This window comes from Catharus ustulatus, chromosome 8, assembly GCF_009819885.2.
Source record: "Catharus ustulatus isolate bCatUst1 chromosome 8, bCatUst1.pri.v2, whole genome shotgun sequence".
In the NCBI taxonomy this organism is placed as follows: domain Eukaryota; kingdom Metazoa; phylum Chordata; class Aves; order Passeriformes; family Turdidae; genus Catharus; species Catharus ustulatus.
The window spans coordinates 17,201,056-17,263,137 of NC_046228.1; the positions used below are offsets into that span (position 1 = coordinate 17,201,056).

A 62,082-nucleotide genomic window follows, 5' to 3' on the forward strand; every position below is an offset into this window, starting at 1 on the left:
AGTGAGAAAGTGTTCAAACCTTTTCCCTTCAGGTATTGCCTGGACAGAGCACTGCTGATTTAATTTGAGAGTTTCTTGCACTTGTGAGATAAATCCAAGGCTGAATCCTTGTGCTAAGCATGAAAGAGGAAAAACCTACAGAGAAATGTCTGGAGTTAAAAGGTAAATGTGAATAAAAGGAGATCTTTAGCTCTGCTTTAGACCTTTAATCTGAAGATGGCTTTAACAGGTGCACCAGCTGGCTTCATTTCCCATGTTGAGTATGTGATGCTCAAAGAACCACCCTTCAAGGAAGTTTTCATTATAATTTTAAAGAAAAAAAATTTTATTGAATATGGCAGTGAGGAGGAGAAGCTAAAGGAAACATTTTAAAGGGTCTTAGCATGCCACAGTTTCTGATACTGTAAGAAATGTTACATCTTTGGAATTCAGTTCCTCTGTTTTGCTTTGCTCTGTCATGCTTCTCTTTCTGGAGTATCATCTGACAAGTGAGACTAGCAGGCTTAGATAAAAGCAGTGCCGTGTGGCTGAGACTCCAAACGCTCTTGTTTTGGTTTCTTTTGATATCACTTAACCTTTGAAATTCTTTGGGGGTGGGGAAGACATAACAGTGATGTGAAAAGTCTTATCCCTCCCACTAACATCTCAGATGCAGTTTGGCATCTGCCATGACATCAAACGTTCTTCAGAGCCAGAACAGGGTGCAGTGACCTTACTCTGAATGTTTGTCTCCTGGACTGTGTGCTTGTAAGCAGGATTTGTGCTTCAGGTAAAACCTGGTAGAGAGCGGCTTTGTGGTAGGAACAAAGTTTGAAGATCAGGGAGTTATCACTGTTCCCTACCTTCATCTACTCCCCCACTTCTACCACACATTTGCAGACAGGAGAGAGGCCTGGGTAGCTGCTGAAGCTACGGGAGTGAGTCATACCTTCTCTATTCAGCTGCACAGCCCACTGCTTAGTAAGGTTTTATGAGCTGTAGCAAATGAATTAAGTACGTAGTACACACTGATTTATATTCCTGGCAAAATGCAGTGGATTGTTTTCTATTGATGGTTCTCATCAGCAATTAAAGGATGTGCTTAGATAGCTGTACATCTCTAAGGGTGGTCAGAACAAGAAGGAATGCAGTGATGTTAGCTATCTGAAGCAGTCTGTTAAATTCCCAGATAAGACATTGGTGTTATTTTTCAGCTGAATAATTTCTCAAATACTTGTTGGAAGCTGGTATTTTGAAAGAGGCATCCTTTCCACACTGCACAGCTGCCTCTCCTGCTGGCAGCCAGCTCAGATGCAGGAATGGGAGACTGGATGAGGGACTGCAGAGGGATGGACAGCAGAACATGCATTTCTGGTTCTCTGGAAGGGCAGCAGACTCCAGTGGTAGTGCAAGCCCTGGCTCTTAAAGCCACAGGTTTCCCATACATTCCCCCCAGTCTGGGGATGCTCAGAAACCTCCCTGCCTGGAGGTAGCCAGCTGAGAGGAGAGCAGTTCCTCAGTTCCATATGAAAGGAAGGGGAACTCACATGCCTTTGCTGCCAGTGTAGGGAAATGAAACCTTCTGGAAGTAGAGGTTTTGGACTGAATTCTCATCTTTCCTTTATTCATGCCAAAGAGACAAGGTGTTTTTGTTTTTGTTTTTGTTTTTTTTTTTTTGAGATCAATGGTAATTTTGATATTGCCTTGATTGAAGCTGAGATTTCACCAGCTATACATAAAGCATATGTAAAGATATGTCAATGTCTGGGGATTTCCCTCTCTCTGGGAGGCAGGGCTGGCCACCAACCCCTTCTCCATCATCTCCCTGAAGGGGCAGTGTGGTCTGCCTGCACTGGGCATGTGGCAGAGCCTGCAGTGTCACAGCTGGGGGCAGTGAAAGGCTCTTGGTACATGGAGCTTATTCCTTGCCCTCACAGCTACTGCCCCACTATTCCTGAGGGACCTGCTACAAACCCCACATTTTCTTTTTAGGAGGCTCACCTGAAAAACAGGATCTGACAAAAAACAAGTTACAAAAGGATAACTGTAAGTTATTAAAAGCAGGGTGACAGGGAAGGTTTAGCCTCATGAAAACAGTAGCTTGTATTGTATGCAGAGTAAAAGAACACAGATGTTAGCCCTTTTTGCCAAGTGTGGTTGTCCCCTGTTCCTTCCAGCCCCTTTTCCTGAGAAGACCTGGCCGTTCGCAGTGTGAATGGTGTTTGGTTTCTAATTCAATAAAATGCTATAGCAACGCTGTTTTATTTAAATGCAGTTCAGAAAGGGGATGTGTTCATACTGAAGATCTGCTAATTGCATCATTTTCTCCTTGTATTAAACAATGTGTTCATGCTGTGTAGTGCAGAGTAATCAGCGTGCAGGGAAATGATTTATATTGTATTGAAGTGGCCTGAACATTTGACCTCGTAAATGAATTCCCAGAGACTGCTAAGTACACTGCAGTAAGTAACAGGCTCTAATTAGGAAACTGGAAGAGTTGTACATAGTTCTGGTATCCTGATGTGGAAACTATCCAGGCATTTTCAGGATCCTTGTACAGCAGTGTTTTACAGCAGTGTTTTGCAGCAGTGAAAGGAGTTACTATGCCTTCAACAAGTTGCTAGCAAGGAGCTGATAGAAAGGGAAAGTGGAGAAGTACTTTCAGGACTGACAACATGGTAGAAACTATAACTCTGAGAACTTGTCTTTTTGTTTTGGTGATGTTACTGGCTTGCAAGAAGAACAGAAATGGATTAAAAAAAGTTGAGTTTGAAGAAATCTCCCACTTGCAGGTTTGAGCTGAGTCCAGACAGTTTTCGTCTCCCTTGAGACTAGTGGTACAATAATTGGGCTGGAATGAGGAAAAGCTTCAGAGAATTCTGAGTTTTTCCATGTTTCAGGAGGATGGTTATGTTTGTTTCAGAATTATGTATCTAAGTCTTCCTTACAGTCATAAAAGAAAAGGAACAAAAGTTTTTTCTTCAGCCTGAAAGGGACTTTGAGTAAGCAGTTAAAGCTGGGTATGTAAAACACATTTAGTGGAAGAGTTAAATGAAGGCCCTAAGTTTGATTGGAAAATTCTTTTGCACTTTCAGAAAACCAACCAAATTATTGAACAAAAATAGCACATTATCTGTACTTTTCCATAGTTCTTATGGCTGCCTGTAAGAAAGAGGAAGAAAAAACAACCTTATGTAACTGAGATGCATCTGCAAAGCAAGGACCAAGGGCCTGCCTGCTTCAGTTTTCTTGAGAGGCTTTAGCATCGTTTGGGGAGCAATTTATAACTGAACATGCATGAGGCACAGCTGTGTCTGAATGACCAGCCATCAACCACTGTCTGTCTCCTGGGGCACCACGCTTTGTAACAGGAGCCACTTCCAGGGCCAAGCAGGAGCCAGCATGAGTGCAGGGAGGTGTGACAGAGCACATGGGGCACAGGAGAGCACCAGGCAGTCCTGTCCTGTCCTTTCTGCAAGCTGCAGTGAGTTAGGCACCATGTTCCTGGGTGTGTTTTCATCAGCCACAATGGCATTCAGCAAAAGTGCCATGGGGGCATGGGGAAGGAATCCTTCTGCACAGGTCACACATGTAAAAAGCCTTCTCAAGGCTTCATATTATAAACAGGATTCTGTTGGGGAGGACTCTGTTTTATCTTAGATCTGCAATGTAGGTTGTAGCAAGTTATAAAAATACATACACACTCACACACGTTTTATCTGTGAACTTTATCTGTAACTTCTGTTGTTGTTCAGATCACTGATAAAGGCATTAAGGTGGATAGCCAGTGGTGAGTCCCACAGAATTCCACCCCCTCAGCGGTAATTTCCCTGCACTGTTGTGCTGTAAGGCTTCAGCGGCAGTTCTCATTCTACTCTGCATATGCTGGATCTGCAGGGTTTATTTTTAATGTTTTAGAATGTAAAAGAGTTTAGAGGGCTTTTACAACTCTGTTTATAATATTCCTAAAAAAAATTTACAAGAAGTAATTTTTATACTGCGTTATTCTCAATGCTTATTACCTCCTTTTATTTTTTATTATTTGAATTCTGTATTGGCAGCTGTGATAGGTTGACTTAGAATGGTGTGTTCATCTGGCATGTTTGTAATTAGTTACTTCTTGTCATTACATGCTTGCAATTTTTGTTAAACTTCCTTTCTTCCTGGGGAAAACCCCTCAAGCATTTTTAAGGGCTAATGAAAATAAGCATTGATTTTTCTGGAGGCAGTTTGGACTATTTGTAACACCTGTGTGGATGCAGGCTATTCCTGCCTGCTGCAATGTCCATGCCCGACTTTACTGATGGCTCTTTTAGCATCCTCTTGCAATGGAGTTGAAATCAAAAAAGCCCCAAAGAGTTTTTGCAAACTTTCGAATTGACTTCTGACTTCTTTTTTTCTGATACAGAAAATGCACATGTATAAAATTTGTTTGCATTTGCCACACTATTTTTTACCTTTGCATGTAACAGCATACACTTTCATATAATGCCAAGTCCAAAAGCAGATCTCCTTTTTGTCAAAGGTGTTTTTTGAAGTGTGTGTTCACTTTAGTCACAAAGGTGGTAGATTTCCCCTTGTATATTTTGTACATTCTCTGGTTTCTTGCCAAGTAACGCTCATTCCTTCACTGTTATTTAGTGGTTCTTGTGTAGGTTTGAAAAAACAGAAGATTCAGCTGTGCCCTCAGCTGTTTGTAGGTTGTGCTGAGTGACTCATACGGAAGATAAGGAAGTTGCAGTGTGGCCACAACTCCTTGTCCTGCCCAGCAGTGACACTTAACCTCTGAGTGCTCTGAGCCAGTGCCAGGAGGAAGGGATGGAGACCAGGGCTGGGCTTTGGCAGAGGCAGGTACCGGCCTGGTGACATTTGTGCTGAGAGTGGCTCCACAGTTTGCCATCATCTAGAGCCAAAAAGTGAAACTCTGGCACTACAGTAAATTGTTAAATTTGCTAGTGAAAGAAATTACCTTGTAGAGGTTGTTTTCCTCATGGTTTGATATTGGCTCATCCAGGAGCTGGGCTGGGATATAACCAAGCATTCTGAGCCCACAGGTTTGATCTGCAATAGCTCCATGGAACTCGCTTCCGGCAAGTTTCTCTCATGGGAACCATCTGATTTCTTACAAAGTGCAAGCTCCCCTTGGAATCTTGCTCTTGGAGAGATAATAACTGGACAACTACCGCAAAAATGGGGGGAGAACTTGTCTCCTTGTTGCTGTCGGTCTGGGAATGTGCTGGTTGTGGAGCTGGGAAGTTCTGGAGGAAGGACCCCTGTGCTCTGCCTGTCCCACACACAGGCTGTGTCAGTCTGACTTCCCCAGACGTACAGGACTTGTTTTTCACAGTGAAGCGGTGTAAGATGCCATTTACATGTTGACAAGTTTGGGTAGCTTGTTGCTGCAGAGGTTCTAATCCTGTGGGGAATGTGGCTCTTGAGAGAGGTTCCACGGTGACATTGTTGTGAGTCCCTGTGTAGTGTCATTTTGGGCAGACATGTCCCTGTGAACTGTGACCAAGCTGCTGAGGGGCTGCTGATAGTTTGCACCCAGTGGGTCAGAGCTCTGCCCTGGCCCATGGCCTGAGAGCTTATTCAGCATCTCTGCGGGATTTGCAGCTCTTGGTATAGACAGTGTTCCTTTGACTACCTTTTTGATACATTTGTTATTTTCCTTCTAACATTAGGCATGTCTACTCCAGTTGGAGTGTGAGCTATGGGAGATGCCTTGCAGACAAAACGTGTTTATTTCTACCAAAAAAAAAACCAAAGACGGGGGGTTGTGAAGGGCATTCAAAACTATGTACTTAAACTAGGCAAATTTATAGAGGAAAAATAGAAATATATCTGCATCTATTATGCATGAGGACATGGGTACATACTCCTGTCTCAAGAAATCTTTCTGCTGTACATAAGGAAGGAGAAAGGATATAGGAAGAAAATTACCACTGTAGGTATCCTATTTCTTTCCAAGCATCTGCTGTCAGGAAATCTCAGACACAGGATACTGAGCTGTATGGGTATCAGCCTGACCCAGCAGGACTTGTCCTTATGTGCTGTTTATTTATCTGAGAAGGATGATGAGGGAGACATTATCTCATTTTTACTTTGAACATGTTCCTTTGATTTCGAATGAGGAATAATTTTACCACATCACCATAGAGGAAGATACCTTGTTATGAAGATGAAGGAAAGTTGTGAATTAATTTTCTTCATCACCCTGCTTAAGAGGACCAAGATGGCAAACACTGTCTCCCCTTGGTCTTGAAGAGCATGGGCAAAACTAGTTTTCCAAACTTTGTAGTTTGGAAACTACTGTATTTGAAAATGATTAGAGCAAATTTGTCTTAGTTGTTAGAGAGAGACCAGTGCAGGAGCCTGACAATCACAGGGAAAGCTAATCTATGGGTCTGACAGCTTATGGTTAATCTGACACTTTACAGATGCTTACTGTGTGACAGCTGCAATGAATCAGGTTATTAGAGTGACTTTCTGCTCCCTAAAGCTTATTTATTCCTGTCTTTCTCAAAATAGGGGGTGGGGATGTGTAAAGCCTATCAATGAGATAGAGGAGAGGGCCTGAAGCCAGACTAACCAAAACATTTAGAGATTCTGCTAATGTTACGAAGATGAAAGGAATCCCCAAATAAAAAGGAGCAGGGACATATTTAGCAGAGCCTCATTCCTAAACAGCCAATTGGATGGAGGCAGAAAGGTCTCCACGCACATCTCAGAAGCTGTTTTCCCTTATAAAGTAAAGCAAAGGGATTACTTTATTCACAGTCTTCTATAGACTGGGATAAGCTTGCAGCTTCTGTCCTTCTTTACCAAAAAAGTATGGCATCTACCCGCTGGTGCTGGGCCTCTGAGCTGGCATCCTTGGGGCCAGCTGGAGCCTGTTTCCTGGGCATGGGTGGCTCTACAGCCCCTGCTGCTGTGAGTCCATGTGGTAATCCACACAAGTTATTGAAAAGAAAGAACTTAAGGAAGGTGTAGCTAAATTTCCACTGATATGCTGAGAGGTGCTTGAAGTCAATAGGAGAGTTCCCAATGTGCTCTGGAGTATCTGGTTGCTAGTATCTCTATTTAGAGATCAGGATAAAAGATGCTGAAGAGAGGCAGAATTAGTTTTTCCTCATCTTTTACTTTCTGTGATTGTACTCCAGATGTACTCCTGTGATGCAAATTGCAAAAGAGTTTAGCAAGGAAAACCAAACAAATTCTCAGAGGTAGTTAAATAAAAACCATAGATTTTGGCTATGGATACAAAGAAAGAACAAGAATCTTGGGATGCAGACACACCAGGCAAATTGTGTGGTGTAGTTTCTACACAAGTGAGTGGGATAAGAACTGGAAGACAGGCACTAGGAGCTGGCATTGGAAGAGGCCTCCAGAGGGAAAGCTAAACTACTTTCAGGAATGGTGTTTTGTTCTTTTCCTTGAAAAACAAACAAACAAACAAACAAAACCCTCAAAGACCCCCACCAGACATATATATACACACATATTTTCAGAATGAGCTCTTATTTGTCCATAGCTGCAGAGGAGGGTTCAGAGGTTTGATACCCAGCATCTAGGCTTGATTCTCAGACTCCTTCTATGCAGTTCTCTTTAGGTACTCATTCATGTCTCACACTGAGTTTATTCTCTCCTCTCCCCCTGCCCCTCTGGCAATGACCTAAGTTACTGAGAAGAAAGGTGTAAGCTACCAATGTCATTTTTTTCACATGAGCTTTTATGTATAGAAATATTCGTATGATCATAACTTCAGCATGGAGTCACTAAAAAGAAAAGAAATTCTTTTATTCTATAATGTCCCTGGAGTGGACTGACCTCATTTCCTAGTATAGTTCACCTGTTTGCCTTCTTTCCTTCCTGCCCTGGCATTTTCCATAATGTCCCACTGCAGGGACGAGCTGCCTGCTGAGCACTGCTCTTCATTGTGCTCTGGAGCTGTGGCTGGGCAGCACCTCTGCATTTTCCCTGTGCTGTTGCTGTGTATCCATTCCCTATTGCTCCATCGGCCTCTGGACTTACTTCTTCCTTCTACTCTGCCAGTGCCTGTCTGTAACAAATATCCTTCACATGGCAGCTCCTTCCAAATACTGGTGTTTACTCTGTATGACCACATCAACAACTGCCTGCTCTGAGTGAGACTCTGTGTCAACTGTATTTTTCCATGAGCACCCTGAAATCTTTGGTGCCCTGACAGGGAAGGTGATGTGTGACCCCCACCCAAATTACCATTCCTCAGAGCAGGGGGCTGCTGCCACCATTGCCACCAGCAGCAATTGTGGTACACACCAGGGTAAGGTTACAGGAATCATGAGGAAGCTCAAGAGGTCCAGTCTCTGGTATCTGCACGGCCACTGTCTCCTTGATGTTCACAAAGGCCTCTTGTAGAAAACTGTTGCCTCTATTTCTAGCTATGCCAAGGAGCAGTGTGGATGATGCATCAGCTCTGCTGAAGGGTTTTTTACGTGGCTCTGCAAGCTCACACGTGCTGTGTTCACCATACTGCAATGACCTCTGTTTTTTTGGGAGTGTGAACTTCTGCTCAGTAAGGCAGAAAGTTTGGATTCTTTTGAATCTTTGTCCCAGTCTAGGTATTTTCAAGATATTTCAAGGATGAGCTTTCTGAGCACCTCGGAGTGTGTTTCTTGTGATCTAGAAGGTAGTTGATGTTTGTATTGAAATCAGACATGATACTGCATTGGAGGGTTCTGCTCTGGGAAATTCCCCTTCCCCTTGACCCAGGTTCCCTGATCTAATACCATATGTTCTGTATGAGGTATGAAAGTTTTCTCAGCTATGTTGTTGAGTGTTGTTTGAAAACAAAGAATTTGCTTTTGGCTGTCCTTTGCATGTCAGTTGGAGATATGCAAAAAGGCCTGTTTAGATCCTCAGTTTTGGCTTGCTTACTTTGGTGGGTATTTTCTTTTTCTTTTTTTCCCTTTTTCTTCTTTTGCCCCATGCCTTAAATATCTCTGTCTTTTGCCCTGATGATGGAAGTGAAATAATAAATAGCTTTTGCATGGCTCACGTTCCAACACTTGTTAGCTTCTGTTTCTGACTCTCCAAGACAGTTACATTCCTTAAAAGTTCCTTTCCTTAAAAGTTAAATTCCTTTTGGTTCATTCCATAATTCAGCCTATTTGCTATCTCTGCTAGTAGTTTGTTCCTTAAATTTTCACATCAGAAAAACTTTCACTGTGGTTTTCTGGGAGCTTTTCTTGCATGAAAGCTACTCAGGCAGCAAGCACTCCATAAAAAATGCATGGTGCCTCTCCTTGTAACAAGACTTGCGAAGGAAGGATCCCACTTGGATTATCACATCTCTCTTGGCTTGTGTGCTTGGAGAACTTTTGAATTGGTGAGGTTTAACATTGGAGTTAAGAGATGCTGTTTCTCATCTGTACAAACTTAATGGCAAAACATTGTTGGCTGTGAAAGGGCTGCTTCACTATTATTAATCTGTCCAGAGAACAGTTGGCTACAGCTGTAGAAATCCAGGCCTGGGCTGAAAATAACTTGTACAGTGAGAACTGTTCCTTTATTTGCTAAAAACCTGTTCAGTGAAAAAGATTGCTGGGGTTATAAAATACAATTTAATTATGAACAATTTGGGATGTGAGTTTATGACAGTCCAGACTTGCGGCCATCAGTGGAGCAGCTCTAGGGCAAATTTGGCCTAAAGGTCCTGGAGTTGGAAAACAAGATTTCAAAGAAACAGAATGGATTCTAATCCATCACAGACCAGAGGAGATCATAACAAGCTTTAAACTGAACATTTTCACAACCTTCAAAGGCTTCTCTGTGAGTTTTGTACAACAGATGGTGCTTTTTTTACTACCCTTAAGCCTGTAGGCAACAGTTATTGTACAAGCAAAATGCTAAGTTTTTAAAGAGACTTTGTGGAAAAATTGAGCAGCTGTTTAGCTGGCCAAAAATGTTTATTAATTGTTTTTATGAAAATCTTTAATGACAGCAAGGTGTTTGTTTAAAAAGACCTTCCCTGTTATAAATGACTGCTCTTCCAATTTCTGATTCTGCTTCTTGGATGTTACTGTGAATTCCTGGACTTCTCTTGTTAGAACACATGATCCTCCTGCCAGAGCATGTCTATTGTGGGCACACTCTCTCTGTATTTTAGCAACTCTCCTGAAGTTTTAAAGTGTTTATCTTACACAGCTGAAAGTCTCCTCCTGTTTCATGAGCTCTACACTGGAATGCAGGGGAAGAGACCCAGGGCCTGTGGCCACCCAGATTAGAGTTTTTTGTATTAAGGTCCCTATATGGTTTTGTTAGAGACTTCAGCTCTGTCTCTGTCTGTCTCTGCTCCTTGTTTGGGAGGCTAGTGGGAGGAGAAGAGCTGAAGGGGCTATATAACCTCTGAGATTTCAGATACAGAGTGTACCACCCTAGAGCAGCCATCACCAGCCAAGCGCTGTCAGGGTAAGTGGCACGGAACCAATGGCATGATTTACAGGTTGCTGGAGGATTTCAATTAAATAATGTCAAGTGGAAGCTGTTCAGGAGGATGTACTGCTGTGCTGTAATTTGCTTAGGAAACTTATTAGAATTGAGTTGATAAAATACTTGTAGTATTTATACTGAGTTGTCTTTATTTTATATTCTGAAAGGGAAAGAAAAGTTCTACTGTAATAATTTTGCTGATTCTACCAGGACTTCAGCAAGTGTATAAAGACATGATTTGTATAATGCCACTGCTGGAATTGCAGATATAATCTGGTTTAAATGAACCTGTGTGACATTGGGGTGCTAGTTTGGGACAGAGTTCCTGATAGGGTATGTAGTAGTGTTTCTTAGCAGATTTGCTTCAGTGCTTTCAAATGAGTAAGAAGTGAGTGTTTTGTGGAATGTGACTGCAAGAGGAGCTGGAAGTATGCAAATCAGCAGTGTCTGATAGGATAAAATGAGGATGCATGTGTATTTGTCCTTGTCTCTATGTATATGGAACTACTGCTCTGTAAAATGCCAAACATTTATTAACAAACAGGCTACATGCAGCACTTTTTGTGGAGTTGAAGTTCTCATTATAATTTATTGTGAAGATTGGTGAAGTGATTGATTATATTTACATGTAAAACAGGGAGAAGAAAGAGGCTAAGGACTGTACTGTTTACTTGGGAGAAAGATTTCCTTTCTTCCACCCTGCTCAGTGACATTTGCTGCTCTGAGATCTTGCTGCTGCCTGCCATGGCAGTGCTGAGCTGTAACTCATTGGTTGGTAGCAGAGCCCTCTGTCTGATTTTTCAACTTTTTGTGCTTTATTACTAAATATGGTTTTCATTTAGAGTCCACTAAGCTCAGAAATGTAGCCTTTCCTGCCCCCTTCTTCCCCTCCCCCAAGTGATTTTTGGCATTGCATTAGCAGCACTGGTTTGAGCAACCCCCCTGACCTCAAAGGCTGTTCCAAAAACAGACGGCTGAAACGCATATTTCCTAATTAGGAAATGGTTTGTCCAAACCAGTCTGTTCATTCATGTTAGATAACAGTTGTACTCCATTCAGTAAATATTTTAATATTTTTAATATTTTAATATAAAGAGCCTGTTTCCCCAGGAGTTTAATAAGCGAAGAAATTGCAACTTATTTTCCTTCCACAGTTATAATGATAAAATATCTGGAATGCAAAGTTAGGATTTCCCTATCCTTGTTTTCTGCTGGGAGCTCTGCCCACACAGCCTGCAGGAGCAGGGCTGCAGCAGTGTCTCGTGGCTGTCTGGCTGGGGAGAGACAGAGGATCTCAAATGAAGCATTTGAGAGAAATGTCTGTGCTTGTTCCATCCATTGAAGAGGCTGAACAGATTGTGGCCTTCCTTGCTCACTGGCCACGGCTCTTGCTGACCCCATTCTCATTGCTGCCTGCAATTCCAGTATTCCTGCAGCAGAAGGTTTTGGAGACTGTGTGTGGAGCCAGCTGGTCCATGGATGACAGCTGTCTCCCTTAGCTGTTAACACATTGCAATTTGTTGAACTCTGCATGGAAGCCCGGGCTTGGAATGGGCCAAGTGATTCCCTACCACGCTATAAATTGTGAGCAAATAGTTCTTCTTGAGTCTTGGTATTCAGTGCTTGTTTCTGTAATTGACTTTAATACAAAGTCTTCAAAGCATTTTTATTACCCATATTATCTTCCTGTTGCCAGAGGAAGAAAACAGTTTCTTTTTACTGAGCTGAGGAGCCAACATAAATTGTTCTGTCGCTCTACAAATGTAGTTTATTAGCTGCTTTGAAATGATGACAGAGCAGTTGTTATGGCCAGATTTTAAAATACATACTGTCTCTGGCTTAATTTTAAAGGTGGGTTTATTTTTCTGAATTATTAGAAGAGAACTGGAGAAGACTTGTTTCTCTTTTTTTTTTCCCTTTTCTTTTTGGAAAATTTCTACCTTTTTAAAAGGTTAAATGTAAACTTAATTGGCAATCTTCACCAGTGGATTAATATCTGCATCAGGAAAACACCCTTGGTACATGCACAGCATTTAATGTAGTTAGTTTTTGGGAAGCCCATGTCTAGAAGGGGAAGTTGAAGTGCTCTTACCTTTAACAGCTATCCACGTGTCAGGATTTTGTCAAGGTGATGGAATAGCAGAAGTTGTGCTGAATTCAACGCAAATGAATCTTTTCTTTCACAGCTGCCAGTTCATTGTTCTCTTTTATCTCCCTCCCCCAGCCGTGGATTTCTGAGACCAAATTTAGATAAACATTTGCTGCTCCCTGCTCTCTCTGCCCGTGCCGCAGGGCTGGAAGTCTCCTCTGGAATTCCCTGGATAATCTCTAGTGCACACAGCCTTTGGCAGACATGGTTGAAACCTCCCATGCTTTCAGAGGGAAGCCTGTTCCCTCCTGTAGCCCCCCAGCCCGGTGGTTCCCATACACCCCTTACAGTTCTCATTGCTTTCCTAGAGCCAGGCTGGCTCTGCTACCTGAGTGTGATTTTTGGTTTTGATGTAATTCTTCCCTGCTATTTTCCTAGGGCTGTTTTCTGTCTGGAAGGCCAGCAGACACTGCAGTAGAAGATGTGTGAGGAGGAGGACAGCACTGCCCTTGTTTGTGACAATGGGTCAGGGCTCTGCAAAGCCGGCTTCGCTGGAGACGATGCTCCAAGAGCAGTTTTCCCGTCCATTGTGGGTCGTCCCAGGCACCAGGTGATGAACTACTTTGGTTGTTTGAAGGCTTTGCTGCCCTGTCCCCAGCTCTTCAGCCAGGGCCATCTGTGTCTACAGGGTCTAGTCCAGCCTAGGGTGATCTGTGTAGAAGTATTTCTAGGTAAAATGAGTCCAGCAGTGCACTCACCTGAATCAAAGGAATTCTCTTGCCTTGTGAAAAGAATCCTTTTAAAATTTTTCAATCCCTTCTGTATCATCTTTTCCCTGTCCTTTAATTTTGAATCACCCAGAGATTCAAATCACCAGACAGGTGAGTAAAACTAGTTTAAAGAAACTCAACCCAAAATCCAAATAAGCCCAACACAAGAACATCTGGAAATTCTGACTGCCTTTTAAGCTGATAATAGGTAGTGTGTGTAAGACTAAAGGAGGAAGCAGAAGTTTTCTGTTAGCTTCCTCCTAACCTTTCTGACTTAATTAATTTAGCTCTGTCAAAATGAGCACCTGTCTATGGTTGAGTTTCTTTAGCTTCAAGGTTTACATTTGTATATGATGCATTCCACTGTATTTTAATAGTTTGTAAAATACATTTATTATCCGAGCCGTTAATTATAGAGAGTTTATGAGATAGATCACCATTAGCATGTATTAGAGCAGCTTGTCTAGATCCCAACAAACTAATCCAAGTAATTAACAGATCTACCTAATTGCTTTTATGTCACCCAAGGTTCTGGTGGAAAGAGGCAAGCCCTTTGTAAGAAAAACCACTTTATATACCCAAAAAGTTGTATTTTAAGTTCTCCAGAATTGGAGAAATACCTGCCTTTCAGTACAGAAACCAGGACTGGAGGGTTAATTGAGGCCTCTGGGAATTACCATAATTTAAAAAGTGTACTCAAATGCCATTGTCTGTAGCTAGTGTACATGATATTAATTGTTCAAAACCAAGCCATATAGTTACAGTGGAAACAAATACAGTTTCTAGAACCTTTATTTCCTGATCATTAGGATGGATCATCCCATTAAAAACTGCAAATCTAGGATGCCTGTTTTTAATACATAGATTTAGAGATGCCAAGGGTTGGAATCTGTAATGACTAAGTTCTCATAGGAGTATTATGCACTTAAAGGATCCTACTAAATTATTTTTTTTTTTTCATTATTTCTGACCTTAATATAGAGACCAGTGTATGTCCAGAGTAGTTTCCAGCTTCTGGTCCTTTAATAATTTCTACAGGATCCATGAAAATATCTGTAAAGAAGTCCACACAGTAGATTGAAATTGTCCACCCCTAATTACAGTATTTTGGCATTCAAATAGAGGATTAAAAAATGTTGAAACTTAAGCTTTGGGAAATGTACAGTGTACCACTCCATCTTGACCCTTAGATGGCACAATACTACTTTTTGCTTTTACTCCACTTTATTACCATTTCGCATACTCTTCATCCCTAAATAATAACAAACATTAAAGCAACTCAATTTTTCCACTTTATCTTGATGCATTTAATATTGTACTTGTTCTGTTTACTTAACTGTTGTGCAAATATGAACTCCAGAGATTTAATAACTGAACTTTAAATATTGGCAATTTAGGAGCAATATATAATTCTCCATTTGTTAGTATTAATAAACTGTTTTGTAACTAGTATAACTGGCAACTGGATCTATTTCTCAGCTAATGTTCTACTTTATGACGTTCCCTGAGAGACTAACACAATTTGTGTTATTTTATAGGGTGTGATGGTTGGTATGGGTCAAAAAGACAGCTATGTGGGTGATGAGGCTCAAAGCAAGAGAGGAATCCTGACCCTGAAATACCCCATAGAGCATGGCATCATTACAAACTGGGACGACATGGAGAAGGTACTGCAGCTTTGAAAAGTTGATGTGTACTACACAACAGAACTACTTACACCAAATACTTACAGAATATCCACTACCTTTTAGATGAAAGTGTCATGCTATGCAATATGGTTCACGGAGAAGCTTGTTGACAGCCAAGGTTAACATGCATCTAAAGCCTGAGTATCAGTAGGAGTACATCAAAATTGTAATTAGGATTTCTTTTACTCCAGCCTGATCTTTGCTAGTTACTGAGAAGGGGGCAGGGGGAGAGAGATGAGAAGGAAGAAAAAAAAGGAATAGATCAATTCGCTAATAGAAAATGGAATTTAAGAAGGTATCGGTTTCTGGAGAATTGCAATGTATGTGATTTTGATGTGAAGGGCAGTATTTATACACATACTTTTTAATGCTTGCGATATTGCAATGCAATGCATCCATTTCAGAGCCAGTACTTGACTGAAAGGCTTCCAGAACCATGTTTATAGTGATAGCCTGTACAGATAATATAATTGCTAAGATTCTAAAATGGTATCTCCATTGAATGTTTTTCTGTGAAAATAGGGCTATTTGGATCAGTCTGGACAGCCCAACACACTGTGTGTGGAGTCACCCAGAACTTAATGAGTCTGGATTGTAGGATTTGCTTGAAAGCAAAATCTTTTAGATGCCAAACATATCAACCAGTCCCTAACCACCACCAGCTTCAAAACAAGCTTAGCAAATACTACTTGGCCTTCAGACTAAAACCTCGTTGTTTTACTTCTTATCAGTGTATTAATCTCCTCACTCCTCCTCCGCTTGGCCTAAAATTTTTGCAGCTTGTAAGAACAAGTTGTGTGGAGGTGATAAACACAAGTTGTCTTTCAACCTCACAAACCATTTATCTTCATTTCTTTTCATGAATTCTTGGGCTGGCCTTTACAAACCAAAAGATGAAACTGTCAAGAGACCCATTACCTATTGAACTCCGTATATGTTCTCTGAATTCCAGAACTGTTTCCTTTTCAGTCATTATTGAAATAGCATTGCTGGAACCAACAGTCCAGTTCTGTTTTTTCTACTGTAAGAGTACCATATTCATTTTCCTTAGCTTATGTGTCCTTAAAGTAAGTCATATATTACTGGTAGTAGAGCCTGAGGGTAGTGCTTTTCTTTCTACAGTTATTCTGGTAGTCTTTATGGAGGCAGTAAGAACAACTGCATGAGAAACATCACCACCCTATATCTAGAGCTGTAAGCAGAGTGCTGGAGCTCAGTACCTCTCTGGAAGTGATGTTGAGCTGCTGACTGATGGTGTTTCTTCCCCTTGGCTTCTCTCATTATCCTCAGATCTGGCATCATTCTTTCTATAACGAGCTCCGGGTTGCACCTGAAGAGCACCCGACTCTGCTGACGGAAGCACCGCTGAATCCCAAAGCCAACCGAGAGAAAATGACCCAGGTGAGCTCCCACTAAAGCTCTGGAATAATCCAACCTTTTCATTCAACAGGATGTGAATGACATCATTCCAGTTAGTCATGCTGTCCAGCACTCTGTCCTCTCAGTTATGGAAGATGGAAAGTACACAGTGACCACCTGTCTTATTTATATGTTATTATATATAGTTTAGAAAATTGTACCACTTTGAATGTAAGAACTCCAGTCTGTCCAAACTTTATGTCATCTTAATCTATTTTTATGCCCAGGCCTATTACAGAATTATCTTTAATATGTGCCTATGGCTGTATTAATATGTTAAGGATACAGGCCAAATACAGGGAGATATCTTACAGAACATATATTTTTGGATTTAGATTTTGTATTTTCCTTTCTTGTTTTTACCAACCATAGAGAAATATGAAAATCTTGTGTTCTACCTCTTTTCCATTAAATTGCTTCAACTAAGCTAAGCCCTCTAGTGTTAAGACAATTATTTAATTGCATTTCAGATTATGTTCGAGACATTCAATGTGCCAGCCATGTATGTAGCTATTCAAGCCGTTCTGTCCCTCTATGCCTCTGGGCGTACCACAGGTAAGCCTCAGGGGAACATGGCATGGATGTCTGAAATGTCTGTGGGTAGGATGGGAATGAGCTGTGTGTTACCTTCCCGCAGGGATCGTGCTTGACTCTGGGGATGGTGTCACCCACAACGTGCCGATCTACGAAGGCTACGCCCTGCCACACGCCATCATGCGTCTGGACCTGGCTGGCCGGGACCTGACAGACTACCTCATGAAAATCCTGACGGAGCGTGGATACTCCTTCGTCACCACTGGTAAGGACGCCAAGGCTGGAAAGGAGCGTTGTTCATGTGCAGTGTTTCTATTGGCCTCAGAAGGACTATCAGTGGTTCTGAAGTTGAATAGGCATGAGAAGGTCTCCAACGTGAAAGTCCCCTGAAAGACTAGCAGGGGATTTATCTAAAATATGGGGAGGATGTTGGAGGATAAAAGGGAACAACCAGTCAACCATTCAGGTCCTTTCTAAGTACCATTTTAAAGACTGAATTCTCTTTACAGCGGAGCGTGAAATTGTCCGTGACATCAAGGAAAAGCTCTGTTATGTGGCCCTGGACTTTGAAAATGAGATGGCCACTGCTGCATCTTCCTCCTCTCTGGAAAAAAGCTATGAGCTTCCTGATGGTCAGGTGATCACCATCGGAAATGAACGTTTCCGGTGCCCAGAGACCCTCTTCCAGCCATCTTTCATTGGTAGGTTCACTGACTGCTCTGTCTTGGTAAACTGCACAGAAATCCAAGTCCCTGTCTCCTTTTGCTTGTGCTCCATTACTAACTCGCCTAGACCTGTACACGAGTGTGTCCTAGCACCCATTATAAAACAATCTTTTAGAACAGGGCTATTAATGTAGTAGGAAGAACTTCATGTTAAACAATTAGTCAGAATGCTTTCCCAAAATAAACCCACAATGTTTATTCCTGCCTTCTGGCATCGGGCCTGTGTAATTTTGTATGTTTGAATGTGCTTGCCAGGAGTGGCAAGAGGTGGGAGGGGCAGGCAGGCAGCAAGACCTACTTTTATTTTTCCAGAAGACTGCTCCAAATCCTGAATCCATGGTTCATTGCCTTTTCAGAGCAAAGCCAAGACGATGCCATGCTAATCAACATCCATGAAGGCAGACTTGCAACTAGGTCACATAGAAATCCAGTGTCAGTTCTGCCAATAGGCAGAATTTCAACTCAGAGATATAGTTGCATACCTAGAGGTATTAGGACATATTCTGACTTTTCTGAGTTGACTTATTTTTAAAAAGAAAAAAAAAAAAAAAGAAAACAAATTATTCCAAGACCATATAAGGAATTCTTAGGACAATTGAGATTGCCTGCAAAAACTTAGTGGAAACTTTACTATTCCACACCCCCAACTTTCTTTTTAAGGAGGAGTTGCTGTGTGTTAGGGGGAGCGAGGGTTGTACACCAAGGAACCCTTAAACAAATAATTCAGGCAACTGCAGAATGACTTTCCAGATTTCCAAAACTCTCATTTCCAAAAATGTCATCCAAAGAGTCCCTGAACAGCATGTCAGTTCTGCCTTAACAATTTTAAGTCCGTACAGAGAGTTGCTTCCTCACTGTTCTTCTGTATCTTCCCCAGGCATGGAGTCTGCTGGCATTCATGAAACCACTTACAACAGCATCATGAAATGTGACATAGACATCAGAAAGGATCTTTATGCCAACAATGTGCTGTCTGGAGGCACCACAATGTACCCGGGTATTGCAGACAGGATGCAGAAGGAAATAACTGCTCTGGCTCCTAGCACCATGAAGATCAAGGTATGTATGGTGCAATCATTTGTAGACTACATGAGCTGGCATTTACAAAGTCCTCAAAGATCTAGTGAAACATGCAACACCTTACAAAGTAAGTGGTTTTTAACATATTTTGAGTCACATCTGAATTATCTAGTAAATAATCATCAACTGGTAGCTTTGGTGCTAGGAGAGCCTTCTCTCATGTCCTCGTTCAGGTTGATTTCTGTCAAATTTCCTAATGTGGCCAAAGAACAGCATGAACCCAGAAGCATAAATTTTCCTCTGTGTGTGAGCTTCTTCAGCCCTTCTAGTCTGATGGACATGGGAGAGAGGAAATGCTGGTTTTGTCTTTGGCTTACAAGTTTGAAGGAGACCTAGACAAGCTAATTTTTGTTCTGCTGCTTCAAATCTTGTGTTCTTTGCTTTACAAACGTCTTATCAGCTATACCAAAAGGAGTACTCCATAGGCCATTGATTTTTCCAAGCACATCTGGACTACCATTATGTGTTTCCAGAGCAATTATCTCCCCTTTTCTCATATATGCCCAGGAGTACCTGATAGGGATAGGGGTCACTGAGAAGGTTGAGTCAGGCAGAGAATTTAAGGTATAGATTTATACAATAAATTTTAAACTTTCCTGCTTGCAGCAATGGATAGCACTAGCACATAGATGTAGGGGTTTTTTTTGTTAATATCACATATCACTGCTTTAGTATTTTTCTATAAAAATGTGTTTTATTCACCTCAGTTGTACTTAATGCTTTTATTTCTTAAACAGATCATTGCTCCTCCTGAACGCAAGTACTCGGTCTGGATTGGAGGTTCTATTCTTGCTTCCCTCTCTACTTTCCAGCAGATGTGGATCAGCAAACAGGAATATGATGAAGCTGGCCCATCCATTGTTCACCGCAAATGCTTTTAAATTGCTTTTTCTTTATATGTCTCCTTAGTGTGAATGTATTCAGGGAAATACATTCTTATAATTTCATTCCATAAATCCTTCATCATAGTTAATCTAATTGATTGGATACTGTGTATTTCTTAAAATAAATTTTAAATATGCTATGAAATTGCTGCTCCTATTTAAAACAGAAACAAAAGCCAAGCCGTGCCTGTGTGGAGATGCCATTACAGCTGGCTTGAAGCTCCATCTTGTGACATGAATTTATTACTGCACTGTACTGGGATTAACAGAAATGGTGGTACCTTTAACTCGATGATACCAGTGCCAGAAGATGCTCACCTGTCAGGCCGCATGTTCTCTCAGTTTAGCCTCAGAAAACATTTTAATCTGCACACAGAACCAGTCGTGGTTTTTACAAAGTTCTAGGCAGTACCAAAGGAGCACAGCATCTGTTCAATATCAGGATGAGCATGGGCACGCTGCTTTGCATCTGCTCTACCCAGAAATATTATCTGTCCACATCACTTCTTACTTCACAGCTATCATGCTGGAAAAGCTAATTTCTTAGTGCATGGCCCAGGGGTGTATGATGTGTACCACAACAATTCTGTTTTCTTTAAAGAAATAAAACCTGTTCCTTTGGGAGCATATCTAAACACTAATAGTAGGTCAAACATATGATTTGCCTATTGTATTCCCTCAGGATGAGTGCAGCCTATTATTTTTATTTTGTGATTTATAGCAAGATCTAAAGGGTAATTAAGCTGGCTTAATATACTTTCTCTTCAGAACTTTTTTTTTTTAAGGGGGGGAGTAATGTGTTTAAAGTAGCTAAAATAATTTAGACAATTTTCTTTTTCTGTGATTTTTCTGATTCCATTTATGACCTTAAACATATGAGCTAGAAGTGTATGCATAGAAGCTGAAGCCAGTAATACTGTCTTAGAAGTATATATATATGAATAAAGAATTCACTGAGACGGACCTGGAAAAGGTCACTTCTAAGGAACTTGCTGCGATCTGTATTCATTAGAGTTCAGGCTAAAGGATGCTATTTATTTTTGTTAACCTATTTTCCTCTCTCAACTCAATAGTTTACCTCACTTGCTTGTTACTTGTTATCTTTCAAACCGTAAGCTCTTTGCAACAGCACCTGTTATTTACCATGTCTTCATAACCCCGGGGTTCCAGATCTTGTCCGGCTTCTGACTGTTAGCACATGTTGCAACCCTCTTTGTACTAACCTTATTATTTAAAGTATAGGTCATCTAGGTTCTTGGAACAGTTACTAAATAAACTCTTGTAAAAGCAAATAACTTTGTATGGCTCTTCCTTCTAACTCTGTCTAGATCTTCTTATCTAACTCTAGATAGATCCAGGGGATCCTTTTCAGGATAAGAAGTGTCTTTCAATTTAGTATCTACTGGCAGGTTGCCAGAGAAGACACATTTTGCCAAGGGACTCTGATGCATCCCTGCTATCCCAAAATGGTGAGGACCAGCTCTCAGGTAAAGGATTTGAGTATTTCTAAGTATTTTCTGCTTAACAGCTGAAACTTGAGCTATAGAAGTTGGATTGGAGAAAAGGATGGAAAAAAAAATCACATAAACTGATGGATTTGCCTGTACTACATATAACTTAAATTTACTGAAGCTGTAAGAGATGTACATAGCTGAAAGTCACAAAAAAGCCAACCACTGTTAAAAATATCTAATTCTCAGAAGGCAATTAATGCGAACAAGTGACAAAACAAACACTACCTATTTCAACACAGTTACTGCAGTTTGAAGTTCATTTTATTGTGTTTTATGGGTGAGATTGTTTACAGATTCAGGGTTAATGCCACTGAACTCCATCTTGACAGAGCAACAAAATAACTCCAAAACAGGCTAGAGCAATAAATATCAAACCATTCAATCTAAAATGTATAAATATAAAAGTAATTTCTGAAAATGTAGGAAAAGACAGGAATCCATTTTTCTGTTTTGGCCTTTTGTAGAGTAACATTGATGTGGTTCATCCGTATCACCTCAGATCCAGCACAATTATCTTTATGTCTTTCCCGACCACATGGGTACATGGCTGCAGAAGAAGTCAACCCGTTACTCTCAGAAATCTCAGTAAAATGCTCAGTTCATCCATGAACTACTTCTGTAAAAGACCACTGAAAAGAGCCTACCTGGAACAAAAAGTCTCAACTTTTTTCAGAGCTGGACTACCTTCTCATTATTGCTACACTCAATGATGAAAGAACAGAACAAAACAAAGAACTCTGACCTCTCCTTTTGAGGACTAATGCTGACATTCAGAGAGCTTGACAACACAGTTATTTCCAATATCTCTCAGCATGACTTCTCTGTATTGGATCATTTTATTTTAAGCTACAGGAGATGCTTCTGCAATTGAAGTTAACCTCATTGAAAAACCCAACCCTTAATTATTCAAAGTAAAGACTCATCAGAAATGTCAGTGTGAGCAGGAAGACAGTTCTGACTGACTGTACTGCTCAGTCATACACACACCATTTTGCCATTAAAACATCAAAAGATACAGCAGTTACAGAGAAATGCTTAGAGAAGCCAGGGCAAACTTTTGGCAATGAAGGAAATAAGACTTAACCTGCTTATAGCTGCATTTTTAAGTAGCTGGGATGTTTTGTTGGGACACTAAAATTGGAGAGATGAACAGATTCATCGCTTAAAAACGGAAGCACTCAAGAGTAACTCCCATTTGAAAATGTGGGTTTTGCTCCTTCTGAAAGCAGGTAAAAGTGGTGATGGTGACTGATAGTAACTACCTCTGGTTAACCACCATTTGAATGGCAGTTTGTAACACTCACCTCATGGCTTAAGTAATGGCTGCTTATTATCAGTCTCCTGATGTCTGCCTTAGTGAATTAAGGGTAATGAATTCGTAAAACAGGGGGAAAATTATTAAGGAATCTAATCTTAAGTTTCTGTTTGAAACATGGTCAGGAGGTTGAATAGTAAAACTGTGTAAAAGCTGCGTTGAATTATATACTTACATTAAATAACCTAGGGTCCTTTGTATGTGGATGGAATCCCTTCTTTTTACAAGCAGAAACTTCTAGCATGCCAGCATTAGTAAGTCTGAAGATGCCGGTGCTGAAAAGCAGAACATGAAACTCCTGTTACACACTGTTCCCACAGTACACGTCCAAGGTTTCACATACAACTTAGCTTTAAAGAAGGACAACAGAAGGGTGCTTGGTGACCTTCAACACGCAGGAGCCCCGGCTCAGTTGGATTTTTAAAGGTATTTTAAATCAAGGGGAGTTGTATTCCTGTAAAGGAAGAGATGATGAGGGGAAGGGGAGAAAAAAGATCATGGTACTGGTGCTGTTCCTGTTAGGCAGGTTAGGCCACTGAGGGATAAGGCTGGTTGAAACAAGAACAGATGTAAACCAGAAACTTGTGTTCTGGATTGCATTTCACCTAGGACAGCTGAAAAGAGAACGGCCTTTAAACCAGTTGTGTAAATGACTACTGGAAGTACATCCTCCCCACTCTTGTAGGTGATCATGTAACACAAAACATTAGAAAATGCACTGCTGCAATGCTTTAGGTATTGAATAAAATGTAACAAAGCCATCCATCTGTAAAGAAGATTCATACCTATTAACTACAGGGCAACACTCGACAAAGAGAAATGTTACAGGTTAGAGTTAGTTACAGGGTATCAGCATTCAACTGCGGGAGAGCTTTGTAAGAGCAGAAATTCGCCAAGGTATGAGGCATGCTCAGGGTTGGAAAGCCTAGTGCTTGTGCCCTTGCCTCTCAGTCTGTGTTCACAGCTCTGCCACCTGAAGGGCCCATTTAGGAAGGCAGGCAACCAGGGCAGGATTCACATCTGCTGAGGCAGAAGGCCAGACGGAAAGGCTGAAGAAACGCACACTCTAAACAACGGAGCTAGCCCTGGCACCCTGAAATGCCAAGCACACTGAAGGACAATCACAAATTCCCTGAGGTTGGAAGGAACTTCTGAAGACTGCCTGGTCCAAGCCCCCTGCTCTGGCAGAACCACCAGGTTACCAGGACCATGTCCAGTCAGGTTTTGCATATCTCCAAGGAAGCAGACTTCATGACATTTCTGGGGAACCAGTTCCATTACAAACCTTCACATTAATATTTGCACTATTCTATTTTTTCCAGATACATCGTTTGTAATTTATCAAATACAAAAATAGATCCTCATCATCAAAAAAGTGATGTTTACCCTTCTGCTTTGAAAATTGTAATTTTCATATCATTCTAGAGAAATAAGCCTAACCTCCCTCCACATGCTTAAGCAGACAGATTGAAGACAGATCTGTGGTAGGGCATTGGTAATGAGTACTCCAGAAGAATAAGCTGCTGTAATTATTACTTTGTTGATATAATTTATAAAAAAAAAAAAAATTAAAACCTGGGTCTGTGAAGTGAGGAGAGAGAAGCCAGAAACAGTACTGTACATAGAGGCTGACTGAAATGCAGGTCTAGGCAACTTACAGAAAACAAAGTCACAACACAATGTTCATGCTCTTCATGTGAGTTGACATGTACCCTTTGCATTTGATCAAATTTTATGACAAGAAGCAAAATTACCAAAATATTACTTAAAAAAATCAGAACTTACTCATTATGCTTTGGTGAACAAACAATTGCAATGGCCTCAGGCAACATTAGCTGATAAGAACAATGAGTATGAAGATCAACACTGGATAAAAATGCAGTTTGTGTTGGATGTGTCTACAAAAAGAAAGGGAAAACTCAACGTAATGAAATATTTCTTACAGATCAAGGTCAACACACATTCAAGAAGGAAAAATAATTTGTTACAAGTGAAAGCATCAGTACTTCCCCATGCTGGTTTCTAAAATTCACCTTAGCCCCGATTCTATATTGTTCTATATTGTTCAGCCTGGAGAAAACAAGGCTTTTCAGGATGAGATTAATGAAGGCAAGTTCACAATCAGATATACAAGCAATTTTCTGATCATGGGGGAAAAAGGTGAAGAAGCACAAGACAAATGAAAATTACTTAACTGCCCAAAATCCCTAAGAGAAAAATTAATATAATGTTTAAACAACACAGGGCTCCCCTCCCTGACTGTTGTGTGTGGCATTAGAAATTAATACAATACCCCTAAACCAACATAAAAAAAGTTGCAAAAGCAGTCCCACTGCGTCAACAGGATGCCTCAACTGTTCTCTGTGGAGGACGTGAGTGTTAATTTACATCACTATAATTTGAATTAAGTAAGCAAGTTTGTATTACTCCAGTTGTTTCTTTCATTTCTTTCTTTTTTTTTTCCCATGTAGTATGTAGAGCCAATATAGGAAAACCAGGATCTATGAGTTATACATACATGGATCCAACCCAAAGTGAGGAGATCATACTGATCCTGAATACCAAATAATTCTTCCACATTCTCCATGTCACAGTAGTCTGGTCCCGCCGTTTGCTTTGGCACTATTACATGTGTAATAGTAAATTCATTATGAGTCTGCAAAACAAGCATTGACTTAGGGTGGAACAGATTAACTAAGGAATAAATACCAAATGAAAACCTGAAAGATGTCAACAAAACAGTACAGCTCCACTGACTCCAGCTCCACTGACTCCAGCTCCACTGACTCCAGTGCAGCCCTACCAACATACTGCACCTAAAAATATTTCTTAGCATTTAATCATGAAAACATACAGGGTAGTATTAGTCACAACACAAGATTGCTGCATTGAAATGTTCTCAGAGACCAGTGTGAAAAGATTGTCCTTTAAAGTAATTAAAAGGACATAAAAGAGCTTTGAGAAAACTATCATGATTTTCTCTGAAACTTGGAACAAGACTAATACTGCTATTCTTTTTCTTCATGCAATTCAAATACACTTGGGATCATCTTTAAAATTCTTTCTGTCAACATCAGCCATGACATCTTTCCCTGCTCTCAAAGGACATTAAGTGTTATCTAGGTCAAAGGAAAAAAAAACAGAACAGCCTGAAAATCAGATGTTCTACAGCTTGATGGGGGGATTTCTGGTTTGTTGTGCCATTGTTAATTTGATGACTCCAGTGGATTCTGGCAGTCTTTATATTTCATTGTCCTGTAACTAAACCTCACTTACCTTAGATGAATGCCAGAGAAAGCACTCGAAAAAGCCTGTATTGTGCAGCATGCTGAAAAACTTGCTAGGCTCTCTAACAATAGCAGTATGCTTTGAGCAGATGTTTCCCCAATAAAGCAAGCCCACAGTGCTGAAGTGCCCACTCAGGTTATAATACGAAGTTGATTACATGGAAGGCTGACCATTTATATCTGCTTTTGCTCTGAAATCAATACATCACAGGATAATACAGCACTATCAAGTATGTCTTCCCCATACAAATGTGAGGGTTAAACTGTACCAGTTTTCCACAGAGAATTCCACATGTCTCTATTCCTCTTACTGTATTTGCCTCTGCCAGCAGCAGAAATTTGTGACAAAGATCCCTGGGCAAAATGACACCTCTGAGTGCTTCTGCCAATTGAGCTAAACAAGAATACAAAAAAAAATTAAAAAAGAAAGAAAAAAGAGAAAGAGAGATAAAAAGGCATTTACAGCTAACACAGCTAACAATGAAGATTCCTAAAAAAAGGAAACACACACAGTACCTTATACTATATTAATACAAGTGGAATAACTATATGTACTACATCATAGACTTCTAATGAGAATAAATCAACAGCACAGGCATTTCATCTAAATTGAAGTCAGCAACCCACAAGATATGCTCACTAGCCTGTCCCTGAGGTGACAGTGACCTGGGACCACCTCCCAGGCCAGGGCTTTCCAGGGGGAACCACTCCAGGTTCTCTTTCTGTTTCTTTAAGTCCATTGCAAAATTCAGTCTTCATTTCCAACAACACTAAATCTCAAGCTCTATATCCATCCTTTGGTACTCAAGCAGAAAATGTGAAACTGTGCGACTCTCCCTTGTAAAATGAAGAAACTATGAGGAACTGCTGTGTTTGCACAAACCTTTTCATGGTTATTTCAGTATGGACATCCTCACAGCAAATAAAGACATATGCAGGCAGATAAAAGAGGGGGAAAAATAAATGTCTGCACTTACTCTGAACAGCACTTAGAGTAGCTGCCGGCTTTAAGACCCGTTCTACTGGTGGTGAATGTCCAGCACAGCCAGAGGTGCCACTCCTCTCTTTTTTCTCCAGCAGCGCCGCAGATAAGGAGCTGTTCTCTGGTACAGAAATACAAGACAGCATACTTCCATCTATCTGTTCAGACATAACCACACTCTCTTTGAGTCTCTGATCTCGAGCTAGTTCTTGCTTCTTAAGCTGATCCTCAAAGAATTGAAACTGTTCCGACTCAAGCTGCTGCTGCCGCATATGTGCGATTCGTTTCTTCTCTGCCTCTATTAGCTTTTGGTGCTCTAATTTCTTCAGAAATTCAGTTTTACATTTGTTCTGAAACATACACAACATAGTGACATTCTCAGAACACCAAAAATGCTACAGAAAATGGAAGAAAAGGAGCAATCTAACAGTTCAATAAAACCATAAAATCCTGTCATTAAAAATGAACTCTTTTGGAACCTGGTTACTGAACTGGAAAATACAACTATATCCCCAAAGGTAGGATGGAAAACATAGCATTGATGGAGGGAACAAAAAAGATGTTTCTCAGATGATTTTCCCAAGACAAGCTTTTAAGCTATAGATCCTGTTTCCAGTGACTTCAATCTCAATTCAAATTGGAGCACATTTGGAGCCAAGGAATCTTTTCCACTTTTTGACATAAATATCAATTTAATTTTCTTTATAAGGGAGAATCATAGCACACCAAAAACCTATTTGGATGTTTGTAGACAGTTATTAAGTAAATATGGCAGCACATGTATTTCTTAGCACACATTTGCATTATTTATGTTTAAATGGGCAGCTGATTCTAAAGAAGAAATGAAAGTCATTCTTAAGCAGCCCAGGAAATTGTTAGGTTCCTGTAAAACTGGCATTTTACTGCTTAATTTTTAAGTTCTATCTGACAGAAAAATATTCACGTCAAGATTTAATAATCATATAAAACTTACTTTGTGTTGCATGTATTCTTGATATTCTAAGTTATATTTTTTTAAAAGATCTCTTTTGAGTTCGTCTGTCCGTGGAAATGCAACCTCCTTCAATTTCTTTGAGGTGGCATGGGGGAAAAAGATAGGTAAGTTTACTTTTCACTTTTTAAAAGAACCACCTGGAAAACAAACTCAGCTGTAACACAGATTTTTAAAAAATACAAAACAGAAAAACAACCTGCTCTTTTCACAGGAAAAAAAAATCAAAAGAGGAAATACACACTAAATCACCAGTTTATGAAACTTCCATAGTATATTGGTTCTAATAAAGATATATTGATTTAAATTAGTGAAAGGTGTGACATGGCTACTTCTTATCTCAAGGAAAGATTAGTTCTTTTACTAGGAGTCTGTTATCTCTGTCTTGTTTAATAGGTGTGTGGTGACTAATGCTTTTGTTGTAGGTGTAATTCATAAAAAAAAAGCTACGGCCAACTTAGAATTTCAGGTAGGATCATTGCATTTTTCTCTGAAACTTCCCAGTTAGAAATATGTCTGAATATGCTCATTTCCAAGTGGAGGGAAAAAAAAAAGTTTTTTTAAGAGATAGTTATGCCTGTAACTTTCTGTCACAGACCTGGCAAAACAACATTTCTTATAAAACAAAACCAATACCCAATGCTTTCTACTCATGTGAAGGCTACTACAAAATAATTCAGAGGCTGTAGGTGAGGGAAAAAGACTATGTGCTTAAACCTACTGAGTGCCATAGAAGAAAGCAATGCTAGATGCCCTTTTTCAGTAGGAATGTGGACCTACTATTGTGGTCCACAGTCAGAACTTTGGCATGAAGTGTTTTGGTTTTGAGCAAAACATTCAGTTTAACAGTAGAGAAAGCAAGTAAATATGCGGGCATGCAGCAAGAGACACTCATGGTCCTACTAGCAATTCTCACTGGGCAATCCAGCTGTTTCAAGTTCAGTATAAGGCTATACTTAAAATTTATTTAGGATTCATTTTCTAGAGAGAAAAAAAAAAGTAAAAATATATTGTATAGAAGAGGAGGGGAAAAATCTGGTAAAAACTAAGTAAATACATAATTGGTAATAAAGAAAGAAAAAAATATACTTCACTTATTTAGCAGAGTAAGCAAATACTGCACAGGCATCAGGAATGCCACACACTTCTCCTTCTGTTTGCAATAGTTGGTTTGGACCATTGTCCATTCACATAATTGGGAACAGAATCAAACTAAATACTGTTAACATGAGCATTTTTAATATGTAAACTTTCAGAAATAGATGTACACCTGAGCTCCCAACAACCTACCAACACACTCAGAGACCATTCTCATTCACATCTTAGATTAATAATTTAATTTCCAAAATAAAACATGTATGAGTAGTGGAGAAAAGTATCAGAAGATGAAGTTGTGATGGCTGCTATGGGCTGTGGGTGCTCTGGGAAAAAAGAAGCTATGGCCTATACGTGCTGGGAAAACAAAGAGATTGTGAGAAAAATATTTCATAAGACCAGGAAATCATAACCCCACCTTAATAATATCTTGTTTTTCTGGTACTGCACATTGGTGATAGTCTCGGTGACTGGGCAGCTTTTCCACAAACAACCTAGAAAATTGAACGTGCATGTATTTGCCTTAGTAGTCAGAGGAATATACATAATAGATTTCATGTTGGCAGAAAAATCAGTTTCATATAACTGTTAAACACTGAATTCCAGATGACTTGGACCAGGGTTCCACACACATGTTTAAACTAATACATTATAATATGGATCTGTATGGGACACACAGGATAAGGACAGGAGATTATTTTCCACATCTGATATATTTTGGTTTCCATTAGTACTGAGTTAGGTTCAAGAAGGGGCTAACTAGCAGCCAGCACCTAAAAATATCCCTCAAAAACACCCTCCACCCTAGTCAGTGTAAATAATTCTATTTCTACTCTCTTTATCTGTTCTTAGCCAAAATGCTGACTCTTCAATGGAAGACAAGAATCTAGCGCTGACTATCATTAAAGCAGGTATTTTTACCAGACCATGCTGCACAGCTACCAGCAGATAAATTATGGCAGCACTCAGCTGCAAAGAGATTGCAATGCACAGCTGCTTTCATTCTTTCAGCAATTTGCACAATATTCACCTCCAGACCCTTGTTTTATAGAGATAGATACTTTTAAAAAACAGGTGGGCTAAGAAAGGTTTGGTCTAGTTTTCAGAGTATGAAGAAAATAAGGAGAGAGAAAGGATGTCTCCTTTTTAAAAATTTTAAAATGTGCACATTAAAAAAAAAACAAACAACAAAACCTTTCAGAAGTAATAAAACAAACCAATCAATCCTACAGCAAAACTAGCTAGGTTAAAAGTTTAAATCTGCCAGCTGTCTATTTTGAGGGTTGTAATGAAAGCTGGACAATTTTGTTCTTTTGTGGTGAGGAGAATAATCATACAATGAACATACACAGTAGATTTTGCATTTATTCCTGTAAGAAACAATAAATTATACTTAATTCTTTCGGGGGAAAATAAAAGAAAAAAGGAAGAAAGAAAACATTTTTCTCAGGCTTTTTAAGTGTTGTGCAATACTACCATACTTAACATCAGCAGATGCTCATAGGACATGACTACTAAAGGCTCAGAATTCTTATTTAAACATTGCTTTTAAAGCAAAAAATTATATTTAAGCAACATGTTGACATATAAAGAATAATCTAGGGGAAACAGTGTTCATGGTATGGCCTGGCAGAGTAAACTCAGATCTCTGTAGGTTAGGTTAATTCATGCCTGGCAGTTCACATGTGTATAGGGCAACCATATGAAAAGGTGAGAGGAAGTTTTAGCAAAGTCCATGCTCAGCATAGAAGATCTCCAGAGAACAAAGCTGCTCTGCAAGAACACATTAAACGAGTTTCTCCTTATCTAAATGGGTTCTCAGTGCAGCTCTCCATTTCAGCTTACTCAGAATTATAAGCTGTAATGGCTACAAGTGTTTTCTTACGTTATGAACTTATTATAAAACACAAAGGCGTTCTCCAGGTTTCCCTCCTCCATGTACACCGACGCCATTCGCTCCATCTCTACTCCAGATCTGAAGTAGCGCCGTGGAGTGATGTCCTCATTGATTGTGATGTTGCTGCCAAGCTTGCTTAAGGCACGTACTCTCTCCTCTGGGCTCACAGAGATGTCTGTGTGGTCAGGAATAGCTACGAGCTTTCTCTGAAAAAGAGCAGTCTGATTAGCAAAGAGAATATTCCGTTTCACTTTCAGTAAGTGGTTGCAGTCAAGATGCTCACGGGAAATCTTCAGGTAGTTTTTTTTCTGAAAATAGGCATTGGTTTCCCCACCTCTAGACACAGTTGAAACATTCCAACATATTTCTCAATTGCAAGTAAATTGTGATCAAAAAGAAAAGTATTCTTATTCCCTCTGAAAACAACAACAAAAAAAGAGATAAAATTAGGAAAATACCTGTAAGAAAAAAAATTAAGTAAATTGCTGTAGAAATTACCAAAGGCAATACAAAGTGTGTCCTCTTTTAAAGCCCCCACACATGAATTCTACAAGGTTCTTTTTTAAGTTACTGAAATAATTTGATGGATGTCCTGAATACTCAGACTCCGATTACATGATGTATAGAGTTTGACTGCTAGAAACAGTTCAGCAAACAAAGAGCAATAAGCTCCTCTGGTCAGTCAACAGTTCATTTTAATCTACATTTCCAGTTTTAAATGAGGCAATTAAAGACTAAGAAGTTAGAACTAATTACTGAAGAAGAACCGATCGTTACCTTCCTGTTAAATAATAAATAAATAAATGGCTTCTGCAAGTTATTTCCTCTTTGATGAAATTTTTTACTCTTCCTATTCAAAATGCTCATTCCAGCTTCTTAAAAACCTAGTTGCTGAGACTCCATAAATGACACATACAGAAATATAATAAATTCCAACGAAACCATCAGGCAGAACACGGGAGGAATGTGGCAGCATACAGGAAGAGACCATGGAGCTGAGAGCCACCACAGCTAAACAGCTCTCTTGAAATCTTCCCTGCTTGAAAGAGAAACTGCTCAGCCACTGAAGCATTTCTTTGTAATACATACCAATGAGCTGACAGTGAATGGTTGCTCCATGCTGTTGTCAGCCTGCAAACCAAGGAGATTGCTCTTTTCCTCCAAAGTCTCCATCTGGCTGAAAAGGGCAGTATCAATCCTGAGCTCAAGATTTGCAACCAGATGTCTCAGCGTTTAATAGCCCAAGGGAAACTGGAATATAGATATGTTGATTGTGGTCATGTGCTGGAAAAAATAAGTCATTCAGATTAGAAATATATTCAAATGTCACATAAGTTTGCATGCCAGAACTCACTCATTACTTAGGTGGTACAATACTTCCACATTTAATAATAATTTAAAACTTAGCAGGTGTCTAGAATTTAAATTGGGAATCCATAAGGGCTTATAGTACAGTTGTGGACTAGTTGACCTGTACTAAGGTTATTTCAGCAGATTTGAACACAATACATTATTTTCACAATTTTTATAACAACTTGACCCCACCCCCAACTTTCAAGAATTAGGTGAAAAACACAGAAGTTTGAGGAGCAATCACAGAACCTGTGCTTTCTTGAGCATATGTTTTGACAAATACATTTATAAAAAGTATGAATCTGGTGTCTTTATTTCCTGCTAAGCCTATAATGAAAAATAAAACTTTACACACAAGTTTGTATCAGCAACATAAAGCAGAAAAAGTACTTCAAAGACCATGTGTTACACCTGCACAGCTTGCTGATTTCAACACTCTAAATGCAATGAACTCTGATGAGTCAACGGATAAAAATTCCTCCTTGCACGGCTTTGAACAAGTAAAGAGGAAAATGTAGATATTGTGGTCATCAAAACAAAAAACCAAAACCAAAACCAGGAAACCCAGCTCTGAGAGAGGAATGAAATATTTAAACTACACAGGAAATGTGAAAATTAAGTTTCTAATGTGTTTTTTCACTTTGCTCTGCTCAATCAAAACAGATTAGATCCTGCATGTTGAAGGCTCTTTACATGTTGTAATATAAATATGCTTATGGTTTTGTAAAAGTATAGAGTGGGTTCAGCAAAGATATTTTATCAGCATACCTTTCTCTAGAGGCCAGAGGACTCTGGGTTAAAGAAAATAACTCTATGTGTGTATTGATTTTTGTGCCTGTGTCTTCCTCATTTTTCTTTCAAAAAGCAATATTATCTACTAGATCAGTCCTTAATTTTAAATATTAGTGCAATTCAATTTCAAGAATTTTTGCTAATTAAGGTATCCAAACTGCTTGCACAATTTGTAACCAAAAAAATGAGCAAAGCTTATACATCTGAGAAAATAACCTTAGTTGTGGTTGCAGTGCTAATAAAAACAGTTCTCTAAACAATTTATTTTATGTACATGGAGCTCTGGTGTAAATGATCAGCTTGGCAGGAGAGCCTATTCATTGCCTATTCACAAACTGTAGAAAGCCCCCATGGGACAAGGATAATGAAATATTTTTGCTTTAGCCTGCTCCAAGAAACATTCAGCTTTAGGGCTTGTTCCACCTGAAACCCTTTTTCATTGAAGCCCTGTAGATGTGGAAAGCTGTGAAAGGAGAGAGCTAAAAGCTTGGCCAGTGCAGTCTGCCAGACTTCTGGCCCTGCAGCCCAGATTCTAAGCAGGAATAAAATCTTCAATGAGAGACTCTGCATTCATATGCTTTGTAAAACTCGGGAACAGAAATCAAACCCAAACCAACCAACCAACCAACCAACCAACCAACCAACCAACCAACCAACCAACCAAGGACCTAAAAAGCATATATTTTACAAATATTTATGCATTCACTCATCCATCACTTATGAATTTTTTATTTTATTTCCCCTAGAAGCGTCTGAGACAGCTAAAATACTTGAATGGAAGAATGGATGCATTCAAGTATGCATCCAAGTATAACAAACTGCAAAATGTTCTAGTCACTCATGTATATAAAAAATTATTCAAAAGTAAAGGTGCAGAAATGTATTGCTCTCCAATTTCTTATTTAATTTAGTAGCTTCTGGCAAGAAAGCTTTTCTGTAGCAGTTTTTCATGCTGCTTTTCAAGGCTTTCTCCCTTAACAATCCTTCCACAAAGCCTAGAGAGGAAATGGACATTTAGGACAAAGCTCGTGAGATGCTTCCCACTGAAGACATGGAATATGGATCAATGCTTCTTTCAGTTGCCACTCCTTGGAGATCTTTCGATCTAGCTGGTAGGCAGGTGCAAAAAAGTTAGTGCAGCAAGTGGCAAACACAAGACACACTAATTATGGGTTTGGTTTGGGTTTCTTTGGGCCAGTACTCCCAGAGAGATCTTTATTAAAGAAGCTTGTGGTATTCCCCAGTCAAAATCTCTTTGGAAATGCCACGGAAGACATCATGGAACCCTTTACATTCAAATATTTCTCGACTTTGACTGGCTCTAAGAATATTAAAGTTATAAACATAATTCAGTGAACTTTTAACCTAAAGAAGCATTAGTTATAACAATTTTTTAACGTGTAATACCAAGTGTTTTAAAGAGGAGACATCTGGTGACAGCAGAAACTCACACTTCCCCAAAATTGTGTCAGAGCTTGGAAAGGATGAAGAAGGTCTGCAAAAAACATAAGACATGCCGCAGTGAAAGAGCTTAGCAGAAGAATGCCTGCAAATAAAAGAAGAAACTAGCTTTTTAAATTTAGTTTCAGGAACACACTAAAAACAAGACACTGCTAATAAAGAAGAAATACTAAGATGAATTTGTATCCCTTGTACAAAGATGTCATGTAAGACTCAAATATATTCATTATTACAGGTGGCAGTGTAACTTGAGAAAAAAGAAAACCTATAAAGAATGTGGGCTGACTTATGACTGCACTCCCATATATTATCCTTAACACGTGGACACGCTAGCAGAACTATGAATAATTAAAATGAGAGTTAAGCTTTACTAAAAACACCACCAGAGGCAGGTCTGCCAGCTGCCTGGAATGCCTCTGTGCATAATGTTCCTCGTGGCACAGCTTCACAGTCACCTTCAGCTGGTTGAAGGGCACGACACTGCCAAGGGGCTCCCCTCACCCTCACCATCCTTCCTTGTACTCTCACTTTGTTTCCTCCACTGACTTCAAGGCAAGTTGAAGCTGATCCAAATTAAAATTAAATGAGGTTTTACTTCCTTCTCAAAATCAAAATGCAAAGGAGCAGGCAGAACCATGAAGCCAGCAAAGCAGACAGATTTATCACTTTCTGAGGCAGTGCTGTCCTAGATTGATAGGAGCTGGCTTTGAAAGGGCACCCTAAGTGCTTGTATAATGCCTACAAAAATTGCCCAGTTCTGGCAAGTGAGTCTTGCCAAGTTACTTGTTTTCTGGAAAAAAACTTATATTTCACTTCACAAGAGTAAAGATAAATTCAAATATCAAATCTCCCTGTATAGTTGAAATTATTTATACTCAAATATACAAAATACTTATGCTAATACAGTGAACTATACTCAAACCTCACCCACAGAGGATAAATATCAATGCTAGCTTGAAGCTGTCTTAGTCTATTAGATTCCAAAGTGCTCAAAATTCTAAGAGTAAATATGCATTTTTTTACTTTACTATTTCAAGCATTCCAGTGAACTTAGATGGACTTAGGTAATGTTTGTTTGAGGAGAAATGCTAGGACATTTAGCATTCAAATTAAGATTTTTTCTAATTATGAGTGTTCTGATAGTCATTACTAGAACATAATAATCTAACATCTATTCAACAGTTAAGAAACTTTTCTTGATTTAATTGGGAATAGTACTTCTCACCAAATCCCATTTACTCCTCAACAAGCATTTGTTTTCCTATGTGTCCCATCTCATTATCATATGTATTAACCCTTGAAAAAACCAGATTTATTAAATCAAAGCCCTTCAGTAACAGGAAATAGAGCAAACTGAGAAAATCAGCATTTTAAATGGCATTGAAAGTTATTCTTTCTGTTCAGGCTAATAAGCATGGTACCAGGAAAATGAAAAGCAGAGAGAGCAATTCTAAGTGAAAGTACATGCCAAGAGTAGTACATGAAGATAGAGTAATCATATCAAATACCTCAGGAGTAGGCTCATGAGACAGAGGTGGTGTGAGAAGATCTGGGGAGCACATGCACAAACAAACCCTTCTGAGAGTTGCAATATCACAATTCACCACAAATTCTCCAAGGCCCTCACAGTTTGCTGCATGCTGGCATTTCAGAGTTGCCAGGGACAAACAAGGCACTCTGGTTGTGCTCAGAGCCCGACAGGCATGGCCCTGCTGACTTTCTGTGCTACAGAAGTGTGGTGTGATAGTGAGAGGTGACACACATGGCTGCACAGCGAGGCTGTGGCGGCTCCAGTGCTGCTGGAGCTCCACAGCTGGTGTTTGCAATGCCTGCAGTGCAGCCAGGGCACAGCCTGGGCACAGAGAGCATGTCCCTTGCTGGGACAGACTCTGTAATGTCCTTCCCTGATATCACCTCCCTGTGGGTTATAAACCTGTCCCAGCCAAGCCAGGGACGCCGAGCAGGACCATGTTCTTCCCAAGGATGCACACAGGGACTGCCAGCGGGAGCTGTGCTGCTCCAGCTCTCTGGAGAGGGCACAAAGAGAAATTCAGGGTGTCCGGACTTCCCAAAAACTGACTGCAGAGCACAAGCACTGAATTTTAACTCCTCGTCATCATCTGGAGGTTGCTTTCCCCTCTTTAGGTCTTCAGAAGAGGTTTTAAAATGTTGAATGAGATTTTTTTGATTTTTAAACAAGTAAGTAACAGAGTAACTTCAGTAAATATTAGTTGAATATGTAATTTTCACTTTGTAACATTAATTTCTTTGAAACATTAGTTTCCTCTTTGAAACATTAGTTTCCTCTTTGTAACAAGTTTTGAAATTTCAAGGGAATTAATCATAACACTGACTTCATTGCTATCAGCAACATTTATAAATATTTTGACTATTGGTTTCACAAAAAATCTTCATTAAAGAGATCACTGGTAAAATTTTCCAAAGCACTTTCTTCATGCAAAGGTTAGGTTAAAAATAATCTTTGCAATTATTTATTCTCGGAACATTTTTAACCGTGGATTATTCCAGAAATACTCATCCTTTTGTTTGATATTTTTGTGGAATGGAAAGCTTCAATGAGGTTCCCACCAAAATCATTCACTTCACTCCACTGGGATCAGGATTCTTAAAGTATATCTAGAAATATTTGCTAACATAGAAGCTAAAATGTGGCATAGTTCTACTTTTTGAAACAATTCTTGAGACAACTGCTCTGCACCCATCCCATAGCAAGATGTGGTGGTTTGTACAAATTTCCTGAAATAGTTGCCTGTCAGTCTCCTTTAGACCTGAGAAGGACCAACTGGTGTCTGATTTTTAATACTGACAGATTGTTACACCAGTGAGAAAGTTTAGGCACCTTAGTGGAACACTCATGTAAAGATAAAAACCCCAGGAATCTCTTTTTGTTCCGGCCTCTCAGAAGGCAAAGAGCTGGGCTGGGCCTGGTCCTGCATGGCCTGTGGGCCCGGCTGGGCCTGGCTGGGCCGGGCAGCGGAGGGGAGGCCCTTGGGCTGCTGAGATCCCGGCTGCTCCCCCTCCACCCAGCACGGCAGAAATGCTGCCCTGGCACCCAGAGGCAGCTCTGGCAGGGCCCACCTCACCATGGCACCCGCACGGCCTGGGGGACACACATCTGCTATCCTGGGCCAGTCCCCAACGCGGCCTCAAATGCTCAACCACAGCTGCTCCAGCCGCTGCCCAGGCAAGGCATGAACTCTTTCACTGCCCAGGATGAGACTGGCAGATGCTCTGCTCTTGCTCCTGAGTGAAAGAAAAAGATTGGGATGAAGACACACACAGAAACAGCAGGAAAACACCTGGAAAAAATATAAAATGTGGAAGGGATTGATGGACATGCCTCATTCTTGGTCTGAAATTTCTCTTTTTTAAGCTGTGGAGAAGAGACTCTTGTTTCCCTATAACTCATAGAAATGCATTATGGGGTGGATGAGATGTTCTAACTCTAGGTATGAGCAGAGGCATTTGTGCTAAAGTATGGCTGTGATCCTATCTCGTTTGAATAGAGAGGAGATGAAGATCCCTGCTGCCCCCCATGGAAGAGAAGAAGAAAGACCTCTGTTTTCAAAGATGAAGAAAGCTTTTGTTTGAATTGTTACAATCCTTAAAGTGTGCCCCATGAGTTGACATGGTCCTCGATAAAGATTATGGGAAGACTGTTAGTTGAGGACGGGATTTTTACACAGTGATCAGACCTCCACTCTCCTGGGCAGCTGATCACTGTGACATTGAGGCCATGAGAACATTGTTTCTTGAGTAAAAATCTCCACACACTGAAGAGAAGTCTCCTCTCCCAGGTAAATTGGTGAAAGACTATTTTTAGAGATGTCAAACTGAATTTTTCTGTACCTTGTCAGTGTGAAAGAAGAGAAGTTGTGGTGGCAGGAGAAGTGTTCTGAAAGTTTTATTCTAATCCTGATTTTTTCTTATAATTTCTGGTAATTAAGTTTTTCTTTGTACCCTTTAAAGTTTGAACCTGTTTTGCCTTCCTCCTAATCCTATCTCACAGCAGGAAACGAGTAAATAATTCCAGTGGGTGCACTGGCGATTTAGCCAGCGCTAGACCCATGACAGTAACTGGTGCATTGGCCAGGAAATTTCAAATTGGTGAACTGAAACCACTACACAAGAAAAAGCTTACTTTAATATTGTCATGAGAAGTTAACACAATCATACTTCATGTTACTATATTAGGAAGTGTGATGATTACAGAATCCTAGAATAAAGATGCATCTCAAACCATAAGGAGGTCAGTCCTCATTAAAATAGCCAAATTAGCAAGTGCAAATAACACCTTTCAATTACCCATAGTGGAACTAAGTTGTCTCAGCAAACTTTAAATAGGTCATATCAGTGACTGCCAGATGAAGGCAAAGGACCATTTCATGCCAATAAGTTACCTATGAAGCAGATACTTAAAATTCTGTACTTGGAAATGGATACTCAAGTGAATTTGGTGAAAAACAGGTTAGAAATACAGGCATCTGCCTCATCCAGCTCTTTTTTAAATGCCAGGCTATATATTGGCACAGCACATAATCGTTTATACACACATTTAGGTTTGATATGTGCTAAATACCAGTCTAAATAGCAAACTGCTTTCTGTTGGTTCTCTCCAAAAAGAAACAGCATGTTCATCTGTCAACATGCTTTTTGTAACAAGCATTCATCATCACAGCAAGTGATTCAGCTGGTATAGTAAGTAGTCTCTTCTGGAAAAAAAAAAGCAACAAAGCACTGAATGTCATGGCAAGATCATTCTCTTGTGCAGAGGAAATACCCAATCAACAAAACTCAACAGAATGGCCTTTCAATGAAAGGAATCACTGTGAGGAGCCAGTTCCTGAAAACCCCGTTTCTTTCAATGGAGAAGTTGCTCTTTACAGCTGCTACTAAGCTCAGCTCTAGAAAAACCCATCTCAGCAACAGTTCATAGTTTGACACTGTTCCTTAGCTTCACAGTTCCATTTAAACAGCAGATCCAAGACCTCCTCCCACTCCACTAACTCCCAGAAGCAGCTTCTGAGCTATACAACCATCTTCTCCTAGAAGCAGGGCAGGAACATTTCCTCCTTCTCACTGGTGAAGGATCAGGGCCTCCCATGTTCCAGCACACTGCCTAGAGGCCTCTCTGCAAACTGTGTCAGTGGCAGATAGACAGCAGCACCTCATCTGCTTGGGTGCTGAGAGGGAGAAACTATGGGCAGGGAAGATCCTTCATGCACAGGTCTGCCAAACCCAATCCTTGCTTATATGCTTAGGCCACTCAGTGCTGTACCTTGCATCACAAATCTGAGCTTTGTTTTAATCTAAAAAAGGAATGGGTGACACAAGGGTCTGTTTTCCCACTTCAAAACGAAGTTTGAATTAATTATCTGAAGACTGTTATAGCTGTTCTGCAAATATTTTGACTGCTGCAATTAGTCAGCGTAGTTACTTGGATATCATTGACTACCTGTTTTCTAAGGACAGCATTCATCTTGGCACAGGTACAAACACTACTGCATGAAGAAGCTAGGTTAATAAAATTAGATTGCTACTGGGTGTGCTAAGACTCTGATAAACCACCACAGTACGTAGGTAATGTCCAACATGGCATGCGCAAGAACCTGACTTTTTCTCCCGACAGAGTATGTGAATGCAAAACCTACAGGTTTCTCTCTCCTACTGCTTCAAAGCACAGAGGAGAGCTCTGACTGCCAACTATTTTCTCATTCATTTTTATGCAGGCTGTTTTGAAATCAACATCTCGTATGGTTGTGCTACTATAACATAATACTATGCATTTGAGTTGTACACATAGATGGCTGCTCGCTACCAGATTCATTATTATGCTCTGTCTACAAAGATATTAGTGACTTTTAACAGAATGTCCTGGAAAATGGACTGGAAATATTGAACATTCAATATTAATTCATGTGCATTCGTGAACTAACAGTTCTTTCTCTTGTGGATTCTCGTGTTAAAATGAAACACAGTCTTTCCTCCCCCCTCCTCTCTTTAGTGACACCATTCAGTTTCAGCAAAAAAGCATTTTTAACATAATGGATAAATATCAACCATGATAGAATGTCTTGGATTACAAGCAAAAGCCTTCTTAGGCAGTTGTGAAATATACTTATGCAACACAGAACAGCATCTTTCCAGTGACCCACTAAAAGGATGTTCTAGACATGGTGTAGAAAAACAATGACATTTCCTTCCTTTGGGAAATCCACAACAATCCCCCAAGAAAATTGCACCAGGGCACAGTGACCCAGAAGAGGACAGAAGTAGAAGAAAGAGCTGTTTTTATACAATTTGTCCTTTGATAATTCAACTGAAATACTGAAAAAAAAGGATATACTTGCAATTCATTACATCAGTGATAAAACTAACTTCGACCATGAAGACAAGAAGCTGTGTTGCTAGGGGAAACAAATGAGAGGTTAAAATCAGCACAGAGGCCTGCAACTTCACAGCCTTCTGAGAAACAAAGCAAGCATGATTCCTTGCAAAGCCTTAGGTTTCACTGATTTTTTCTGTCTGTATCCCTATCTCTCCCTCAGGGCCTAGAGGGGTTAAGAATCTTCTGGTTCTTCCTAGAAAATGCAATGATTTCTTCTGCAAAACATATCCTACCTAATTTTAGAATACTTTCAGACTCCACAGCATAAGGACACTTGTTAATTCAGTAACTGGTTGCAACAATCAATTTCTGTTTCTATCTGATGACAAATTCTTATGCTGCCTTACTTTTTATAGCTCAAAATATAGGGTACAAAATAAAGGAGAGCCAAATTTATTTGACATTTCTGACATAGAACTTCACAGTTCATTTGAAGACTATTAAAGTATCTAAAAAGAATGAAGTTTGGTTTTTGGCCTCAAACCTAGAAAAAATAATGCAAAGAATTCTGACTGTTTTTATACAAATGGTTGAATATGGAAAGGTCAGGTAAGAAATGGACAGTGAGATTACCTACAGGATGAAGTTTGATCAATCAGTATGAATATCTACCATTTAATCTCACATATTTCTGAAGTACAATGCTTATATTCAAATAACACAGTTCATTTCATAAGGAAATCTTTGATCTCCTCCCCTATTCTAGATGATTCAGGATGTAACATGCTATGAGCAAAAAAGCCCAGGAAAAATAAGAGGAATGTCTGGCTCTATGAGAAGAATTCGGTGAGCTTTAGACTGCTTGGCCTACTTGGATGGTTGCAATATTTAATTTCTCTTACTTAAGTTTCTAAGATTGACAGTGGTAAGCACATGTTTTATAGCAACACTGGCTGCAACATAGTCAGCTCACAGAGCTGCTTGACAGTCAGCTGAATTATCCAGAATATCAAAGCTGAGCATGATGATTCCTGGTTAACATTTTGTACCCTTGCAGGCCAACAAGCTATTCATCCCATTGCACAGTCTACCTTTGCGCCTTTCAAATTATTTGCCCATTGATCTTTGCAGCCTATACAAGCTCCTTTTTATATCAACATAGAGCAATAGATGTCTCTGAAGGCTTTTTGACAGTGCCTCAGAGATGCTAAAAGAGGAAGATACTTCCTACGTTGATTATGCGGAGAGCCCACAGCTTCCATAACGCAATTCCATGTGTTGTGTGCTGAGCTGTGACTCACCAGAGCTGCCAGTAGGAAGTGGTAGGCAACGGGTTGTGTCTGAGGAGCTGCCTGACTCACAGCATTACTGAGAGCCATCAGCAGCTGGGCAAGATGGAAAAGGCTGGATTTTTATAATACTAATTTCTTTGCAACAACAGTACTGAACCACTGCACAAGAAAGATAATTTTCTTTCATGGACTGATACTTCTATTTATAATGGAAAGCACGACTTGAAAATATGTCCTGGCATGACAGTCTAAATGTTCTAATTTTATTAAAATGGTATAGATGAAGACTTCCCTTTACATGGTACCAAACTAATTTTCAGAACACAAATTGAAAGTGTCACCTTTGGTGCGGAAATAACATTTCAGGAGTCTGACAAAACCAGAAAAAGCCATTACTCATACGCGTCCAGTAAACAGAGATCAAATACTTTGTGTTACGCAGTATTTGTTCAGTGCCTTCATGCACAAGTCACCTTGCCATTCCCTCAGCAGCTGAAGATTTTACAACATCCCTCACCTTGAGCTATACTCTTCCCGATCTTGGTGATTAACTTCCAGGAAAAGCCCTAAGGCCTAACCTTGAGCATGTTTCATGCACATAAAGAAAACCACATAGGAAATGCCTTCGCTGTGTCTGCAGAGCAGTATCAAGCAACACAAATGACTGTAGGATTGATCAAGACAATTTTTAAACATAATGTTACAAAATACCCCCTTGCACTTAGAGTCATTTAAAATACTGTATACACACATGCACAAATACTCCCAACTATGAAATTGGTACCTACAGATTATACAGAGTTTGGGATGAAAGCTTCCTGCATTCCTATAGCATCCTGTGATCTATGAAACTCCAGACTTGTCAACCCTGGCCTTTGGTTTAGTTATCCAAACACTTTGCACTTAGACATGCAATATACGAGCTGTAATGCATTCAGTACATGAGAAAACTCATCTGTTTCAGAGTATATTGCCTGAGCAGCACCCAGAACAACAAATCTGGGCTCCATTCTCCTGGGAATATTCAATGAAAGTCTGGGTCTATATCCTATTTTCTCGGACTTGGATGCCTTCAATGAGGAGAATCCCCATTCTGTGAAGACAGAACTTTCTCAAAGCTGGTCTTCACCTGGGGAATGAACGTCCTGGGAAGTACACTGTCTCCAAGATCTTATAATCTCCCTACTTCCTATTCTCAGTAGAAGGTGGTATTTTTCCTGCCCATGACTTTTCAGAGCATTCAGAACCAAAATAATTCCAGACCAAGAGGAATTCCCCCAGAAGAGACTTTTTTGCATCCTTCTGAAACACGGCAACACTTGCAAGAGTGAGTTACATTCCTCAGTGCACGCCAGAAGGACACCTGATATTCTACAGAGGTCAAAAGGAGATAGGTACAAAACCAAGTACATGAACAGAAAAAGCAGAGAGTTACAGATGCTCAGCGAACACAATTTCTACTGCTTTAGATTCTTTCACTTTCTGTTCCTACGATCATCTTTCACAGGTATATGGAAGTCATTTAAAACCAGAATATTGTTATCAGTTTGATGTGTCTCTGGCACACGGTAACATTCCGGACTCCCCACCACACTGCCGCCACCTCTTTGCAGACGCAGTGGAGTCAGCAGGTTCAGCCGGCCGGGCTCGCTGCCCGCCGCCTCCCGCACAGCCCCGAGCCCCGGTGCCACCGCGCTGCCCACGCTGCTCGCACGCCCCGGAGCCGCTCCCGCCCGGAGTTCCGCCCTGCCCGGAGGAGGGCTGTTTCCGAGAGGCCTCCGCGGGTCGCCGCACCTGACACCGGGGCGGGGACGGGACGCTGGCCGGGCCGAGGGGCGGATGGAGCTGGTACCGGCCCCCGCTGGCACGGCTGCGGCCCCGGAAGGGGTACGGGCCCCCTGTCGCTCTGGCGCAGAGCAGCGGGATGGAGGCGGGAGGCAGCGCCGCGCCCCGCGCTCCCCGCAGCGGGAAGGGCGATGCTGCTTACCGGGTCTCGCATCCGAGCGAGCGGCGCCTGCCGTGGACAAAGCGCGGGGCGGGGGGAGGCAGGAGCGCCGGGGCGGCCTGGGCCTCCCTCCTCCTGCTTGTCTTTCTCTTCCTCCTCCTCCCGTCTCGCCTCGGCTCGCCCCGCCGGGACGCGCAGCCCCGGGCGCCGTGCGCGGAGCGGCCCCGGGCGGGCAGGTGGCGGCGGGCACCGAGCGCCCTGCGCCGCCGCAGCCGGGCCGTGTCACCGTGCGGGGCGAAGGGAGGAGCCTGCGCCGCGCCGGGCGAGCGGCGTGGCCGCGTCCCGCTCTGCGCTGCGGGCTCCGGCCGCCGCTGCGGCCCCGCGGCTGCCGGGGGGCGAGGGCAGAGCGTGCTGGGGTGCAGCATGGTCCGTGCGCACCTGGCATGTGTCCCCTCCGCGTTTCCCACGGCCCCGGTGTCAGCCCGGCCATCGTTTAGTCAGTCCTGATCTGCTTGGGTACCCGAGGTTATGCACAGCTCACCTGGGCTCTGCTGATCTTTGGGAAGGGCTAAGTGAGGGGGAACAATGTTAGCACCTTTGCGGAGGAAGCTGAGTGTAAGGAGGAAAACTGAAGGTGTGGTTGTCAGTGTGGGGCTGTGATATGCGGGAAGAGCCATGCTGGAAGGAGAGCCTTCCTCCTCTAAAGCAGAGGAGGTAGCCTGAGTTTCCAAGTATGCAGGGCAATGCACTGGGATGGCCTAGATCTCTGCTGGGAATGTTCAGCCAACGCAGCAGTTACTCACTCCATGATAAGTCTGGATGATCTTCCTTTTGTCTTCCTGCTGAACTTGCTCAGCAGGTATTGATCATATTGATGCCTTTCCTGGACCCCAAACCTTGGCATGGAAGTTCTAGACATGGTCTAAGATACTTGTATTTAGCTCATCTCTTACCCCCAAACATAGTAATGGCATTTGCCTTCCCTCCTTTCATTGTATGTGAGGCTATTCTGGCTGCTTGGCATCTCAGCCTTGAAATACCACTCTAGGTGCTGGTGGCTGTGGAGTGACACAACAGGTCTTGGTCCTAGCTTTAAGAACAGGAGGGACTGATATGGGCAAGCAACAAAAATCCAGTATGTGCAAACACTGGGTATCTTGGATTTCGCTGAGCGAGCTATGAAATAGAGGCTCCAGTCTACACCATGGAGGGTTTTCAGTGGAACTGTTGAGTAAATCCTATCCTGAAGCAGACACAGAAGGGACACTTTCGGTGCTGCAAGAATTTTGTCTGGGCAGCAAATGGTTTTCCAAGGGCAAGTGTAAAGAATGTGTATTCCTATTGTCTGGACCCTGTGAATTCCAGGACTGCATTTCTGATGGATGACGTAAGAAGATAAAGTTTGGTTGCAGGAAACTTTGGTGAATGGAGATCCTATCACATGGGTATTTGGAAATTGTCTTCCATTAGAGAATCTGGCAATACCTTACTCAGTTATGTCAGAGGTGAAGTTAGGCTGAACACTAGGCTGATTTATGTGTTAGTATTAAAGGCACCGCACATGGTGTTCTCTCCCAAGAACTGTTGGTCACTGACCGGAATGTTTCCCTGTAACTCTTGCAGGGTGTGTCTGTGGCTGGTTCTTCTTGTACAGCATGGGAAGATGCTCTAGAAAGGTTTGAACTTGATGTCCTGGGGCAGCCCTTAGTGGCTGCTTCCAGCATGAGTAAACTTAATTTCAGACCTGTGTCCGCACAACCAGATTTTGAGGAACTGCTAGATTCACCTTCCTTCACCTCCCTGAAAGGGCAGTCCCCAGTGAGTGCCCACTGCTTTCTTCAGTTGGGCAGAGCCATGTGATCTGGTTCATGGAAAATCAGTTCTGATTCATGTTAGCCCTGATTCTGCAGCAGGGAAAATACACCACTGGGGAGGGTGGAAGGAGTTTGGTGCTGTGATTCCCTTTTCTTCCCTCCCTTCCCCTGTACGTTTTGTGCAAAGTCACACTGTCAGGTTCATCCTGTGCACCTTGTCTGAATGCTGCCTGGTGCTGCTGAGGTGTGAATGAGAGCAGAGGTGAAGGGCTTTGCTGGCAGATACTTCAGAGAGGCCCCCTCTTCCTCTTCACCTCAGCTGGAATTGTGGGTTCTGCTCCCCCTCCCTTCAGACCTGAGCCCATGTCTGTATTGGGTGCAGTGTTTGTTGTGCCAGTGCTGGGTGTGCTCTGCTGCTTTATGGGGGTGGGCCAGGTCTGTTGTGAGTTCCCTGGGGTGGTTAGGACACTGGAATTTATAAATGATGTGGTGTGGGCAAGAATAGCCACTCTGTGTCTTGGACTGCAAATGTCTCCAGAACCTGAGAACTCGGTCCCCAGTGGTACCGCAGGTTGCTAGAGGAGGTGTGTCATTTGCATATGTTTGCATGAAGGTGTCCTTTGCATGTGTTTTCTGTACTACGAGAGACAAACATGTTTTGTTTATATTGCTCTTTATCTCCCAGATTATTATCAAATGGGTTTCACTTTCCACAAGTCTTGACTGAGGAATCTGGGCTTATGCCCCCACCCAGAAACTCCCACAGAGCCTGAGCTCTCCTGACTTGCCCTGTGATGATGAACCCTTTGGTGTGATCTTTACCCCCTGCAATAGTCTTATAGGCGAGCACTGACATGATGAGCTGAGGGCCTAGAAGAGCTTCAACTTCTTTACTGATAGTAGTAGGGAATATTTTTGAGATGGATGCAGTTGTCTTTTCTGTGTATTTGCTGCTATGTCTGCATCTTCTCAATCCCCAGTTGCCAGGTTATGAGTATGAAGAGAGTTGTGCTCTGTAGTAAGAGGGGTAACAGTTACCTCAGTTAGTGTGAGGGTAAGAGAGAATCTGCATCTGTCCAACAGTCAAGTGCTTTTTCTCTGACATATATGTCTTGGTGTTGGATTTCTTGGCATTTGGACCACTATAGCCAGCTCCTGTCTGTTTAGATGCCAGGGTAGTTTAACAAGTGACAATCTTTTGGGTCTTTCTTGCTGCTGTTGGTAATGTGAGGAGAGGAAAAAGGAGGAAACACTATCAGGATGGCAGATGATTCAACTTCAGCAAAGTTCAGTAAACAGAGAAATTATCTCCCATTTTGGGTTTTCTGGGGAAATCACCTTTGTCTCAAGTGAAATATGTAGTACAGCTCAACAAGGAAACAGAAAATGAAACCTTAGCAAAATCAGTCTCATAAAAATGGAAATCTTCCAAAGTAAGAGATCCCTGAAGTGTTCTACCTAAAATATTTGTATTTTCATTGGTCATTTGTCTGAGCTCATGCCTCAGCTTCTTCAGAAAGACTGCAGCCACCAAAATAGTGCAACATAGGAAGCAATTGTAAAAAAATGACCAGTTTTCAGTAGTTTGTAAACCCCTATACCTATCCCTATTCCAATAATCAACTGCTAAATAGAAATCTCTAGGGTTTCTACTGCATGAATTAAATCCTTTAATGGCATTAAATGGCATTTTAAGCATATTTTTTTAGTAGTTCAATGATTTTCAGATACATTTTCTCAGTTGCATCAAGACCCCAGAGGAAATCAAGATGTCCCCATGCAGGAAAATTCTCATGGTAAATGAGATTAGTAATCCGAGGAAGTAGCCTTGCCATGTCTTTCGGGTCTGCAACTGTGTCCTGTCCACCACTCCAAACAGCAGTTGGTATCTTTATCTCCTCTATCTTGTATGCAGGAGGAGCAGTCTGTAAGACAGGGAGGAGACCTGAGTGAGTGCTGCTGTATCAAAGTTGTGTTTAGAGAAAGGTTCCTGCGCAAGCACCACTCTGTCTTTTGCTTCTGCACAACCTACAGTAAAGCTGTAAGCATGAAGGCCACCCTCTTATTTTTCATTGCTCTAACCCCTTTCCCTGCCTTGCTTGTCACCACAGAAGAAGTTTACACAGAAGATAAAAATGGAGATTATCTGAGATCTGAACCAAATCACTTAATGCAGGATGGTTATTTGTCAGTGCGCTAATGGACCATGCATGAGATGTTTTTTTAACTGACCCTTATTATCAAAGGGTGGTTCAGTTATCTTTCTTCTTTACTGTTTTTGGGGCAGTTTCCACAATATTGGGAATAAAACATTGCCCATTCCAAAATTTAAACTTCAGTTATTTAAAGACCGTGTGTGTGTATGAAAGGTGTGTGAGAAGGAAGGTGTCTTTAGAATATTTGTGCACCTGTAAAATAATGTGCCACTCATGAAATAACCTACCTGACTCACAAAGCTCACTACAAGTCAACTGATCTGATCAAACCTCAAGAAATAATCAGGCAAGTTATAAGTGTTGCAAGAGGAGCAGAGCATTTTCGAGTGTCGACTATGCAGTACGTGAACCTCCTACAGACCAAATTTTGCCTGTTTCCTTTTTTCCGTACAGGATGCTTTAGATCTCCCCAGCAGTCTCCACTTTGCCATACTGAACTACTGAACCATTCCTTAAGTTTAATTTTTACAGCAAGTAGCCTCTGAAAACCACTATATTAATTTCCTTTTTTGTTCTTTTTTCTTTTTCCTTTTTTTTTATCTCTCCCATTTTAGTGTTTAACTGAAATGCAGACCTTGAGAATTTCTGGGGAAGAGCTCTGCATTCGTCCACCCCTAGAACCTGGGTGTGGCTCTTAGCATTTTGGGAATGGCAGGTGAGCTGGCATGTTGTTGGACGCATCCCTGTATCAGTAGGGGAGGCTGCAAAAATCTGTATATGCAGTGTTTATGAATAGACTTTAACATTTATGAGTATTAGATTCAGTTGACTTAAGACCACCCTCTCCCTGTTTTTGTAGCACTGAAGGTGCTAATATATGAATTTTTCTATTATTTTTTTTCCAGGACCCAAGGATGAGTTATTAGAAAATTGAATTGCCTTACTTGGTTGTATTTCTTCATGTTTTCCTTACAGCCATAGTCATAAGCTTGAAGCTGGTTTGCATGTCGGATCTGTTAACAATGTAATGAGGATAGATGAAATGAAAGTGTTAAAAGACAGAGAGCAGGAGTTGTTTTCTTGCATACGATTGAAGTAAAATATCAGGCAGTAGACAGGATTCCAGGGATACTGAGGAGAGATCATGGGATAAGTGGTTTCACCACCTTTCCCCTCGGTAACATTCTCTTATGATCTTCAACCACCACCCTTGTTATGTTTGGTTATTAACGCCTTGCTGCCCTATCTTGACTGGCTCTTTGGTTGGCTAATGTAGCTCTTTGTGATGCAGGAGCATGTCAGGGCTCTCATTAGGCTGGGATACCTCCTTACAATCCTTGACTTTTGTGTGCCTGTTTGGTCTGGTCTGCTCACAGTAGTGGCAATGATATCAGAGACTCTGCTCTGCATACAGGAGCATGGGAAGCAGGGTGTGATTATCTTAACACAAAACTCTTGCCTTCTGTGATGTGCCTAAAAGGCAAATCAAAATAATAAAGGATTAACCTGTCTTACTGATAATGTGTGTGCATTTTTTTAAAATCCAAACCTCTAAGTAACATGAGGACATGATAGAAATCCGCTAGCTCATCTCTCTTTTCTGGCTCTGTGTGCTGGCTTTCTGGTCTGGATACCAGGAATTTTAGGCAGGGGGGTGCACAGCAGCACACAGGTATTTAAGGGCTGGTTTAAGTGGCACAGTTCCCTTTGAGCTCACTTAAGTTTGCAGTTCACATACAGCGATGTGTTTCTGAGCCAATGCCATCTTGCCCTGGTCTGATTTGGAGCCTAGGCAGAACAAGCTTAGGTCTGAAAGTGGCATGAGGTACTAGCAGAAGAGGCAGTTCCCCATTTTGCCATTGTGCCAGCAGAAGCATTTGTGCAGTAAACTGGCTTTTGGAGGTAATTAACCCTCTGGGAGACAGGCTTTAACCTAGATAATTTCTTTGTCTGGTTCATCCCTGTCTGTAAAGTTCTCACCCACCTCCCAAGTGCCTAGACCATGCTTGTGTTCACTTCTGCAGCTTTCCAGGCACACATCTCCATAAACAAGAAAAGGCTTGGCAGCCATTAGAGCCTAACATGTAGAGGTGTGATGTACCCTGGGGAAATCTCAGAGCCTGGTGCCAAAGGGGAAATTTGGGGAATGATCTGGTGAGCCATGGGAAGCAGGGCTCCCTCTGTGACAGGTGAGATGTGATGGGCAGATTTCCAGATCCGTCACCTCTGGGCTTCCCTGTTGGCTGTCAGTTGCATAGAAAACCATACTAGGAGTGTTTATATGTCAGCACAGTTATACCTGTTGCCAATGAATAGCATTCTGTATTGATGTTCCAGCTGGGTAATGTCCTGAGTATGAATCTGTTCGACTCTGGAGACAAAGCAAAAGTGTTATGAAGGCAGAGATCCAGTGCTGTGACAGAATAAAGCTGTGAAGGCACTGAGCAACATACTGCTGCTGTGTTGGAAACCCATTTTTATAGGATATTCTTCAGATATAAAAAAGAAAGTTGAGGAAAGATTCACAAATACGCTAGCTTACAGCAGGAATGATTAGATAGAATTTCATAATTTTGGGATAATCTTTTCAACATTAGTCTTTAGCCATAGAGAAAACATTATTTGAGAAGCATGTATGGCCTTTGTTTTCTGAGCATAATGAAGATGCATGTGTGAGAGCTTTTTATGGGCACATTTGTTAAAAGTCTGAGAGATGAAAGGTGACTGGAAAACAGTCATGTGAAAGGTCTGTAAGAAAAAATTGGTAGAATCCACAGTAAAGGAATGCAATCTTTCTGCTGGGGGAAGTGTGAAGAAACAGCTTTGAGTTTTGGCTGTAAACATTTCAATGTGTAGCAAGCAAAAAGAAACCATCTCTTATGTTCAGAGGAGTCACACATCTTGTTTAGGAAGGATAATATATTAATTGTGCAAAAGAAAAAAAGAATCTTTCTCCATCCAGTTGCCCTTCAAAGTTACTTCAGATTTACTTGTATTAAGCTTTTCTTGGATGTGCTTACCGTGTTAACATTTTGTATCCTGCCTCCGACTAGGTAGCAGAAGATACTGGCACAAACTTTTCCCAGACATGCACAGAACTGTGTTAGAGGTCTTTTCACCAGCTCATTGATGTGAAGAACTCCTTTGCAGCCAAATAGTAACTGAGGGGTGGAAAAGAGCAAAATTTTTCTTAGCTGTTGCAAGATTATTTCGTGCAGAAAACTCCTTCTTTAAGTCACTCTCTCTTCTTTCATAGACTTGCTCTTCACAAGAGGCAAGATTGCTGTAACTACTTGCCATCCACTGTCCTTTATAGTTCATTCTTCTCAAGGGCAGACACGTGTTCCTCCTTTTCCTCGAGACCAGTGCTGGAGGTCACTGTCCATCTGCTTTTAGTGTACTAATCTCAGTGAGAAGGGAAGTTGGCTGCACTGATGGCTGCAGAATATAGGAAGCCCCTTTTTGCCCTAATATTTTTTCGTGGCAAGGTGCAAACTGTACTGTGAGTACAACTACTAAGTAAAGAGGGATCAGGCAAATGAGACAGGTGTAGAGCTGAATGCTCTATTGTCACATCATGGGAGCAGCTTGGACAGAAAGAGGATGTGCTTCTGTGGTTTGACATAAAGCACTGCATGCATGATTTCCACATTCCCAGCAAATTATATTAAGTTGACACCTTCTGGTGTTTAAGTTTCATGTATCATTTTACAAGTAAATATTTTACAAGCATAAATAATCTGCATGTCTGAAAAAATTAAGATGTGAAATATCTTACTTGTGGTTTTTATTAGTGCTTAAGGCTAGTTTTAGTAGACTACATTAGATTTCTTTTGTTCTGGTATTTGCAAGTTATTCAGAAATGTTTTACTTAAATAAATAGTGGTGGAAGCATGCCTGCTACCTTAAAGAAATTGCAAAAGAGATACCATGTGAAACTTTGCAGTTTAGCTCTCTGGAAAGTCTGAAGTCTACAAGCTCTGCCAGCAGCCTGAATACACTGAATTCAATTCTAACTGATCACCCCTTAAAAAGTTCAGGTTGAGTGAGTCCAGCAGAGATAAAGCAGACAATTACAGTAATTTCACGATTATAAGCCGCACTGAGTATAAGCTGCACTTCCGGGTGTCAGCAACTTTTCATTCTTTGTCCATACATAAGCCACACCTGATTATAAGCCGCATGTTACAATACAGAGTGTGATAAAAGGTATCTATTCTATCACCATCTGTTGAGCATTGGGGCAGTGATCCTTATCTCAATGGCAGATATTCTGCTAATGGGCCATCCATTGAAACCAGGCGGGGCATTGTTCTTTATCTTTTCACAACCCATCCTTCCTCCAGTGAGTCATTTTCTGCTAATGGCCCATTGAGTCCCACTGTGGGACTGATAAAATTACTGCATCCCATTGGAAGTTGCTCCAGCCAGGGGGAAGAGCCCAACACTTCTTACCAAGATAAAAACAGAGGTTTTGGGACACTAAGGTAGTCCCTTTCTCCACTGGACTCCAGAGGAAAACCGGATTTCTCCACATCACCACTGGACCTCCGGAGGGAAACTGCACCTTCTGCAGGAGCACTGCTCCAGCTGAGCCACATCTGTCACTGCAGGAGGATGCAGCCACCATTTAATGGGACTGCTACCAACACCCTGCCTGACAGGGTGTCAGGTTGTACTCTGACTTTGTCAGGGTTTGGAGTTTGTTTCTTTGTAGTACTGTATTTCTATTTTAATTTCCCTAGAAAAAAACTGTTATTCCTAATTCACATATTTTTGCCTGAAATCCCCTTGATTTCAAAATTCTAATAATTTGGAGGGAGGGGGTTTACATTCTCCATTTCAAAGATAAGCTCCTGCCTTTCTCAGCAGACACCTGTCCTCCAAACTAAAACAGCAACTTTTTGTTTTTTGTCCATATATAAGCAGCACCTGATTATAAGCCGCACTTTGGGTTCGGACCAAAATTTTAGTCAAAATGGTGCGGCTTATAATCGTGAAACTACTGTATGTCTTTCTCTTTAGAAGGAGAAATTACTCACCTTGATCAATGGCTGGGGAAGCTGTGTAAGTATTAACAGAGGACTGGTAGCATGTGTGATTGTGGCCACTGGTGCCAAAGCAAAGAATGCTTTAATCTTCTGAGACAATTCAGGATAAGTAGAAAATGCTACGAAGCCTGCAAGCCCAGAAAAAGAAGTCAAGTTGATGAAGAGAACTCCACAGACCAAACAAATAAAAAAGCACTAGGCAGCAAAGGAGTGAGACTTGATTAGCATCCCATTGGCTGTATTCTATTTCTGTGATGCAAATGTAAAGAGAATGTTCGATTCTTGCTCAAAACTTTTATTTGGAAGATAAAGTTCATTTGAAGGATACAAGCTCATTAGAGCATGTCCTGCTACAGCTTTTGTCAGAACTGACAATTTTGTGCTAAGGCCTGTTTGGTTGAAAAGGTATTTTAATCAGATTTTTGAAATTCAAATTCTTTCTAAAGTTCCCTAAACTCAAAATAAAGAGTTTCTTAGCTTGCAGTCTCTAAAAAACTACTTGTGTATGTTGGCATTCAGCAATACAATAATTATCTAAAGATTAAGAATAGAACTTTTCTTTTAAAAAAGCACATACTTGCGTAAAAGTGAATTCACACATAAAGGAAGAGTATAAGGAAGGCATTAAAGCTAAAAAGGGTATGTTCCATCCTGTTTTCTGAATGTGTTTAAATTTCTTCACTGATGGATTTGTACATTCTGCAAAAAGACTCATAAAACATACACATGGGAAGAAAGAAAAATAATTTTCTCATAATTTTACTTCCCCACATTTTCTCCGCTGTTTGTTTTTGTAAAAGAACAATGGTACACTCTGACATAAACCACAGAGTCTGCTCACAGATCTTATATATAAATCATAAACATATAAATCATATATATATATCTATAAATCACTGACTGTTTGGTACCCAGACAGTTCTAACATTACCTGCAGTTGTCCCTTCAGAGTGACCAATATAGTAAATATGCTTCTGTCCAGTTTTATTCATGATGAAGTTCAGCTCCGCTGGAATGTCATATTTACCTATCTCATCAAAGCTGTGGGGAGAAACACAAAAAGCTGGCAGACAATTTGACTATCACAGAGTGAGTTCCTGACTGTCAGTTCTGTTCATTGCACCAGGCAGGACCCACTGAAGGAGGAGGTTGCACTCTGTGTCTGCATCCTTTGTTTGGGCTGGAGAGGGGGCAGAGGGTGCAGCTGTGCAGCCTGGCTGCCTGGTGCCTTGGGCTCTGTGTGGATCCAGTGCCAGCTTCATGTGACAGCTGCAGCCCTTGGGGAACTGAATTTAATCCCTGCTTTCACCTGCATGGGTTACCAGAAATATTTTTCTCTTAGATAAGTGTTAGATCTGATTTCTAGCTTGAGCTGAGCAGTCTCCTGTCCTTTCTGCACTTGGGACATGGTATCCGGTGGGACACTTGAAGATTACAGATGCCTCCCAGTTTTGGAAGCCTGTTCCCAAAGAAACCAGAATGGTGGATGGACAAAGGTGACCTGTGTACTTCCAGCTTTGCTTCTGTGTGTGCTGATTCCAGAAGAACCTGTTGAGATCATGCAGCCAATTCCTTCTTATAACCTCCCTAATATGCCCAGGAGTGGCTGCATCTGTGAAGAAGAGTTTGTCTAGTCTCAGAGGTTTCATGTCCCACTTTAAGTCAGATTATATGAAAACATGTAGTGTTTTCATATCATTTAGAAGGGATTTTTTTTTCATATTGCCAGAAGGAGAAAAGTTTTGCATTCTAGTAGCATCTGCCTAATCTTATTAGTTCCCTGAAAGCTGCTTTCTTCAGAAATTCTTTCTCCACAGAGTACCTGAACTGCCAGAACTCCTTTTGGCAGGGCTTAAGGGTCTTGTGTTTTAAGGACCAGGTGTTCCCTCGGCTGTTTCCCAACCAGACATCATAGCCGGCATCTGCGAGCATGAAGCCCAAGCTGTTGTTGGGCAGGTTGGAAATCCATTGAATAGAATCTGCTAAAACACCATGATGTAGCAAGACTGCAGGCTTCTTCCCTAAAACAAGAGAGATTTTCTTAGGCTTTAATAGTAATGGGTAATGTGTAGTTAAAACTGGGGTGGAGAATTTGGTTTTGCAGGATTGTTTTAACCAACATACAGAATTCAGGCTGCAATCTAGATTGAGTGACTGGGTGCCCTTGCTGAGATGGAAAGGTATGGAACTTGCCATTGTGTATGCAAAGGGGAAAGATGAGGAATCCATGTAAGAGTTGGCTCTCAGACCTTCCTTATATGTCATACCTGTATTTTGGCTGTTCCTTCCAGCAGGAATTCTGTAAACAGCAAGGATGTATCCATCCTCCGTTGTAACTTCATATTCCTCACTGGGGAATCCATGATATCTGATAATTTCACTCTGTGAAAAGCCAAAGGAGAGCTTGTTATCCTGCATTTACAGTGTAGATATTGGTGTAGGAACTGTTTGGAGGCTGCTTCTGCCCAGGAATGTGCAGCTAGCCAAGAACATGCCAGGAAGATAAATGTGATAGCATATTGCTAGCCTTTCTGTACTGCTCTGTGGTGTACTGGTAGAGAGGGACACCAAAAGGGACTCCTGCAGGAAAACAACCCCAGATCTCTCTTTTTTGTGGCTGATTCCATAGCTGCCATGCTGTAGCCATGGAGGCTGAAGGATGCAAACAGCAGCAAGAGGAGTTGGGATGTGTTTCTGTGAAGTGGTTTGTGTATTCTACTTCATGCTGTATCACTCAAATTGTAGTAATTGCTGTAGCTGTGGCACTCAAGCACTTCAGAGACTTACAAGAGTAGCAGGATATTGTAAAGTCTTAGTACCTGCTTAGATGATAGTTGTCTGTTATGTGATTCCCTATTATGGGATAAAGTGAGTGACTAACATTTTAGGAGATAGTTTATCCTGTTTTGCAAGGTTTACACAGGTCTGTAGATATTCTGCCTTGGAATATGGTCAAATCACACAAATAATATCCTATATTGTAAGATATTGGTGGTGGGCTGAGAAGGAGCCTCATGTGTTCCAGTTGCCATTGAATTATGATAAAACAGATCTAACACATCAACCCCAAATCAGCATCCTGATAATGAGGGAAAGATTTGGCAAAGACAAACTGCTAAGCCAGCCTGGAGACATAAGATTGGTAGTCAATCACTCTATACTCTCGAAGTCCAGTCCACTTTCATATGGTTAAGTTCTCCTAACATTCCCAACGTATCCCTTCTTGGAGTGTGTATGAAGGTTTCTCCTTTGGGTTGGGATGCCCCTCGAAGTTGCTCCTCGAGGCTGAGCAAAAGAGATTTTGCCCATGGTTGTTGGTATGGGTGAGGTTGAGTTACACCAATCTCTACTTTAATAATTGTTTCTTTTTGCTAGCTTTAATACAATTGCTTTTATAAGATTGCTTTGATATAATGCACTGTCCTATATTATCTTATAGCAGTAGTTTTAGCTACTATTGTGTTTAGGATATTTTTGTCTAATCATTAATCATAATAATGATTCTTTTTAAAATGTAAATATATCTGGTTTGTCATGATTAGTCCTGCAGAACAAAGTTGTAGAATGGTTCAATCACACCTTTATAATTCCTTAGCCTTCAGAAGTGAAGGAGGCTAAGACCAGATTCTGCTGCACCCAAGCTCTTCTTTGAGAAGAGTTTAGAAATCAAGGGGGTCCTTTCAGCACCTCACGACTCGACAGAAGGGCTTCTCTCATGAACTCTGCCTGAAGCTCCCACTCTTTCCACAAGAAGGTTGTACCTTTCTAGAGAGTAAACATGCAGCAGTATCTCCATCTGGACCACAGTGAACATTTTCTTGCTGAAGTGTGGTTAAGCAAGGCATGGAGGGTGGATCTCCTATTACAGACCCACTCACAGCACCACCTACTACACTGCTGCCATGGTGAGGAAATCTTTGTTTCAAAGCAGGGCATTTTGTTGGGAGAATCTACTGTTTGAAGAAGGGGTTCAAGCACCTTTACCACTGTACTAAGCAAACAAGTTGTTACAGAAGGGCAGGCTAGAGACTAGAAGCCAGCCTTTGTTTCCACTGCAAAGGAATCCTTCTCTCCAGCTCAGACTGTTTGGATGGGGGCATCAACATTTCCTCATGATGCTGGAGAGACCCCTTTGAAGGCAACTTATTTTAGCTTCCTGATAGGCGCTGTTAGTCAGTGGTAGTGCTAGTGGTAGTGGGAGAAAAGCCTTTGGAAAAGAGGGAAAGAAGGTGACCCAGCTCACAACATTCATGAAGCATTCGGGGTTGCGACTCTTCTTGCAGAGGCTCGTGTCAACACCTGGAGTGGAGGCTGCTCTGAATCCTGCTGACAAGGCAATTCCCTGGGAGCAGAGCAGCACGAGGAGGCACCACATCTTGGGGCTGTGTGGAAGAGCACATGCAGGGGTGTTTGTGTTAGTGAGAGAGTGGTGTGGGATTCCACAGGAAGACCCAAGAGGAGAGTCTCCTGAAGGTTGCCCAAGAGCTGCTCCCCAAGGGCTGCCAGAATAAGAACCTAGTGCAAAGGAAGGATTGTCTATAGCTTTTCCTATTTAATATGGACCACAAATGAGTCAATGGCTCCAGGATCAGAAGGAACCAACCAGTCCTGTGTTTATATGATATTGATGCTAGTTTGTGATGAATACCTTCCTTTCTCTCTACATAAGGTCTTTTCTATTGTAAATCTGTCTTTCTTGGAGAATCTGAATCTTCCTGTATTTAATCATTGTCTGGTTGTCACAGTAGAGCTTGTCTGAACAGAAATTGTAGTGGTCTCTGTGCAGTTTATGCCCTGCTTTTTGGCTGTACCTACCTTTGTAATTAGCATCTATGAAACAGGTCATAAACCCAGAGTGTCTTATCTGAAATGCCATGGGGAAGAGCACTAAGATTTGGAGAGTGTAGAAAGGATAGGTAAAATATTTCTTTATTTGTTTCCACTGAACTTCTTCAGGAGGGACGGAGTGAGTTGGAGATTATTTTAATTTTTAATTAAATCTATTCTATCCCTTGAGTCACCACAACATTTTGATTAAGCCACAACTAGAATATTATAGATGGAGAGATACAATATTAAAATTTTATATTATTATATATTATTAGAATATATAGTATATATGTACTATTATACTTTTATGCTTTTATTATTTATACTTTATATTTTTTATATTTATAGTTTTATTATACTTTTAATATTGAAATCCAAACTCACTGTAGTCTATCCACTTTATAGGAGAACACACCAATTCTTCTGTCAATACAATAGAAATCCTCATACCTGTGTGCTCTGGAAGCACAGTTTCACAGTAAATATTCCATTGTTTTCTGCTATTTTTTTAGTTCAAACAAAAGTAAAAACCACATTCCTCTTTTTCTGCATGTGGAGCATTGTTTGGGAAAAAAACCTGAAAAGTTCAGCATAAGTCACAGTTTGCACTAAAGATGAAGCTGTGGGGGACCTAAATTATTGCCCTTTTTAGAGTGTGTAATTTTCTATATACTGTACTGAATATGAAAGCTTTATAAATCAGATGCACCAATTAACTCCAAGGCTTGGCACACAACTGTCTCATTAATTTCAATGGCCAAGTCATGACTATAGGAGCCTTAAACAAAAATCTAGTCTTTTTATGCAATGAAACAATGCCAAAGAGTGATATTTACCACAGCAAACTGGAAATAACTGAAATATTTTAAAAAGAAAAAAAAAGACAGAGGAAGGTGCCTGAAAGATACATTAAAAAATGCCATTTCTGGAGCTTTTTGATATTAATGAACACAAACCTTAAACCTTCTAGAAATTAATGAGTGTACTCTTGAGAGAGTCATAATGGCTTTCACATACACTATAAATGGGACAGAAAGACACCAGGCTAGCAGATGTCAGAATCTCTGGGTTAATTTACAGGGAAAACCCAAATGCTTTTAGAACTATAAGAACAAGATTTATTTATGTGCATGCTTTCAATGCTGCGATTTTTATGCATCCACAATAACTTCCCTAGGGGAAAAAACCAAGGAGGACAAAATGAAACCATCAGTTTCTCCTTTTTCCCATTTGCATGGGTCAAAGGCTCTTTCCTCTCCACCTCTGGCAAACCTTCCCTTTGATGCAGAGCAGTGAGAAAGGACAGCAGGCTGGCTGCTCTGAGAACCAGCTACACAGAACCAGGACAGCATCTCTGTATGGAGAGGGGAAAAAGGGAAGGACACCATGGATGCACATGAATAAACAACTTACCTCTGTTTTCACTCCTTTGCTTGCACCTCCTGCTGCAGCTCCTGATCTGTCTCCTGTGGATTCCCTGCCAGAAGCTTGTGCCAATAAAAGGAGCAGCAGCAGAGTTCTGTGTGAGATGTGTGTGTATAGCAGAACATGTTAAAGTGCTGCTTGTTTTGCAGTATTTAGGGAGTGGAGTTATTCTATGATAAATAGTGCCGTTGCATGACATTCTGAAAGACCAAATTGCACCATGGATCTGGTGAGGCAAAGAGGCATCTAACCTGTCATTAGAATACTTGGGAGGAACTTAGTTATTCTTGTTCCCTGAGGCTGTGGCAGATCTTTATCTTTACTGCTACCTGTCTTAGTAAGTGCTGTAAGTACTATATTTTGGGATAAAAAGAAGGAAGAGCCCAGATTTTATCAAAACTTTCTAGCTGTGAATGTGAACAAAAGCTGTTTTGGTCACTGGTTCAACAGCAGTTGCTTGTTTGCTGAATTGCTGATTGCTTGGGGACAATCCTTTGTTAGATAACTTTAGAACAAAAACCAAAGTGATTTGAAAGGTGTGAGCACCACAACATACAAAAAAAGGTTTGCACTGAATTACCCTGCTTCTGTAGGGATTCTCAGAAACTGAATTGAGTTTGAAAACAGTGTTTAAACTTGGAGACAAGAGAGGGTGCTAACATTAATTCTTATAATTTCCAAGCCATCTCCATGAACTCTGTAAACACAATATATTGGAGACCCCTGCCTAACCACTGAATTAATTGCAGTCAGCCTGGGTACTTGATCCTCACTGAAAATGGCCTGGTTTCTTCATACAGCAAATTCTTTGAAATGGTACTAATGATATTCTGCCTTGCCTGGGAAAATGAATGAAGTAAGTACTTGTTAGTAAACAAAACCTGAGTCACCACAGAAAAAATTCTGCTTTATGAAGTAGGGCACAGTCTGTGGAAAAGCCAAAAGGATGATTTCTCAATGAGAAGCATCACAGCTCAGCAGGTCTGATACCCCTGCTTAGTGAGAAATATTGAAGGCTTTTCTGTGCTCTATTCCCAGCTGGCACCATCCTACATTTTTTGTTTTATAGAATTGCCAGCTGGGAATGGTCTGCAGCATTTTATCTATATCACCTTGGGGTGGCATATGGGATGTATGATATATTGCCTGATATTGTTGATGGGAACCAAGTGAAGAGCAAAAGATAACTGTTAGCCCATCTGAAAAGGGAAAAGAGAATGAAAGTAATGCCTATAAGAAGAGAGTAGAAAACATGAAACTTAGAAACAGAAACTTCCCAGCATGCGTTGTCCTTACTTAGAGAACCAGGACAGCTGAGACAGTAAGTATTCTGTTTTAAAATGTTGAAGCCCAGGTGGTCTAGCCTGGAGCTGGAACTAGCAAGAATTCAGTTTGGTGTTATAAAATACAGGCTCTGGTCCATGCCATGGAGGAGTTTCTTTGTGCTTGTTGGGTCTGTTGAGTTAATCCTGTCCTACAGCAGAGGTGCAAGAGAGCCTTGAGTTGCTACAAAAATGTTATACAGGTAGTTAAGAGTCTTCTGAGGGAAAGTGTGAGGTGTTAGTGTCCCTCTTGTCCAGACACCAGGAATGCATTTCTTGGGAATATTCATTTTGGAGGACTGTTCTGCACACATGACTCCAACAAGTCACAGATTGCTTTCCTGAGGGTAGTGTGACTTGTGATTTGCAGCACTACAAACTCCAGTGCTTGGAATTTAAAGAGACAAATGATCTTCTGTGACTTTTATTGAATATGCTGTTCTTAAGCTATTGATACCTTGTTTAAAAAATTAGTTTACCTTATTACTGCTCTGGTGAAGGCCCTTCTGACACATATTTAGTTCCCATCTGGCTCACATGAAACTTTTGAAGTGTTGTTGAATTTTGTCAGGAAGCAAGAATCATGTTTTCTACACAGTCTGGGTAGGTGACAGTTTTTCCATGCACTGACTTAGCACCCTTTGGAGAAAAAAACCTTATTCATTAAAAAAAAAAAAATGAAGTTCAGGATTCTACTATTAACTTGCAAGTATGGCAAAGAGCACTGAAGCAATAGGTTAAGCAGAAGTGAACTTGTGACTTTATACATTTGCATGAGTCTCATACCTCATCGTGGTTGGGCTGCTTAACTGTTCTTCAGTTGAAGCTCTGACCAAAGTAGTCACTCAGTGCTTTTCAAGAGGACCTGAGATGTGATGCTGGATTAAATGGTAATTTACACTTCTCTTAGGAAGTCTTGCCTGAAGGTATTGCTCTGCTTTGGAGAGGATGGGCATTGTTTTGTTTTGTTTTGTTTTTTTAAATACTGTTTCAGATTACCATGTATTTATTTATTTTTGTTCTGAAAGGATTAATTGAACTACTAAGTTGTTTTATGTAACATATTAGTGATTCAGTATTTCTTCAAACAAGTTGTAGTTTATAAATTCCAACAAGCAGGTCAGGTGCAGGAGGATGGGAATATCATAGGATCTTGATGTGAAGAAATACAGGTGAGGAAGACCTTTCCACCTCTGAGGTGTTACTCACTGTTCCGTGTCCTTAGTCCAACAGCATAGTCCACATGCTGAAAGATCAGTCTGTTGTGAGGCTCCCAGTGAGAATGTCACAGGTAGGTGTTGTGTCTGTGTCTGCTACATGCCAGCCTAATTTTCTTCAGATAAACATCCACTGAAAAGGTTACAACTGGTGCCAGCAAATGAACATTACAGCCAGTGATGTTGTACTACTTCAATCAGAGAAGGCAGGAGATAGAACAAGTAATTTTATATGGTCCTTCACCTCACTGAGAATAAATATGAATTTTTTTTTTTTTTTAATAGAAGTTCTCAAATATAAGGCAGAGGGCTTGGATTTAAGATGCATGCTTGCATGCATATGTTTTCAAACT

General features: G+C 40.9%; 3 protein-coding genes across 6 annotated transcripts; 1 reads left to right on the forward strand and 2 right to left on the reverse strand.

Moving 5' to 3' along the window:
- Positions 1-10,300: 10,300 nt before the first annotated feature.
- Positions 10,301-19,786, forward strand: ACTA2 (actin alpha 2, smooth muscle). The gene is made up of 9 exons (XM_033065747.2): positions 10,301-10,431; positions 12,980-13,151; positions 14,850-14,978; positions 16,290-16,400; positions 16,889-16,973; positions 17,056-17,217; positions 17,462-17,653; positions 18,555-18,736; positions 19,495-19,786. Exons 2-9 carry the CDS (start codon positions 13,023-13,025, stop codon positions 19,636-19,638), a joined length of 1,134 nt encoding a protein of 377 aa, XP_032921638.1. The 5' UTR covers positions 10,301-10,431; positions 12,980-13,022; the 3' UTR covers positions 19,639-19,786.
- Positions 19,787-21,398: 1,612 nt separating this feature from the next.
- On the reverse strand, positions 21,399-44,137 carry STAMBPL1 (STAM binding protein like 1). 4 transcript variants are annotated; one of them, XM_033065744.1, is made up of 12 exons: positions 43,957-44,137; positions 34,275-34,362; positions 31,812-32,006; positions 30,711-30,928; positions 29,244-29,319; positions 27,713-27,808; positions 26,735-27,089; positions 26,027-26,151; positions 24,989-25,126; positions 24,256-24,368; positions 22,646-22,745; positions 21,399-21,702 (listed from the first exon to the last, which is right to left on the reverse strand). In XM_033065744.1, the coding sequence occupies exons 3-12, from the start codon at positions 31,893-31,895 to the stop codon at positions 21,646-21,648; spliced, it is 1,362 nt and encodes a 453-aa protein (XP_032921635.1). In that variant the 5' UTR covers positions 31,896-32,006; positions 34,275-34,362; positions 43,957-44,137; the 3' UTR covers positions 21,399-21,645. The 4 variants fall into 4 exon arrangements, with proteins under 4 accessions (XP_032921635.1, XP_032921636.1, XP_032921637.1 ...); XM_033065745.1 differs by lacking the exon at positions 34,275-34,362 and having other exon boundaries at positions 31,812-31,973; XM_033065746.1 differs by lacking the exon at positions 34,275-34,362 and having other exon boundaries at positions 26,069-26,151.
- Positions 44,138-47,004: 2,867 nt separating this feature from the next.
- LOC116999478 (lipase member M-like) lies at positions 47,005-59,258 on the reverse strand. The gene is made up of 10 exons (XM_033066219.1): positions 59,179-59,258; positions 57,179-57,317; positions 55,203-55,317; positions 54,758-54,956; positions 53,867-53,976; positions 52,927-53,063; positions 50,905-51,045; positions 50,184-50,255; positions 48,829-48,897; positions 47,005-47,653 (listed from the first exon to the last, which is right to left on the reverse strand). Exons 2-10 carry the CDS (start codon positions 57,308-57,310, stop codon positions 47,420-47,422), a joined length of 1,209 nt encoding a protein of 402 aa, XP_032922110.1. The 5' UTR covers positions 57,311-57,317; positions 59,179-59,258; the 3' UTR covers positions 47,005-47,419.
- Positions 59,259-62,082: the final 2,824 nt, after the last annotated feature.

Excerpts from the sequence above, each read along its gene's own strand:
- ACTA2 (XM_033065747.2), top strand. The coding sequence starts at position 13,023 with ATGTGTGAGGAGGAGGACAGCACTGCCCTTGTTTGTGACAATGGGTCA. Across the intron at positions 13,152-14,849 it reads TGGGTCGTCCCAGGCACCAG|GGTGTGATGGTTGGTATGGG; the intron begins GTGATGAACTAC and ends GTTATTTTATAG. Across the intron at positions 14,979-16,289 it reads ACTGGGACGACATGGAGAAG|ATCTGGCATCATTCTTTCTA; the intron begins GTACTGCAGCTT and ends CATTATCCTCAG.
- LOC116999478 (XM_033066219.1), bottom strand. The coding sequence starts at position 57,310 with ATGTGGTGCCTCCTCGTGCTGCTCTGCTCCCAGGGAATTGCCTTGTCA. Across the intron at positions 55,318-57,178 it reads CCGAATGCTTCATGAATGTT|AGTGAAATTATCAGATATCA; the intron begins GTGAGCTGGGTC and ends GGCTTTTCACAG. Across the intron at positions 50,256-50,904 it reads GGATACAAAATGTTAACACG|AGTCGAACAGATTCATACTC; the intron begins GTAAGCACATCC and ends CTTTGTCTCCAG.
- STAMBPL1 (XM_033065745.1), bottom strand. The coding sequence starts at position 31,895 with ATGGAGACTTTGGAGGAAAAGAGCAATCTCCTTGGTTTGCAGGCTGAC. Across the intron at positions 26,152-26,734 it reads TACTCTAAGTGCTGTTCAGA|CTCAATTGGCAGAAGCACTC; the intron begins GTAAGTGCAGAC and ends ATTCTTGTTTAG. Across the intron at positions 24,369-24,988 it reads TCACTTTGGGTTGGATCCAT|ACACATCCAACACAAACTGC; the intron begins GTATGTATAACT and ends TTCTTTTTGTAG.